The following is a 72,089-nucleotide window of genomic DNA, read 5'->3' on the forward strand; positions in this document are numbered from 1 at the left end:
CAACAAAGAGGAGCAATCTAACACCATTCCCTGATGCATATACACTATTGTTTCCTGCTGGAAACAGATACTGTGATGCCTCAATTTGATTGATTGTGTGACGTGTGTGGGTGTGTGATGAGTCCTACATCGGGTATTTACTGGGTTGAACTGGGTTTTATTAACAACTACAAGGAGCCTCAATTATGACTAGTCCTTTTGAGGTATAGTGCAGATATGGCTAGCGATTTTCCCTGAGTCGTTACATATGGTATCAGAGCCGGCCCGATAATCCCATGTGGGCTCAGAGACATTACCCCACAAAGTGGGCCCTAACGAGGACGTTAGGGATTTAAGTGGGGGAGATTGTGATGTCCTAGTTTGATTGATTGTGTGATGTATGTGGGTGTGTAATGAGTCCCACATCGAGTATTTACTGGGTTGAACTGGGCTTTATTAACAACTACAAGGAGCCTCAATTGTGACTAGTCCTTTTGAGGCATAGCGCAGATGTGGCTAGCGCTTTTCCTTGAGTCGTTACATATGATATCAGAGCCAGCCCAGTAATCCCGTGTGGGCTCAGAGACATTACCCCATAAAGTGGGTCCTAACGAGGACGTTAAGGATTTAAGTGGGGGAGATTGTGATGCCCCAATTTGATTGATTGTTTGATGTGTGTGGGTTTGTGATGAGTCCCACATCGGGTATTTACTGGGTTGGACTGGTCTTTATTAACAACTACAAGGAGCCTCAATTGCGACTAGTCATTTTGAGGTATAACGCAGATGTGGCTAGCGCTTTTTCTTGGATCGTTACATATGGTATCAAAACCGGCCTGGTAATCCCATGCGGGCTCAGAGACACTACCCAAAAAGTGGGCCCTAACAAGGACGTTAGGGATTTAAGTGGGGGAGATTGTGATGCCTCAATTTGATTGATTGTGTGATGTATGTGAATGTGTGATGAGTCCCACATCGGGTATTTACTGGGTTGAACTAGGCTTTATTAACAACTGCAAGATGCCTTAATTTTGACAAGTCCTTTTGAGGTATAGCGCAGATGTCGCTAGCGCTTTTTCCTTGGGTTGTTACATATGGTATTAGAGCCGGCTCGGTAATCCCGTATGGGCTTAGAGACACTACTCCATAAAGTGGACCCTAACGAGGACGTTAGGGATTTAAGTGGGGGAGATTGTGATGCCCCAATTTGATTGATTGTGCGATGTGTGTGGGTGTGTAATGAGTCCCACATCGGGTATTTACTGGGTTGAACTGGGTTTCATTAACAATTACAATGAGACATAATTGTGACTAGTCCTTTAGAGGTATAGCGCAGATGTGGTTAGCGCTTTTCCTTGGGTCGTTATATATGGTATCAGAGCCGGCCCAGTAATCCTGTGTGGGCTCGGAGACAATACACCACAAAGTGGGCCCTAACGAGGACGTTAGGGATTTACGTGGGGGAGATTGTGATGCCCCAATTTGATTGATTGTGTGATGTATGTAGGTGTGTGATGAGTCCCACATCGGGTATTTACTGAGTAGATCTGGGCTTTATTAACAACTGCAAGGAGCCTCAATTGCGATCAGTCCTTTTGAGGTATAACGCAGATGTGGCAAGCGCTTTTCCTTAAGTCGTTACATATGGTATCAGAGTCGGCAAAGTAATCCTGTGTGGGCTCAAAGACACTACCCCACAAAGTGGGCCCTAACAAGGACGTTAGGGATTTAAGTGGGGGAGATTGTGATGCCTCAATTTGATTGATTGTGTGATGTATGTCAATGTGTGATGAGTCCCACATCGGGTATTTACTGGGTTGAACTAGGCTTTATTAACAACTGCAAGATGCCTTAATTTTGACAAGTCCTTTTGAGGTATAGCGTAGATGTCGCTAGCGCTTTTTCCTTGGGTTGTTACATATGGTATTAGAGCCGGCTCGGTAATCCCGTATGGGCTTAGAGACACTACTCCATAAAGTGGATCCTAACGAGGACGTTAGGGATTTAAGTGGGGGAGATTGTGATGCCCCAATTTTATTGATTGTGCGATGTGTGTGGGTGTGTAATGAGTCCCACATCGGGTATTTACTGGGTTGAACTGGGTTTCATTAACCATTACAATGAGACATAATTGTGACTAGTCCTTTTGAGGTATAGCACAGATGTGGTTAGCGCTTTTCCTTGGGTCGTTATATATGGTATCAGAGCCGGCCCAGTAATCCTGTGTGGGCTCGGAGACAATACACCACAAAGTGGGCCCTAACGAGGACGTTAGGGATTTAAGTGGGGGAGATTGTGATGCCCCAATTTGATTGATTGTGTGATGTATGTAGGTGTGTGATGAGTCCCACATCGGGTATTTACTGAGTAGATCTGGGCTTTATTAACAACTGCAAGGAGCCTCAATTGCGACCAGTCCTTTTGAGGTATAACGCAGATGTGGCTAGCGCTTTTCCTTAAGTCGTTACATATGGTATCAGAGTCGGCAAAGTAATCCTGTGTGGGCTCAAAGACACTACCCCACAAAGTGGGCCCTAACAAGGACGTTAGGGATTTAAGTGAGGGAGATTGTGATGCCCCAATTTGACTGATTGTGTGATTTGTGTGGGTGTGTAATGAGTCCTACATCGGGTATTTACTGGGTTGAACTGGGCTGTATTAACAATTACAAGGAGCCTTAATTGTGACTAGTCCTTTTGAGGTATAGCGCAGATATGGCTAGCGCGTTTCCTTGGGTCGTTACATATGGTATTAGAGCCAGCCCAATAATCTTGTGTGGGCTCGAAGACAATACACCACAAAGTGGGCCCTAACGAGGACGTTAGGGATTTAAGTGGGGGAGTTTGTGATGCCCCAATTTGATTGATTGTGTGATTTGTGTGGGTGGGTAATGAGTCCTACATCGGGTATTTACTGGGCTGAACTGGGTTTCATTAACAATTACAATGAGCCTTAATTGTGACTAGTCCTTTTTAGGTATAGCGCAGATGTGGCTAGCGCAAATGTGGCTAGCTCTTTTCCTTGGGTCGTTACATATGGTATCAGAGCCGGCCCAGTAATCCTATGTGGGCTTGGAGACAATACACCACAAAGTGGGCCCTAATGAGGACGTTAGGGATTTAAGTAGGGGAGATTGTGATACCCCAATTTGATTGATTGTGTGACTTGTGTGGGTGGGTAATGAGTCCTACATCGGGTATTTACAGGGTTGAACTGGGCTTTATTAACAATTACAAGGAGCCTTAATTATGACAAGTCCTGTTGAGGTATAGTGCAAATGTGGCTAGCGCTTTTCCTTGGGTCCTTACATATGGTATCAGAGCTAGCCCAATAATCCTGTGTGGGCTCGGAGACAATACACCACAAAGTGGGCCCTAACGAGGACGTTAGGGATTTAAGTGGGGTAGATTGTGATGCCTCAATTTGATTGATTGTGTGATGTGTGTGGGTGTGTAATGAGTCCCACATCGGGTATTTACTGGGTTGAACTGGGTTTCATTAACAATTACAATGAGCCTTAATTGTGACTAGTCCTTTTGAGGTATAGCGCAGATGTGGCTAGCGCTTTTCCTTGGGTCGTTACATATGGTATCAGAGTCGGCCCAGTAATCCTGTGTGGGCTCGGAGACAATACACCACAAAGTGGGCCCTAACGAGGACGTTAGGGATTTAAGTGGGGGAGATTGTGATGCCCCAATTTGATTGATTGTGTGATGTATGTAGGTGTGTGATGAGTTCCACATCGGGTATTTACTGAGTAGATCTGGGCTTTATTAACAACTGCAAGGAGCCTCAATTGCGACCAGTCCTTTTGAGGTATAACGCAGATGTGGCTAGCACTTTTCCTTAGGTCGTTACATATGGTATCAGAGTCAGCACAGTAATCCTGTGTGGGCTTAAAGACACTACCCCACAAAGTGGGCCCTAACAAGGACGTTAGGGATTTAAGTGGGGGAGATTGTGATGCTCCAATTTGACTGATTGTGTGATTTGTGTGGGTGTGTAATGAGTCTTACATTGGGTATTTACTGGGTTGAACTGGGCTGTATTAACAATTACAAGGAGCCTTAATTGTGACTAGTCCTTTTGAGGTATAGCGCAGATATGGCTAGCGCTTTTCCTTGGGTCGTTACATATGGTATCAGAGCCGGTCCAGTAATCTTGTGTGGGCTCGAAGACAATACACCACAAAGTGGGCCCTAACGAGGACGTTAGGGATTTAAGTAGAGGAGATTGTGATGCCCCAATTTGATTGACTGTGTGATGTGTGTGGGTGTGTAACGAGTCCCACATCGGGTATTTACTGTGTTGAACTGGGTTTTATTAACAATTACACGGAGCCTTAATTGTGACTAGTCCTGTTGAGGTATAGTGCAAATGTGGCTAGCGCATTTCCTTGGCTCGTTACATATGGTATCAGAGCCGGCCCAGAAATCTTGTGTGGGCTCGGAGACAATACACCACAAAGTGGGCCCTAACGAGGACGTTAGGGATTTATGTGGGGGAGATTGTGATGCCCCAATTTGATTGATTATGTCATGTTTGTGGGTGTGTAATGAGTCCCACATCGGGTATTTACTAGGTTGAACTGGGTTTTATTAACAATTACAAGGAGCCTTAATTATGACTTGTCCTATTGAGGTATAGCGCTGATGTGGCTAGCGCTTTTCCTTGGATTGTTACATATGGTATCAGAGCCGGCCTAGTAATCCTGTGTGGGCTCGGAGACAATACACCACAAAGTGGGCCCTAACGAGGACGTTAGGGATTTAAGTGGGGGAGATTGTGATGCCCCAATTTGATTTATTGTGTGATTTGTGTGGGTGGGTAATGAGTCCTCCATCGGGTATTTACTGGGTTGAACTGGGCTTTATTAACAATAACAAGGAGCCTTAATTATGACAAGTCCTTTTGAGGTATAGCGCAAATGTGGCTAGCGCTTTTCCTTGGGTCGTTACATATGGTATCAGAGCTGGCCCAATAATCCTGTGTGGGCTCGGAGACAATACACCACAAAGTAGGCCCTAACGAGGACGTTAGGGATTTAAGTGGGGGAGATTGTGATGCCTCAATTTGATTGATTGTGTGATGTGTGTGGGTGTGTAATGAGTCCCACATCGGGTATTTACTTGGTTGAACTGGGTTTCATTAACAATTACAATGAGCCTTAATTGTGACTAGTCCTTTTGAGGTATAGCGCAGATGTGGCTAACGCTTTTCCTTGGGTCGTTACATATGGTATCAGAGCCGGCCCAGTAATCCTGTGTGGGCTCGGAGACAATACACCACAAAGTGGGCCCTAACGAGGATGTTAGGGATTTAAGTGGGGGAGATTGTGATGCCCCAATTTGATTGATTGTGTGATGTATGTAGGTGTGTGATGAGTCTCACATCGGGTATTTACGGGGTTGATCTGGGCTTTATTAACAACTGCAAGGAGCTCAATTGCGACTAGTCCTTTTGAGGTATAGCGCAAATGTGGCTAGCGCAAATGTGGCTAGCGCTTTTCCTTGGGTCGTTACATATGGTATCAGTGCCGGCCCGATAATCCCGTGTGGGCTCAAATACACTACCCCACAAAGTTGGCCCTAACGACGACGTTAGGGATTTAAGTGGGGGAGATTGTGATGCCCCAATTTGATTGATTGTGTGATTTGTGTGGGTGTGTATTGAGTCCTACATCGGGTATTTACTGGGTTGAACTGGGCTTTATTAACAATTACAAGGAGTCGTAATTGTGACTAATCCTTTTGAGGTATAGCGCAGATGTGGCTAGCGCTTTTCCTTGGGTCGTTACATATGGTATCAGAGCCGGCCCAGTAATCCTGTGTGGGCTCGGAGACAATACACCACAAAGTGGGCCCTAACGAGGATGTTAGGGATTTAAGTAGGGGAGATTGTGATGCCCCAATTTGATTGATTGTGTGATGTATGTAGGTGTGTGATGAGTCTCACATCGGGTATTTACGGGGTTGATCTGGGCTTTATTAACAACTGCAAGGAGCTCAATTGCGACTAGTCCTTTTGAGGTATAGCGCAAATGTGGCTAGCGCTTTTCCTTGGGTCGTTACATATGGTATCAGTGCCGGCCCGATAATCCCGTGTGGGCTCAAATACACTACCCCACAAAGTTGGTCCTAACGAGGACGTTAGGGATTTAAGTGGGGGAGATTGTGATGCCCCAATTTGATTGATTGTGTGATTTGTGTGGGTGTGTATTGAGTCCTACATCGGGTATTTACTGGGTTGAACTGGGCTTTATTAACAATTACAAGGAGTCGTAATTGTGACTAATCCTTTTGAGGTATAGCGCAGATGTGGCTAGCGCTTTTCCTTGGGTCGTTACATATGGTATCAGAGCCGGCCCGATAATCCCATGTGGGCTCAGAGACAGTACCCCACAAAGTGGGCCCTAACAAGAACGTTAGGGATTTAAGTAGGGGAGATTGTGATGCCCCAATTTGATTGATTGTGTGATGTGTGTGGGTGTGTAATGAGTTCCACATCGTGTATTTACTGGGTTGAACTGGGTTTTATTAACAATTACAAGGAGCCTTAATCGTGACTAGTCCTTTTGAAGTACAGCGCAGATGTGGCTAGCGCTTTTCCTTGGGTTGATATATATGTAACGACTCAAGGAAAAGCGCTAGTCACATCTGCGCTATACCTCAAAAGGACTAGTCACAATTGAGGCTCCTTGTAATTGTTAATAAAGCCCAATTCAACCCAGTAAATACCCGATGTGGAACTCTTCACACACCCACACACATCACACAATCAATCAAATTGGGGCATCACAATCTCCCCCACTTAAATTCCTAACGTCCTCGTTAGGGTCCACTTTATGTGGTAGTGTCTCTAAGCCCACACGGGATTACCGGGCCGGCTCTGATACCATAAATATTGTCACGCCCCAAACCCAACTATAAAGACAGCCACGTGACAACCGCCGCACGCTTATAAAGTAAGCACCCTACAAGTGTGCAAAGCCTTCTTAGCAACTAAAATTTATCCTAAAAAATTAAACCAAATAAATCCAAAATACCTCAACAATTTCTTTATGAACAAATCTCCAATAATTTAAAAGGAACAAAATCCAAACCTCATGTACATAATGCCAATTGGCCGATAAATATAAAACTATTAGAAGACCATCCAATCCCAAAATCACTAAGCTTCCTTTCCTACTCACAACACAACATCAAAACTTGTTATTCTTCACAATCTGAAATTTTTGGGGGGGGGGGGGAGTGAGTTGATAACTCAATAAGTAACGGAAGTCCTAATAAGTTCTATCAAGCAATAAATCTGTAAAGTAATAAGATGAAATATAAGTCTTCAAAAGTTATAATATACTATGGGTTTTCATAAATAACTAAAAAAGTTTCATAGTCTTAAGATAAAAAGTTGCAAATAGATCAAATACTTTAATCTAACAAATATATCACAGATGGTTTAGAAAGTAGTCAATTTTCCATATATCAAAGTCCTTATGGTTTAGGATAAGGATTTTAGGGGAAGTGATAGGGAAAAGTTCTTGTTGGAATGGCTTTTAGAGGTAAGTAACCTTATCCTAATTGGTTTTATTTTACATATTTTAACTCCTGAAATTTGTTTACAGTTATTACAATTTTATTTCTAATGTATTACTGATTTCAAGTAAAGAATTATCACAAATATATTTTATTGCTGAATATATGATGTATTTTATTTAATTGTTTTTAGTTATACTGATTCAAAGTAACGAATAAAGAATTTTCACAAATACATATGGGCACTGAATATAAGATTTATTTTATTTAATTGATATTTGTTAGCTATATTGATTTAAAATAAGAATATAGAGATATCACAAATATATTTGATTATTGAATATATGATTATATATATACGTATTTGAATAAGATATATTTTTGTTAGAAACTATGATTTTATACATATGATTATGGACAATTTGACTATGAATTGAGTTTGATACCCAAACCAATGGGGGTTATTCATTGGTACTTTGATACCCAAACCAATGGGGATTATTCATTGGTACTCTGATACCCAACCAATAGGGGTTATTCATTAGTATTCTGATACCCAAACCAATAGGGGTTATTCATTGGTACTCTGATGCCCAGCCAATGGGGGTTATTCATTGGTATTCTGATACCCAAACCAATAGGGGTTATTCATTGGTATTCTGATATCCAAACCAATGGGGATTATTTATTGGTACTCTGATACCTAGCCAATAGGGGTTATTCATTATTACTCTGATACCCAGTTACAAGGATATAACGTGACCATAGTCATAAGATTGTTAAAAATATGAATTACGTTTGAATATTTGAACTATTTTGAATCCTTAAAACTACATATGTGATTTTGAAAATGTATGAGTATTTGAGCTATTTTGAGTCAATTAAAACTGCTTATGTATCTTTTTTGGAACGTACTATAAGTTATAGCTTTGATATATGGAAAACTGACTACTTTCTAAACCATTTATGATATATTTGTTAGATTAAAGTATTTGATCTATTTGCAACTTTTTATCTTATGACTATGAAACTTTTTTAGTTATTTATGAAAACCCATAGTATATTATAACTTTTGAAGACTTATATTTCATCTTATTACTTTACAGATCTATTGCTTGATAGAACTTATTAGGACTTCCGTTACTTATTGAGTTATCAACTCACTCCTTTCCCCCCCCCCCCCAATTTCAGATTGTGAAGAATAGCGAGTTTTGATGTTGTGTTGTGAGCAGGAAAGGAAACTTAGTGATTTTGGGATTGGATGGTCTTCTAATAGTTTTATATTTATCGGCCAATTGGCATTATGTACATGAGGTTTGGATTTTGTTCCTTTTAAATTATTGGAGATCTGTTCACAAAGAAATTGTTGAGGTATTTTGGATTTATTTGGTTTAATTTTTGAGGATAAATTTTAGTTGCTAAGAAGGCCTTGCACACTTGTAGGGTGCTTACTTTATAAGCGTGCGGTGGTTGTCACGTGACTGTCTTTATAGTTGGGTTCGGGGCGTGACAATTATAATGGTATCAGAGCCGGCCCGGTAATCCCGTGTGGGCTTAGAGACACTATCCCATAAAGTGGGCCCTAACGAGGACGTTAGGGATTTAAGTGGGGGAGATTGTGATGCCTCAATTTGATTGATTGTTTGATGTGTGTGAGTGTGTGATGAGTCCCATATCGGGTATTTACTGGGTTGAACTGGGCTTTATTAACAACTACATGGAGCCTCAATTGTGACTAGTCCTTTTCAGGTATAGCGCAGATGTGGCTAACTCTTTTCCTTGGATCGTTACATATGGTATCAGAGTCGGCCTGGTAATTCCGTGTGGGCTCAGAGACACTACCCCACAAAGTGAGCCCTAACGAGGACGTTAGGGATTTAAGTGGGAGAGATTGTGATGCCTCAATTTGATTGATTGTGTGATGTGTGTGAATGTGTGATGAGTCCCACATCGGGTATTTACTGGGTTGAACTGGGCTTTATTAACAACTGCAAGATGCCTCAATTGTGACTAATCCTTTTGAGGTATAGCACAGATGTGGCTAGCGCTTTATGTAACCACTTAAGGAAAAGCGCTAGCCACATCTGCGCTATACCTCAAAAGGACTAGTCACAATTGAAGCTCCTTGTAGTTGTTAATAAAGCCCAGTTCAACCCAGTAAATACCCGATGTGGGACTCATCACACACCCACACACATCACACAATCAATCAAATTGGGGCATCACAATATCCCCCACTTAAATCCCTAACATCCTCGTTAGGGCTCACTTTATGGGGTAGTGTCTCTAAGCCCACACGGGATTACCAGGCCGGCTCTGATATCATATGTAACAACCCAAGGAAAAAGCGCTAGCCACATCTGCGCTATACCTCAAAAGAACTAGTCACAATTGAGGCATCTTGCAGTTGTTAATAAAGCCAGTTCAACCTAGTAAATACCCGATGTGGGACTCATCACACATTCACACACATCACACAATCAATCAAATTGAGGCATCACAGATACTGATGAGAAATCTAATTATATGTAGACCAACTCAGCTGACACAGGTCCATCTATGGTACACACAAACACATCTTTTGGATGAGTAGATAATTAATTTTAAATATAAACACCTAAATATGTTGAGGAATGAAATTCATTATCAAGATTAGGTTGAACTCATGCTTAGCAAAAAAAAAAAAAAAAGATTAGGTTGAACTCATTCCTTCATTATGCTTGAAAATGCATTGAAGTAATGAGAATTATTATTAAGTCATCTAACAAATCAATGCTAAATCACGCCTTTGACCTCTGATTTTATCAAATAAGCAGGATTCAGATCACATCCCCACATCAAATAAGCAGCCCACCAGCCCCATAGTAGGGGAGGTTGTGGGGTTATGGGTATCTAATTCACCCATTAAAAGGCTATTCCAAACTACAAGTAGCAATAAGTCAGTAACAAATTAGTTAAAACTAAATATTATATAATATTTAGTTTTAACTAATTTGTTACTGACTTATTGCTACTTGTAGTTTGGAATTTTATATAATATTTAGTTTTAACTAATCAGTTACTGACTTATTGCTACTTGTAGTTTGGAATAGCCTTTTAATGGGTGAATTAGATGCTTGTAACCCCACACCCTCCCTGCTATGGGTTTTAAAAAAACAAAAAAGGTCGGAGGCCCAATGTTTACAAGCCCAAGTTGTGTTTCATATTATATATGTAATATAAAATATAGGGGTGTGCAAAAAACTAGGAAACCAAAAAACCAGCCGAACTGTTGCCAAAATTTTAGATCGGTTTCGGTGTGGTTCAGTTTCAGTTTTCATTTCATAAAAACCAAAAATTTCAATTTTGATTTTGGTGGTAGGTTTGTATGCACCAAATTGGCCAAAACCAAAAATATTATAATATATTTTATATTACATATATAATATGAAGCACAGCTTAGGCTTGCAAACATTGGGCCTCTAGCCTTTTATTTGATTTTATAAACATTGGGCCTTTGGCCTTTTTTGTTTTTTTTTCATGTTTGGGCCTCCGGTCTTTTTATTTAAAAAAAAAAAACATTGGGCCTCTTGCTATTTAAAACCCAATAACCCATTAGATTAACTAATTAAACTAAAAACAAAAGACATTTTAGAAACACTACCCTGCATACCCCACAACGCACACTCTTCAGTTTTCATTCTCACTCTCAAACAACCTCCACACTCCACACTCCATTCCAGTCTTTTTCTGCCTTTGCCGCTGGCCTCCCCTTTTCTTTCACTCTCAATCTCTTTTGATCATCCACGGTTCGGCTTTGCTCTTTACTTCTTTTGATCATCAGCATGATTCTTCTCTCCCTTTTCCCATTTCTTTCTTGATTTTCTTTGTTCTTCAACAGGTCTGCCTCTCTCGCTATTTCTTTGTTTTTTATATGTGATTAATGTTAGAGATTTGAAAATCTTGATATGTTATTAAAGTTAGAGTTTTGAAAATCTCAAAAACTAAAAACTGACCAAAGCTAACTGAAGCTAAAATAAAATCAAAATTGAAAATTTCCAATTATTTCAATCGGTTTTGGTTAAGAACTTCACAAACCAAAAATTTCGGTTTCGGTTGGCTAAACACTAAGAAAACCAATCGAATCAAACTGAACCAATTACATTCCTATTATATATACCATATGCACTAGATTGATAGGTTATATCTTTACTTTGACTCTTTTTGATAAGTTATAAAAGTTCTACTAAAGAAAAGCACAAACCTCCTAATTTAGAGCAACCACATCAGTATGTATAAAATTGCTTTTCTATTTTAGCATAAAAACCTACTTTTTCTATTTTACACGGTCACTTTTACAAAACACCTACATTAGATTATCTGTTATACACCCCTTTTTATTTAAATATTCATTTTTTATTATTATTTTTACCTTTATTTTTTCTCACATGTTATCTCTCATTCTCATCTCTCACACGTTCTCTCTTCTCTTTAGAGTTTAGACCACCACAAAACTTCCTGGCTGAACCTCCATAGCCAAAACTCAAATAGCCACCACAAAGGCAAACCTCCATGGCTGAGACTCCATTTCCTTCATCTATTGCTGTTGTTGTCTGCTGTTATTGTTGCTGCTTATTCGATACTGTCATTGCCTTATTTTTTCTTTTTTTCTTTTTTGCTACTGCTATAGCCGTTGCTGTTGGTTTTTAGACCACTTAAAACAATTGATTTAACCTAGGTAATTAGCCAAGTTGTTACTTAGTCCAATTAAACAAGTCTAGGTTATCACAATAACAAAGATCAAATCATGCAAAGCAGCGGAAAATAAATAACACAAGATATGATCACCCAGGAAACTAAACCGGTAAAAACTTGGGGAGGATCTGACCTAGCTATCCTCAAGGTAAAAAGCAAATCCACTAGAAAGAATCGAAGTTCATACAATAAGACTTACAAGCCCCTACGCTCAACTTCTTATTGCTACTCACCAGTAGAAGTTACTGACACGACCACGTGCAAGCTTCGAATCCACAGACTCCTTCTTTCTTTGGCCTTTGCAAAACACAAACACCCCCGTTTGTGACTTTGAGATCCCACTCAAAGGTTTAGCAACACAAACTCTCCTGTTTATGACTCCAAGACCACCCTTGAAGGTTTAGATCAGCAACACCTTTGACGACAAGAGAAGGCAGCAACTTCTACAATACTGGATCTTGAGATTTTTCAAGGAATAATACCAGTAGAAGACATAAGAGAGCTTTTTAGGAACAAAACCCTAAATACAAAAGAGGCACACTCTTTTCTCTCTAAAAAGACATAAAAATGTGCTTAGGGTTTCCTTTATATACTAGGAGAAGTAGATTAGAAACCCAAATCCTAAATGGGCTTGAATTGCTATTTGGGCTTAACTAAAATTCTGCAGACACGACTTTCGATCGATCGAGCTTGTCTTTCGATCGATTGAACTAGACAGATTATGAAATCTTCTTCCTGCAGCTTGTATGTTCTTGAATCTTGACTTGAATCACATTGGGCATTGTCTAATAAAACCTATAGACTCTAAGATCTACATCTAGACAAGTTTGTGTTCATGATTTGCCAATTGTTCTAAACATTTAGAACCTAACAGCTACTTCTTCTTCTTCTTCTTCGTCTTGACCACTTCTTCTTCTTTGATGATTCACATATATTTGTATATGGATTTGATGATATGGTTTTGTAAATGGGTTTGATGAGTTTGAGATTTAGATTTAAGAAAACAATATGGGTTTGATGAGTTAAGATCTAGATCTAGGATTTGTTTGATGATTTGTTTAGAATTGATGATTTGTACAGAGGAGATAGAGATGGAAGAGAGTTCGGTGGAGAATTGAGAGAGAGTTGACAAAGAAGAGAGAATATATGACTTGAGAAGTGAGAGAAAAAATTATTAAAAAAATAAAATACAAAGCTACAGTTCATATGCACGGTTACTGTAGCAAATGTGTAAATATGCACACTTTTAGAAGCACTGATGTGGAGCATTTTTAGCAAAATCTGTAAAATTTGTGTCTTTTTGTATTATGCAAAGGTTTACATCCACTGATGCGGATGCTCTAAGAAGGCCATATCTTTACTAGATTCTCGCTCCTTCTAGGTAATATCATCTTAATTGCTTCCTGCTTTCCCCCCAAGGCTAAGCACACTCAACCTCTCCTTCAGCTTCCACTTCTATGTCAAGCATCATAACTACAATCTCTTGACTTTGTAAATTTTTCTTTTAACAAAGATGCAATTCTTCAATAGTAAGCAATAGTAAGCACTAATCATTGTGGTTTGTAAACTAAATATATGCTAAATGTAGAATAAGGTTACTTTTTTGGCAGCAGATTTACGAGGACAGCCTTTATAATTTTTTGCGCTATATCAGAGCATACATATTTCTAAATCATATTGAAAAAAATAAAAATGTAAGTACCTGCCTAAAGGTACATATACGCATATATACAGTGTTGTTATACTTCCCCATTTTAAGGCTTTGGTTCAGATAAACTTGGATGTTCTATATATAACTGTACACAGAGAGGTTCGCTACTCATTGACTTAATAGGGGTCAGGAGGGGAGGTTGCCCCCACTGCCTTGTGTCCGTTGGGATCCACTGCTCTACATCCTTGTTTGCACTAGCTTCTGGAAGGGATCGAAAGTAAGCAGTTATCTCCCACCTGTAGTCTGTCAAAAGAGAAGAGTGTGGGTGCAGGTGGGGGGTAGATTAGAGACCTACCCTTAATTCTAAACATAAAAGGAAAAAAAATGCAGGATATAGATCATGAATGCAGCAAACACTTGAAAATTCCTTCAAGCATAGGAACCAACACCAAGGCATTTGATAAATAATGGAAAGCCATAACAAAATAATATAAAATAAAAAAATAATAATAAAAGAGGCATATTTTGTAACACATGTATACAGAATGAAGTATTAAACTGAGAATCAATATACTGAACTGCTATATTCAGCACTTACTGCGGGGAAGAACCTTAGTAAGAGATTCTGAGACCGAAAGCTTGATTAAGAATGATCTAAGAGGGAACTCCAGGTCAGCTTCTTCAACCTTTGAGCCATATGACAGATTCACTGCAAGCTTGAAAACAAAACGCTCCACTGGGATTCCGTCAGTGTTGAAAAAAATAACTGCTGCTCTCTCCACCATTCCCTATTTGTGAAGGACAAGGCTGTTTCAGTTGATAATCATAATATGAAACCAAAATCTTAATATTCTTTGTTAAAATTTATGTTTAGGCAACTCAATTCAAATAACTAATTGCAAAACAAGTTTTATACATCCCTATATGATGATTGGTAATTTTCAAATACAAAAGGAAGGAGCCTCTCTGTTACAGTTACTTGAATTTTTAATTCAAGTAAAAATTATAGGAGATTATGATGCCAGAAGTTGATTGAAGAAATTATGAGAGAAGCAAATCTTATCTTTAACTAACGGATATGATAAGACAATACCAGAGATTCTATACAAGAAGAAGGGTGACTCCGACAGTGGACATTACCCCATTTACCACTCGAATTTTCTTTTCTTGTTTTGATCCCCCCACTACTTATTTCCATTCAAACTTTCAACATTTGGGTCTATGTTTTGTAACACTTTAATGGTTAATAATCACCCAAATGGCAATAGAGAATCATTCTGAAATTAAAACATAATATATGATCAATCTTTCAAAGTTAACTAAAACCAATATGGTCAGCTAGACGTAACCTATAGTTTCCTCCTTGCTTAAATATAACATGTGAATTCTTTCAATACAAGCCAAGCAGTGAAATTCTCCATTATGTAAGCCCACTTTAACGCCTGAGTATGGCCTCTACTAATATAGGACATATTTTTTTATTTAACTTACAACAAATTGAGAAGGAAACTAACAAATTTACCATGCCAACCACTCAAATCTTTCAGAAGTTATTGGTTACAAACTTAACAAAGCATCATGAATTTGAGGTTGACTATCCAATCAAAAAGAAAAAGTCTTTGCAATTTGTTTTCCATAGCATTTGTAATATTATTTTTACATTACAAAAATAAAAACATCACCATGACTAATAGCATACACTAAAAAGGTCCTTTATCTACATAGAACATTAGAAATTGCATTGACCGAAAAAGGGGGGGGGGGGAACTCATTTTATAGATTTAGCATCATCAATTTAAATATTATCTATATATATATATATAAAACCGAAGCCTTTGCTGGCACCACAATTTTCCACGTCAACATAACACAATATTTAAAAAATAAAAAATAAAATTAAAAACACTATACTTATCTTCTTTTTTTATTTTTCTTTTTTTGGATAAAATCTGATATTTTAAGATAAGTTTAATCTAAAGATTTTTTTTTTTTTTTAAAATCTGCTATAAAAGGATAAGTATCTGCCGTATATTAGAATTTATTAATTTACAACCCTAATCCCCCCTCAGCCTTCACGTCACCTCCTTCTTCTTCTTTTTATTTTTTTTTTTTTTTTTTTTTTAATTTTTTTAATGATTTATTATTAAATTCTAATGATTTATTATATTATAATTTATTAATTTAGAACCCCACCCCAATCAACTCCCCTTCAACCTTCACGTTACCTTCTTCTTCTTTTTTCTTTTCTTTTTTTAATTCTTTAATTCTAATTTATTATTATATTAGAATTTATTAATTTACAACCCTAATCCCCCTTCAGCCTTCACGTCACCTCCTTCTTCTTCCATTATTTTTTAAAATTTTTTAATGATTTATTATTAAATTCTAATGATTTATTATATTAGAATTTATTAATTTAGAACCCCACCCCAATCAACTCCCCTTCAACCTTCACGTTACCTTTTTTTTTTTTTTTTAATTCTTTAATTCTAATTTATTATTATATTAGAATTTATTAATTTACAACCCTAATACAAGTATACAACTCCCTTCAGTCTTCACGTCTAAAACAACCTCTCTGTTTCCCGTCAGCCTTCACGTCTAAAACAACCTCTCTGTTTTCTAATATACGCTGGCACCCCAAAACTCAGATCCTCTCACTGTCGCCGCCACCATGGATCACCGCCACTACATCGATTTCTTTTTGCCTCTCCATCGCCGCTCAATCCAGCCCATCATATTCTAGGTCGGCAAATTATTTTGAGGTAATTAAAACATGTTTTTTACTTTGCATAATTTCTATATATTGCTCTCTCTCTATCCGCTTCAATTGTTCATGGAATTTTGTTAGTTTGTGGCTGTGGGTTGCTTTGGATTTAAGTTTTTTTTTTTTTTGGTTTGTTTTTGTTTTTCATGGAATTTTGTTGGTTTGTGGCTGTGGGTTGCTTTGGATTTAAGTTTTTTTGTTTTTGTTTTTTTTTCTTTGCAGATTTCCACGTTTTCTTCTTCTTCCTTTGTTGTCAAATCTATGGCAAAGAAGAATCATGAAATTTTTGTTATTAGATTTTTTTTTCCTTTTTTTTTTATATGCGATTTTTATTGGATTTTTGGTTTTTTGGGATTCTTCTATTTGGTTTTAATTCTGGGTTTGTTTTAGTTGATATACAGTGTTTTTCTCATCTTCATTTTACATTGGTTTGGATTTTCTTTTTCCCTTTTTTTTTTGGTTATGCAATTTTTATTGGATTTTTGGTTTCCTAGGATTCTTCTATTTGATTTCAATTTTGGGTTTGTTTTGGTTTGATATATAGTGTTATTGTCATCTTCATTTACATTGGTTTTGCCTTTTTATAAATTATTATAATCTTTGGGTCTTCATATATGATAGCCTGTGGAATGTTATGTTGGGGTTGCCGTTATTTTGGATTCCATGGGAATTCTTTTTAAAGGTTGGGGTTGGTTAGTATAAGTGCTTGAGATTGCTGAATATGTGTTTGATAGAATGCTTAGGTGTTTGTTCTCAGATTCATTTGTAATATGCCTTTTGTTCTCTGTTTAAAAGAATTCAACTACAAGAAATTACAAAAAGGTTATGGTTTGATATATAGAGTTATTGTCGTCTTCAATCTAATAAGACCGTGCCAATTGCATGGTTAACTCCAAAAAAATTTTAATCAGATTTTTTTCTACAGAAAGTTGTGCTATTACCCCAGTCCATTAAAAATCACTACTCATGTTTTAGTTTTAAAGTTGTAATATCTATTGGACAATATAGTATTTTGTGTTTCAATATATTAATATTGTTCTTTTTTTAAAACAACAAAAAAAATTGTTATATTTGAATGATATCTTGAATAATCACTAAATATATATAGTATATTATTAATGTCAACTCTTATTCATAAGCATTTCATTTAATTATATATGTTATTCCAACTAAAATAAAATGAAATGAAGATTTGAAATAATATTTTAAACTACCATAAATAAATATTCAATATAAACTAAAATTAATAAATTTTTCTTTTTTAAAATCTAATTTTTAATAGTTTCCCGTGCATCGCACGGGTTAGCGACTAGTTTATAACTAAATCCAAAACCAACCTTTTGGATAATAGGAAGAAGACCAAAGACAACAGAATGTATGTAATCTCTGAGCCGAGGGTGGCGAGCCCTCTGAACCATCAAATTCATATACCTCCTCCTCCTCTCAAATGCACCTTTCACCCACAAATTCACCATCACCCATTCATCAAGTAGGTATATATAGATAACACAATATCAGAAATGCACTTCGTCTTTTCTTTCTTTTCCTCCTGTTTTGATGCCTATAAATTTTATAGGCAATCAAACACACACACGCACAGAAGGGTTTAAAGAGGAACTAACCAGAAGGGTAAGCCCCTTTGAGGAAAACAATAGAAGTGATCGCCCCTACCAAGAATTCAACCAAAATCCGAGCTGTTTCACTTGCCATTAATTTGCACTCACACTCAGTTTCTTTTTTCTTTTTTCTTTTTTTCAATTTAAAAGGAAAAAAGGTATAAGAGAAAAGGAAGTAATAAAGTTAAAACCTTGAGGAGATTGGTTATCTTTGCGATCCATAACACTAATAAATACTATTACGTATGCTTCTCTGTAAGCTGCAATTTCTGTGCCGCTCCAATTTGGTTATCTGACTCTCTATTTTTAGGTTTGGAAATGCTTGCCAGTTGCAGCCCTTCTGATGATTGTCTTGTGCTTATGTTTCAAATTTTCACCAACTCTCAATTTGAGAACCATACATCATAGTTGTGCTTATTATTCTAGGTAAAATAGATAAAATACAAAGATGACCTACAAAGTATTACAAAATTAGGGATACAAATATATTCTTGTAGCCCAGTAATGACTGAGCCACATCAATCTAGAGAGACCTATACGTAGACCTATACGTGCACACATACATTCAATATGCTCTTACCTCAAAAAGAAAAATCTACCTATATGCAATTGCCCATTGCAGATAGATAACACCCCTTTTATGTTAAACATAGTTTGTGGCTCAAAATTATTGGAACCATAACACTATACCTTCCAAATTATATAGCCAAGAAAAAGAGTTAACGCATGTCTAATTTCTAACCTGACCTTAACGGGTTTGTATTATGAGCAGAGGTGAAGCTGCATTGGTGAATTTTAAGGATGTTGATAAAAGTATATACTATAATGTATAATCAAAATGACAAAACTTAGATACAGTTACTTAGGTTCCCCAATTGAAATAAACCACATAACTACATTGACCAATGTAACAATACAACCATAAGGTACAGCAACATGGCTTTTTTTGCCTGTTAGCCTAATTTCTCACATAACAAAAATATTTCAAAATTGGCCACATTACTAATATGTTTGGGAAATTTTTTTTTGATAAGAAAGAATGTTATATATACGAATGGCTACTCTATGCATGAAAAACATAGAGCAAACCCAGAATATGTTTTACCCAAATCGGAAATCTCACGTCAATGACCAAAAAAAAAAATGGTGAATATTAAAATGAGTCTCAAATCAATGGCAGATTCAATCCTTGCTAATGTCTTCCTTCTTCTTCTTCTTCTTCTTCTTCTTCTTCTTCTTCCTCTCTCTCTCTCTCTCTCCCTTTAATGTTGAATTTTTCTTGTGTCAGTAAATTCTGCTTCATCGTTTAACATCTTTCTTTTATGATTTTTTTTTTCTGTTCTAATTGGCTTTCCAAGATGGGTGTGTCAATGCTCTATACTCTATCCCATCCATATATACTGATGCACAGTATGCGCCTACAGATGAATCCTAGCCAACCAAGATTGATGACTTTTTCTTGTAAGTTTAACGTTTGGATGTTATATAACCCGTTCTCTTGTTGCTTCGCACTTCAACCTTTTCTTAAAGTTTGAAGCATGCACCGTGCCAGTTATGCAAATAGTGCAAATGCATTCTAGACAAGATTCTTTACCAGTAGACCAACCTTGAAGCACTATGTCAAAATAATGAGGGGCTATTATTTGGTATCATTTATGTGACTGTTTTAGTTTGTATGATGGATTTAATTGGAATGGTCGAATGACAGTTTTAGAGTTTGAGATTTATTTATCTCTAATGAATAATTGGCCGCAGGGCAACTAGAGTTTTTCAAAGGAAGGAATAGTTCTGAGCCCAATACAGAATCACTGGCAAAGGCTTTAGCAATTGCTCAACATCATGATGGAGTTACTAGTACAAAAAACCTACATGTGGCTAATGATTACGCAAAACGTTTGTTGATAGGGTACACAAAGGTGTGAGTTTGGCTTATCAATTCAACCATATGATTTTTCTCAAAGTTTCTCTCTCTCTCTCTCTCTCTTCCTAATGTCATCCATTTCTTCAAAATTTATGTGTAGGCTAAGGAATTATTTGCATCTTCACTTTCTTGCTTGGTTCAATCTACTACCTCAAATACTGGATGTGGGAAGTTTCAACCAGTAAAGTATTATGAGCTTCAGCTACTGAGCTATTTTAATTCATTGCTTAAAGGGCTCATTTTATATATTGTGGCATTCGTATAGATCTGATGATGGATCTTGTTTTTGACTTTTGAGCACATTTTTAGTTCTCTTGTTAATATGGTACTTTTTGGTTGCAATCAATTACCCTTGCATTTTTTTAAGGCGAAACTACACTATTGGTCCCGAAGTTACCCTATGTGCACAATTGGTCTCTCAAGTTTGAAGCAAGCACAATTAGTCCCTTAAGTTTTAAAACAAAGTTGTGTTGGTTTTTTTACTTGCTGTTGTTAATGGTGTTATTTACGTGACTAACGGAATAATGACTTGGTTTTTTTTTTTTTTTTTTTTTAATGACGTGAAATGTTTTTACTTAAAAAATTAGAAACTAAATTTACACGTGAGAAAAAAAAATCACCTGTACCAAATCAAAAAATTTATTTTCTACCTGTTGTAAAAACCCACAACGAGAGAGGGTTATCAGGCAATCGGTTATTTATTTATTTTTTTTTAATTTTCTGTTAACCAAATTTCCAAAACTTTTTAGACAGTTGATTACCTAAACATTCTTAATTTCTTACATATCATCGTTAGTGTTTTCTTACAACGAAATGTGGAAAATTGGCAACTACAATTATAAAAAGCATAAGCTTGCAAAGACAAAACAAAATTTTAAAAGAAAAAGTGAAACACCAAACCTCAGCTTTGGATTCAACAGCAAGTCCAAAGAAAGTAGCCGAAACAAAATGCTTGCCCACAGACTCCGCCAATTTGATCTGACTGAGCCAATACGATGAAGTCTCAAGCCTATCGAACCACCATTTGCTACAATTCTCTGCACTGTGGTGTGGTGTGCCTAGACTCTTAGCCCTCGTCAAAGACCGCGGCGCCACGGGAGTCTTCGGCATAACCACATTGATTGCATCCAAATTCGTCGCATCTTTTTGTTCAACTTCTTCTGGAAAGGAAACACTTAATTTCTTCAACTTGGGTAGTACTGTTTTTTCAGGAGTACTCTGCTATGTAAAAATAAATCACCAGTTGCCTGATAACCCTCTCTCGTTATGGGTTTTTACAGCAGGTAGAAAATAAATTTTTTAATTTGGTACCGGTGATTTTTTTTTCTCACATGTAAATTTAGTTTCTAATTTTTTAATTAAAAATAATGCACATCATTAAAAAAAAAGGCCAAGTCATTGTTCTGTTAGTTACGTAAGTAACACCGTTAATAACAATTAGTAAAAGGACCAACACAATTCAGTTTTAAAACTTAAGGGACTAATTGTGCTCGCTTCAAATTTGAAGGACCAATTGCGAACATAGGGTAAACTTCAAGGACCAATAGCATAGTTTTGCCTTTTCTTTTTAATGACTAAGAGGCGGTAATGTTTAGAGGGGTAGTTTATCTTTGTATTATTATGGGTTAGCATAGGAATTCACAATCTACATACAACAAAATTAAATTACAAAAACTCCAAAAGAATCAGCTCTTTGTGTCCATGAAATGTAATCAATCACTAACAAATGAACTATTCTGCAGCTATATGATCGCAAGTTGGGAGTTTCCAACTCAATTCATTTACTTTAAATTGTAAATGTCAAAATGATTATATCGTGAAGTTAATTTTGTATTGCACTACAACCTTAGTTGCTTCTCTCTTAGACAATTCAAGGGGAAGCACATACAAAATTATCAGCTAACTCCTTGAGTTGATAAACCAACCAAGCTAAACTAACAAAATTTGACTCTAGTCCACTGCACAATAGCACCACAAGGCTTATAAGAGGGGGAAAAGGGGCTGGAACTCAGTTTGCATACATGCAACTCCAAAACTTAATTTCATTGGAGGGAACATTTATTATCATTAATTCCACTGGCCAAGGGACATATAACCACAAAAAATGCCAGATCTTAGAGCAACAATTTGAGCATTAACTTTAAATCAGAAATTTTTTTGAAACAACTATCCAGGAAAATAGGTTCCAACTTCCAAGCAACAACATGAGTGCATAATGAAATCGCAACAACAGATAGAACAGTTAAAGGTACAAACAACTGTGCATACATAAATGAAATAGAAAAATTATATTTAGAAACTACAAAATTTACCTGAAATGAATACACATTGCTTAAAGAATGACATGTGAATATGAAACTTGTCCTTGATGTTGAGAAACTAAAAATCCTTTACACAAGCTTCTGGAGCAATTCTAGAATGTCATTATCTACCTATAAGACTGCAGTAAGTGACAAAATTGAGAGCCACTCCCTTGTTGGATGATTCAAATTGAAGTTTATAAAACAATAGAATATATAAATGATTGGAATAGAATCAAATTGAAGTTTATTTCTTTCATGGTATAACTTTTATGGCTATTTTAGGAGGAGAAAAGCTATGTCCATAACACTTTTACAACAAATCTTGAGTAGCAAGTTGTTATTGATTGTTACTAGTGAGCAAATAAGTAATTTAAGTGGTAAATTTAAATTAAAACCAATAATAACTTACCACTTATGATTTGTTGTGAAAATGTTGTTGACATAGCACTTCTAATTTTAAGAGAGTTGTTCACATTGTTCATGTGTGATATGGTTCCTAAGACCTATTCTGTATCTATCACAACTCCACAGAGAGTAAAGTTCTCCTCCCATCCAATAACTCCTTGTGAGGATCAACCATATCTTCACTTCAAATAAAACCTATTTAATTACAGATTTTAAAAAATAATAATAATTAAAAAAAAAGTCAAAAAAATTTGAAAGGAAAAAAATATCAATAATATGAAAAGAAACATCACTTCATAAAAGTAAATAACAACTTCCAACAAATATACATACACCTTATAGATTGATTGGCAAAGTCTTAATAAGTAATTCTTGAAGTGCTTTATTTGCTGGATTTGCAAATATCAAGTCAAACAACATGGATGCAGTGGTTGCATTTGCTGAAAAACCCTTGTCAACCATTATCTTAATAAGTTCCATAGCTTTTTGATGTCTCATTATGTTGCAGTAACCCTTGGATTATAGTGTTATATGTGCGATCGTTAGGTGAACAACCACTCCCATCCATTTTCTCAAACATCTCACTTGCTTCTTCTAGTAGTCCCTCTTTGCAAAGCCCTTTGAGCATTATGGTGTAAGTTCGAACATTGGGTTGCAATCCTTTTGTAGGTAGACTATAAAAGAGTTCTCCTGCCACTTTAAGATTCCTAACATTACACAATCCGTCAATCAAAATGTTGTAAATCACAATATTGTTGCCCAATGTTTTTTCTTCCAACTCAAGAAACACTTTTATTGCCTCAACAACTTGTCCATTCTTACATAGGCCGTCCAACAAGATAGCATAAGTTTGGGGATTTGGAGGTTGGCCACAAGACTGCATCTTATGGAATAGATCTAGAGCAGCCTTGTGTCTCTCCACTCAAAAAAACCCACCTATAAGAGTGCTGAAAGTCACAACATTGGGAGTTACTCCCTTGTTGGACATTTCATGAAAGAGATTCATTGCCTCATTAATTCTTTTCTCTTTACAAAATCCATTAATCAATGTGTTATAGCTAACAACATTAGGTGAACAACCCCTCTCACCATCATGTTCAATGCTTCGATGGCATCCTTCAATTTATTTTGCAAACAGTATCCATCAATCAAAGTATTATAAGAGACTACGTCAGGCTCAATACCTCTTTGAATCATCATATCAAAAACTTTTTTTTGCCTCTATCAACACTCTTTGCAATATGTGTCCACCAATATGCTGAAGGTCCTCACACTTAGCATGATCTTCCTCTGTGTCATCTCATTCAACAAAGTAATAGTCTCTCTCCACCAGTGGAAATTGCATAAGCCTTGAATTAAGGAATTGTAAGTGATAACGTCCGGTTGAAAGCCTTTACTCCTCATTTCAGATAAAAGGTTCAAAGCCTCAGTTACCAATCTATCCTTACATAAACTATCAATGATTGTGTTATTCATTGTCAGATCAAGCTCAAAATTCCCTTCTTCCATCTTCCTAAGCAAACCAATAGCCATACTAGTCTGTCCAATCTTACACAGAGCTTTTAGTATTGTTCCACAAGTAATTGCATTAGGCTTATACCCAGTCTTCTCCATTTCTTCTACCACCCTCACAGCTCCAGCAATGTTACCTTGAAGATAGAGCCCCTTGACAAGGGTGTTTAGAGTAATAGAGTTTGGGTGATGACCAAGTTTCAAAATTGTTGCCAAGACAGAAAACCCAAAATCTACTCGATTCAAATGGCAGAAGCAGTTAACCAAAATATTAAGAGTATAAACATCAGGAGAGATACCAAATGATTCGATTCGTTTAATTAGAGAAATGACTACTAGGTAATGCTTCAATCTTGCAATGGCACCCAACATGTGATTAAAATTGACAATGGAAGGCAAACGGCGCATGTGAAGCATTTTATCAAACAGGTCTAAGGCATGATCAACGTTCCTAAAGCTTCTAGATTTGCACTGATCTTTAACAGATTTCAAGAATTGGTTTTGATTGTGATTGTGGTTTGGGTTTTTTTTTAGCACTAGCAATACTAGTAGTAGCAGCAGTAGCTGCAGTAAGAGTAGAATAACAATAAGAACGAAAAGAAGAGTGGGAAATACAAAGCAACGTACCCATTTTCCTGAAGATCCAGCAAACAATTTGGCAGCGGAAATCAGAACGAAATGATAGAGTTTGAGAATGGATGGTGAGAGAGCACAAAAGAATTGGGGATGGGGTGGTACATATATCTCCTTATCATTACCTATGATGGCTTATTTGTGGAATTTAAATAGGAAACAATGGATAATTTCTGGATTGATTTGAGGTAATTCGGCCTCCTTAAAAGATAAGTTTGAATGATAAATTTTCTGATGACTTTTATTCCAATAGCTGCTGAATTTATACAAGTAGATGGTAACGTTCCAAAGCATAAAATCAGGACCATTAACACAATCGTGATCCTCTTAAACTCCAACTCCTAAAAAATAGAACTAAATAACAACAGACTCCAACTCCTAAAAGCTAGAACAAAATAATAACTCAACGTTAAAAAACTACAACTGACATAACATTCAGATACCAACTATCTTGGCACAAATCAAGGAAACACCACTGCTACCAATCTTCAAAGATCCCACTTGCCCTGCAACAACTTGTGCACGTAACATGGGGGCGGCTGAAATGTGGTATTTATATCATGCTTTTTAAAAATGGAAGTAGCAAAATAATCAAGATTAGGCTCGAACTTGAGATAAATTGACCAAAACACACTTACCGCACCACTAAGCTACCGATCAGTCATGTCTTAAAAGTAACATAATCTATATATATTTAATCTAATACTATATATAAATACATATGCCTTTCCCTGCAATTAAAGATGTTGCGACGTGTTGGAAAAAATGTCATCTAACACACCACTTAACCCATCGCTTTACTCAGTGTTTGTAACAAAAACTAACCGGTTGTTTAAAACACCATTTCACTTCCTATTTTACAAAAAATAGCGATTGATAGAGAGATCATAAGGCAGAGAGAGAAACATTTGAGGACTGCCATTACTGCCATTCTAGCCTTCCACATTCGTCAAGTCTCTCGCTAACTTGCTATGAGTAAGTTTTGATTTTTGACTACTTTTTGAGAAAGAAATTGGCGTTAACTATTATTTAGGCTAATTAGGACTGTACTTGCTATACGTATTTGGCTGACATTAAGGTATTTTGATTATTTTAGTTTGATTGTTTTTGCTTAAACTTTATTACTGACAACCTTTTGCTGTTTACATATAAAGACACCAAAACATTTGGAATCAACATTAAGAGAAACTCAATAACTGTAAGTCACACACAGAGACGAAGAGACGGACAACGAGAAAGAGAAAATAAAGTATTCCCACCCATCGGCAGGTAAAGCTTTTAAAGAAAAATAACAAATTTGGCTTTATAAAGTCTAGAATTTGGGTTAGAGTCCGTTTGAAATAAAAGTCTTTTCGTTAGAATCAAATAGTTGCTTAAACTTAACTTTTAAGTTAATGTAGTGTTGAAGAACTCTCATGGCTAAAATATTTTGTTCTTTAAAAATTCTCACCACAATTTAAAAAAAAAAAAAAAAAAAAACGATGTGGGTTGCATGTTTTGTTCATTAAGAATGATACTGCAGCCCAATGGTTTTTTCTATCTTTGCTAAGGACGGACAAGGATATTTCAATTAGTTCATGCATGTGATTTGTATAGTGTATATTAGGTTAGTACCTTGGTGTCTGTTGAAAGGAATAGCTCATGAGATTAATGATCATAATTTTCCTACTTTTTTTTTTTTTTTAAATTTCTTTTATCTTTATGTTTATTGCCTAAATGGTTTCCTTCTTTAGTTGCTACTAATCCCACATGAAAAAAACCATATTTGAATGAAACATTTATAAATGATGATTTTTTACCATGCCAATCCTGTTTTGAATGTATCTATTGTGTGATTTATATCATTATCCTATAAAATACTAGTCGCTAACTCGTGCGATGCACGGGAAAACTATTGAAAAATAAATTTAATCCATCTTTTTGTTCTATTAAATTTAATCTTTCTTTTATTCTTTTAAAATAAGAGTTTAAGTCTAATGATAAAAAGCAATTATCGTGTGACGGATGCAATAGATTAACATTTTATTGAAACTAAAAAAAAAATTGGTATAACATCATTTTGAATGGTAAATCTATAGTTTTATAACATCTTAAACATTTTTTTTTTCTTAATAATATCTTAAACTTCTTTTTTTCTTAATAGCATAATTTGTTAGGATCACAAAAGAGTATGTGTAAAATCTAACTGTTAAAAGTTGTTCTTAGAGGGTCAAAAATGCATTAATTTTGTTAAATAAAAGCATAACTTTTATCACATTTTTATAATAACTTTACAAATTTATAGCATTTATTTGTTAGTTAAGGTTGTATTAGAGGATTGGAGTTTTTCTTAATTGGATGTGTTTACAGTTAATATTTACACCCTTTTGTTTCAATGGCCAATTAACTTTTTATGAAATTGACCAAAATGACATTTTACACCAGTCAAAGTTTGCATCAAATTTTTCAACAAATAATAATAATAATAATAATAGTAATAATAATAATAAAATAAAGAATAATTTAAACAATTATTCTACATGAACTTTTCATTGAAGAGCCAATTTAGATTCAACTTCCACCTAAAGTGCGCAACAAACCATTTCCCAATTTTCAATTTCATTATTAGTTGTCTCAACTTCATATTGCTGCTATACCAAACGACTGTTTAGATGCGTACTTAGTAGTATAGCATCCCATAAAAACCTCTTGCCCAATTGACATTAAGCCATAAAAGCAAACAGCCCCAAAAAACATGCAACTACTTCACACTTCTGGTTTTAGTGTTCTTGGAACCAAATGCTTACTAAACATCAGATTTTGTATATCAAATTGTTGCACACTCTAAATGCTTTTATTCATCTGTTAACAATTTCCACAATTACTACAACAGGACATTGAAAAAAAAATTATATAATAATAGTAACTAATAATGCTAGGTCTATCTTTATCTTAAAGCTAAGATAGTGATATTTGAGGGAACATTTCAACTTAATGGGGTGCAAGCAAAATGCAAATCAAACTAAACTATTAGGATAAACCATTGCTATAAAAAAAAAAAAAAATGCAGGTCCTCCCATTTCTTCTTGCAAGCCAATAGTAGCTGCAAGAGTTATCACAATTGCTCAATTCCATGAGAGTATTCCACCTGATCGTCTTGACCCAAGCATCCTCCTTCTATATCCCATCCTTTGCATGTTAAATTTTTTAAGAATGAAAATTGTCAATCAGTGGTTTCAAGCAAAAGTTACATTTGTACAAAATATAAGTAGCCTAACTCATTTGCTTGAGGAAAGAAAGACCAACACCTCAATAAAAAATTTTTTGACTACAAATAGGCAATTACTTCAATTTAGCTGAAAAAAGAAAAAGATATTGCAAAGTCTACAATGCTTCCCAAACCTAAAAGAAAATGTTCATCAAAGCATCATTCATAGTAATATATATATACAAACATATATATATATATATATATAAGTGCCCAAAAGAACTACAAACAACCAAATCAATTAAAAAGTAACAATATACACACAAAAAAAAGTGCCTCATGTGAGGATTATGCTACTCTTTAAATCTCACTTATCAAAAAGTAGAGGTTTTTTATTATTTTTTATTATATAGAAAGGAAAAAAATAGGCACCCTCCTAGAGCACCTAGGTCATGTTCAAACTCTTTATCCATAACTACCTGCTACAATTGCTCAGTTGCATTGAAAACCAAAGAAAACCCAACAAATGCAACTTTTTTGCATTTATTATATGTATATGATGAGATGACACCAGCTAATATCCATTTTAATGACCTTCATGAAATATTAACACTGTGAATTTGTGATGCTGCAAATAGCAAGATTAAAGATGGTTAGTCACTATGGTTCTTTTGTCAATCATAGTAAAAGGGTGCTAAGTAAACTACTTAGCCCCTCAGGGGTGAAAAACCCTTGAATTAAGCATCTCTTATGAATGAAAGTATATGTAGCCAATTACAACAATTTAACCCAACAGAGCAAGTTGTTAAACAATTGTTTTTGTTGAAAATAAATAATTTTCCTTTGAAACAAGTAGAAGCTCATTTAGCAAATATATGTTATCAAACATAATATACAACATACATTCGGTTGAATTAAGTAGTCAATTCAAAACCTTCTCCACTAATAGATGCTTTCATGTAAGAATGTAGTATTATTCATGAAATAGTAATATCAATTCAATTCTGACAAATAAAAGAGCATCGCCAACATTAAACATGTCGATATTACAAATTAACTTCTAGTAATTTCAGAATTCTAGTAACTAAAAATCATTATCATGCAGCCATTATATATGGGTTTAAAAGCATCCTATCAATCATTCAGACCCATTGCATTATCTAATAGCAAAAAAACTTTATAAAATTGAAGTAATAATAGATCTTGATGATCCTAAAAAACCATCTAAAATGTTAGATCTTGATTAGCTTGCAATACATACCTGATACCTACAGGAGGTCTCTATCTACACTCTTCAACAACCACTCTTGTCTGATTATTTTTCTAAGCTTCCATAAATTTCCATATCAAGATTAGAAGCTGTCTGCACCAAATTCATTGCTATCTAGCTTCACTCACCCACCTTTGGTTCCGATTGTACCATAACAGCCAGGCTATATTTAGCATGAACTCCACCTCCATGACATGCCCATTTTTCTAATAACACTATACCTATGGAAACATCATGGTTGATCTCTAGACTTCTGGTGCTTCTGAGCACTCCCATATTTCATATGTCACTAATTCTGCACTATCCCCACATATTTCACTTGAGAATGATGAAATTATTCTCCTACAATAAAGATTGAGCTTATTCATAGGTAAAATATTGTGGATCACCTTTCAAGCAAAAATTGAAAGTTATGGCTGCACATTTAGTGTCCAATACAAAGAGAAGTACCTTTTAGCACGTCACCGCACATCATGTTTGATATAATGTTTAGCTAAATAATTGTCTTTCAAAGTCAACATTCTTTTTGCGATGAAAATATTTGCAAGCACTTTGACATGTTTGATATAATGTATAGATTATGTGGGTAAAATATGCAAAGTATTTTTTTTTGGAATTGGAAGAAGAAGAAAAATGTTGAAAGCAATGGGATAATGTTCTATATTATTTTCTTGGGCAATGAGCATTTGTTACCCACATAATCTTATCTGTGTATTTCTTGTTTAGAGGAATTTTAACAATGGCAAAGATTGAAGCTACATCCAACAGGTCTTGTAACTTTTCCAAGTCCCACTCTCCTCTCATTTCATCAATTAGCAAACTAATCTAGATTTTCTAGGATAACTTTGTCATAAAGATCTTATAATCATATGAATCATAAAAAATTCAACACCAATCCAAAATCTAACATATGAATCATAAAAAATTCAAACCCATACCAATCCCAATATCTAACATATAAATCATAAAAGAATTCCAAATACACAATCTCAAAGAATTAGAAATTAAAATTCCTTATGAATTTCGAATTTAAATCCCCAAACTATACACTAAAATCAAGCTTTTAAGTAGTAGCCACACGAACCCAGATAAAAATTCACAAAATTAAATCCAAAAGAACTGAAGAATTATAAAGAGAGTAATAAAAATTTAGAATTGTAAAGCGAGTAAAAAAAATTTAGAAGAGAGGAATGAAAAATACAAATTTTTAGCCATGAGTTTCATGGTAACAAATAATCCCTAAAAAAAATATTATTTATAATATAATATAGGGTTATGGATTCCTAATCAAATTTGGTTAGGGTTATGGATTCCTGATCAAAATATAATATAAGGTTATGAATTCCTAATATGTTAATGGTATAGAAAATTATTTAAAAGCAGTGGCGGTGTCTGATTTGATTTTCTCTTCAAGCTCTGTTGCGTTCCCATCGTCACCTTCGCTTCCAGAAAAACTCTCCGACTATGAAACCATAGTTGTATGTATTGCCGAAGGACCAAACCATTTGGTTGGTGATGCCTTCTTTCTATCTCGGACATGACAGTGTGGGGATGGCTTGGTTTTGGGGAAGAAGAAGGTAGAGAAATAGAGAAGAGAGAGGAACGGCAGAGCGTGGGTTTGATTTTTTTGCACTTATGTTTTTTTTTTTTTCCTCATATTTTGGTTTTTATCGCGCTTTAGAAAAGGTTTTTTTTTTTAAGAAATTTTTTTTTTTTTTTTTAATACTGTGCTAACGTCAAAAATTGTAGGAGTTTCAGAGGCTTCGGTTTTATATATATATATAGATGAGTGGGGTGGGGGGTTAAATTGTGCGGATTCTTCTCTGCTGATTACTTACTATAAGTTTATACCACATGCATGGTTGAGTCTAGAAAAATCCTTATCCTTTGTTCTGTGTTTTAGGACTATGCATGATTTGTTGTTCTATTTGAATTATTAATTTTTTTTTTTTGGGAATTTTTTATTAGCTATGTACACAATGCAAGTTAATTTAGTTTCTTTGTTTGACTTGATTTCATATATTATAATTCAGATCCTCTAACCCACCTTATTAACCAATATTATTGACAAAGTTATATTATAATGAAAGTTTTTTGTTATGTTCTATAATTTCATAGCTCTAACAGAAGAGTTCCTTTTCTCCCCCTACTTGGATCAAGCCGCATTGGTTTTTGGTGGACTTAGGAAGAATTTTGCAGGGGCAGGTGGTCATTTGAATTAAGCATAAAATACAAAGTTAAATTTATTATCTATGTGTTTTTTGGGGGTTTCATTTAATTTTTGATAAATTGTGCTAAAAAGCTTGAAACAACAATGTTAATGGTTGGAGAAATTGGAGGGAACGATTATAACTATGCATTGTTTCAAGGCTAAACAATTGAGTAGGTTAGACACATGGTTGTAGAAATTTTGCAAGCAATAAAGGATGTTGTTACAGTAAGTTTATTTATTTATTTTTTTTAGTAAACAAAAAAAATCATTTTTTTTTTCTTGAAAAATGACTTTCTATTATTATTGATTCATAATTCTCTATTGTTCCATAGAGTCATCAATTATGGTGCTACCTGGGTGGTTGTCCCTAAAATCTTCCTAATAGGCTGTTTACCAATCTATCTTGCAGTATTCCAAACCAATTCTACTACTTATGACAAATTTTTATTGCCTAAAGGGATTGATTAATTTCTCAATAAATCAAATTGACCAACTCAAGCAAGCCCTCTAAAATTTGAGAAAAAGAAAATTCTTATGTTGTTATAGCATATGGTGATTATTGTAGTGCTTTCCAATGTGTTTACCGTTATTCTCCACTTCTTGGTGAGTCTTATGAGTTTGTAATTTTTATAGACTTAAAGAAGGATGTTAACAGCATTTAAAATTCTTCTCCATCTAAACTGAATAATTATGATTACTACATGATCATTTATTTTGAATACTCCCATTTTTTATTTTTGTGGAGGTGATTTTGTAGATTTGCATGCCACTACAGCCTATCCAAGAACCCACAATATACACTATAGATTAGGTTTGGATTAAATATCCCTTTTCCACAAGTCAAAACATTGTTTATGTTGTTTTAGAAGATTTTTCTTTTTTTAATTTTAAAATTTATTTACTTTCAAACTTAGTTTTTTCCTTTATACTATCCTTAATTATATTGTAAATAAATAAATAAATGTTGTAAATATTATTGTTCTTTAGATAGTATAACTACCTGGATGAGTTTTTTTTTTGGTAAAAAACCTGGATGAGTATTTATTGTATTGTTATGTCAAATTGATGATATGTTAAATATGTATATTGTTATGTCAAGTTGATAGTATTTTTTTTTTTTTGAAAACGAGGCATTCATTCAATCACTAACATGTAAAGAATCTTGGTACAAAGCCTCCACCGCAGGTGGTGGTGAGTCCTCTAACCAATAGACTACATCACTAATATTTTTTGCATACTTTGCTAAAGAATGCGCAACCATATTCCCCCCTCTCCTAATACAACTTATTGAGACCAGCTGCATCCCATTTAGGTAAGCACAAATATCCTCATAAACATGCCCAAGCAAGGAATTATGGTAAGACAAACCCGAGATGGCTTTCATTACTGTGATGTTATCACCCTCAATAACAAGCTCTGAAAATCCAGCTTCCAAGGCAAAAACAACTGCTTGTCGACACGCCAAAGCTTCTGCCTCTTCACTATTTCTGACATAGGGCCCTTTAGCTGACATTCCAGCCATTACTTGCCCCTGTGCATTTCGGATTATTGCTCCAATTCCAGAACTCTGCTGCTCCGTGAACACAGCTGCGTCAAAATTCAACTTATACATAGTCTGAGGTGGAGGCTTCCAATGGTGTCCGTTTGAAATTGTATTCGAAATAACCAGCTGCTCCTGCGCCTTTCTAAACTCGTCCAGGTAGTCTGCTGCACGTCTGTTCAGCCAGCAAGGATTCTTTATCTGTCCTCCATGCACCATCGTATTCCTCTGATTCCACACAGTCCAAGCTTGCACCACAAAAAGCTCCAGCCCAGCTGCATCAAGTCTATTCATCAAAACCTCAAAAAGCTGCATAAAATCATGAAAGTTAGTAGCACATTTCTGCATCATAGTGGAACTGCCAGCCCACACATCTTGGGCTGCTGGACATTCCCAAAGAGCATGAATCACGATCTCTGGAGCTCGCTGACAGCAAAGGCATAAATTCTCTCTGATAATATTTCTTTTTGCCAAATTTACTCGGGTTGGCAGTATCTCATGACAAGCCCTCCACACAAATACCTTCAATTTGTTAGGTACCCTTACTCTCCACAATTTCTTCCATAGTTGCTGCCCAGAACTTGTTGAACTTTCAGCCCATTCCCTAAGCACTTTTCTAGCCACATGATACCCGGATCTAACTGTGTAAACACCTTCTTTATTATGCAACCACACCACAACATCATTCACACGCCTATGGCTTAAGGGAATTTTACATATCGCCTCTGCATCCTCTCTATTAAATAGTGTCATGATGGTATCTCTCCTCCACCCATGTAATTCCAAATCTATAAGATCCGAAACCCTCCAATCCTCCACACCCTCATGAACCGGATGCAGCACCCTATTTGATGGATAATTAGGAATCCATTTATCCATCCAAAATTTTATAGATTCACTATTTCCCACACGCCAACAAGATCCACTTCTCAAAATTGGCATCTTGTTGGCGTGTGGGAAAGATGCCAATTTTGAGAAGTATTTTTTTTGACTTTTAGAAGATTTTTCTTTTTTTAATTTTAAAATTTATTTACTTTCAAACTTAGTTTTTTCCTTTATACTATCCTTAATTATATTATAAATAAATAAATAAATGTTGTAAATATTATTGTTCTTTAGATAGTATAACTACCTGGATGAGTTTTTTTTTTGGTAAAAAACCTGGATGAGTATTTATTGTATTGTTATGTCAAATTGATGATATGTTAAATATGTATATTGTTATGTCAAGTTGATAGTATTTTTTTTTTTTTTGAAAACGAGGCATTCATTCAATCACTAACATGTAAAGAATCTTGGTACAAAGCCTCCACCGCAGGTGGTGGTGAGTCCTCTAACCAATAGACTACATCACTAATATTTTTTGCATACTTTGCTAAAGAATGCGCAACCATATTCCCCCCTCTCCTAATACAACTTATTGAGACCAGCTGCATCCCATTTAGGTAAGCACAAATATCCTCATAAACATGCCCAAGCAAGGAATTATGGTAAGACAAACCCGAGATGGCTTTCATTACTGTGCTGTTATCACCCTCAATAACAAGCTCTGAAAATCCAGCTTCCAAGGCAAAAACAACTGCTTGTCGACACGCCAAAGTTGATAGTATTTTAAATATGAATAAATAAATAAATGTTGTAAGAATTATTGTTCTTTAGATAGTATAACTATAATTGAGATACACAATTTTAGTTGTTCTATAAAACAAAATGGATATACTACATTACTTGGTTGAATTTTTTTTTTCTTTTTTTTGAGAAAACCTAAATGAGTATTTTATTGTATTGTTATGTCAAGTGGATGGTATTTTAAATATGTACTGTATTGTTATGTCAAGTTGATAGTATTTTAAATATGTAAAATGTTTCCGCGCATTGTGCGGGTTAAATGCTAGTCTATATCTATATATATTTAAAAGCTGAAGGGTAGCATTTGTTGCTGCTAAGCTCCTATTGCACCACCTCATTGCCACGTCATTAGCCATGTGTTAATTAATGACTCCCTTACCTTAATCAATTATTAACTTCTTTATTTGCTTCTTCTTTAAAAAAAAAAAAAGGTTAGTTGCTGGTCCGTTAAGATAGCTCCTTCAATTGGGTTAATATTGATGAACAGATACCACAACATTAACATCAATGCATTAAATGATTTTTATTGTGGAGGAGGCTAGGAGAAAGGTTAGTTTGCCAAAGATTTAAAAAAAAAAAAAAAATACGGAACCATTAAAACAATAGACTCTTTATTTTCTATCTATGGAATCCAGATGTAATAATAGACAATACAAAACAAAACATAACCAAACCAAAAAAGAATTTAAACCCCTCACCCTCAAGTCTTCTTCCCTAAGTTTCTCTTCTCAAAAAACACTATTAAGAATTTAGAGATGGGCACAATTGATGATGATGATATTATTTGTATGCATGGTTTCTACAATTTCATTAGATTTTATTCAATTTGTTTTGTAATGTTGAGTTCAAATTTGCATATGCTAGAGACGGCATTGAGGTGGGACTATAATTAATCAGGGGTTTAGATAATCCAACGATAAGGGGCAAAACCAACGTATCGACAATGTTAGGGGTGCAGCCCAAATAAGCAACGTCCCGGTGAGGTTTTAATTATATCTTTTTTTGTTTTTATCCCAAGCTACTCACAAATCTGAAAATTCTTGAGGTGTTCCATTCTTTAGTTTTTCATAAATATTAACGAAATAAGCAATGAGCCGGTGAGGTTCTAATTATATGTCCCCCATTGTTTTGATGTAATGTCTAACTTAGATTTTATTGAATTTGATGAATCTAATAGGCAGGAAACAGTAAAAAAGAAGAGCTCTATCTAGAGATGCTGCCAAATCTAATAGGATTTTATTTTTCTAGAACACAGAAAGAGGATGTTGTGCTGTGTCATGCTGAATTGGAGAAGTTTGCCATCCACCTTCTATATCATTACCATTGCTGCCTTGCACATAATATTGCTAGATTGAGCCATTTTACTAACATGATGCCAATGACCATGTGGGAACTTCATAATGTTATGTTTTAAATCTCACTAAAATCTGATACTATAAAAACTTCTCTTTATTTCAAAATAAAGATATTTTGAATACCAAAATAAAAATCTAATTTTTAAAGTTTGCAAATTAAATATATATTTATTGTAATTACAAGTTGCATTGAAAAATATGTTGGAATATACACAGGTCCAAAATTTTGGGTAAGATTTTGGGTTATTCAAGCTCTAATTTATTTATTTTATTTATAGGTTAATCAAGCTTTGTATTGCTTCTTTGTCTAATATATCTATATATATATATATATATATATGGTTTGCATGGTTTTTTATAACATTTTTTTTTTATGAAATTGTGATGTTTTGGTTGTATTGCAATTGAATATGGATAGTGTTTTTCAATTTTAATAATATAATTTCTTTTTTAATATCATTATATTTTTTTTTTTGAGATAGATAAAATTCCACCTTAGTTTAATTTAAATATATACGTGTGTGAAGCTCCCTCTTGGAGACTTTAAACTTCAACCCTTACCCCCCCCCCCAAATATCCCACAAACACTTATATTTATGGAGTGATCATCGCGTCAAGGGTGTGCAGTGATATTATCATTACACTTAATATTTCAGTTTTTAGTATATATTTTTACTAACGAATTGAGCACAATTATCACTTTATGGTGATTTTTTTCTTTTTTTTTTTTATGCACTGAAATTATTAGGTATCATGGGTGTTTATATATAACTATTTATATTCAATTTAAAAACAAATACATATACTTTGAAGGTTTTTGGAGGTGTGACAGAATATTTTATCATGTTTTTATTATGAAGTATTTTGTTTATTTATTTATATGTTGCATTATTTTTGTTTATTTTGGTCTTTTTTTCATTTATTTTTTTTTTGCAATTTGTGTGTGTGTGTAGAATTGCACATTGCTAAATCATCCTGCATGATTTAGCAAATGTGTTGAATATGTTGTAAGTTTAGAAATAATATAGAGATAATATAATTTTTATAAACGTTTGTGATGTTTATAAAAGGTTTAAGATTTACAATAAATTGTCTATTTTACAAATGGTGGGCATGAATTTTGTCCTGATATTGTATCTCAAATTGCAAATAAATAAATAAATAAATAAAAAACATTGTAATTTAATATTCTATCACACCTTCAAAACCTTTCAAAGTAGATACAAATGGTGGGGAAATTTACTAATGTAAATGATGATTTTGTGTGATTTTATGTCATTTAAAAATTAGTTATAATAATTAATATACTTGCTTGGAAAAGCTGAACCATAGCATTTATTGCTGCTAAACTCTTGTTGTGCCCCTTCATCGCTATGTCATTGACAACATAATTGTTATTTTTCTTATTTGTTATTTATTCATTTTTTTTTAATTGTAATTAGATTATTAACTTTACACATTCATTTTGAGTGGTTTTAACATTATATATAATTTTCTCCATACATATTCATCTACTTTAATTTAGAAATTGTTTTTTATTCTTTAAAAAAAAATATATATATATATATATATATAAATATATAAAAATAGATTATCAACTACACACATTCATCTTAGGTGGTTTTAACATTACATATAATTTTGCCTTTACATATTCATCTACTTTAATTCAGATGTTTATATCTAAATAATGAACTTTTTGTAACTAAAAAACCAAAAACAAAAACAATGTCTATACATATTCATACCAAATATAATAATGGAAGTTTTGTAATAAATTTTTTAAAGCTCTTTATGCACTACATCTTTAGCATCTATTCTTATTTATTTTATATTTTTGGCAATTCTTACTTAGCTCAAATTTTCATCTTCTTCACCACTGACTTATTAGTTCAATCTTTTATTCCCTCCAATAATTATTTTAATTTTTTCATTTTCATTTGATTCCTTATAGATTTTTAATTTTTTTTTTTCCTTCATATCTTCTTAAATTCTATAGTATCATTTTGTTCAACCTTTCATCTACTTCCATCCTTCCTCTTCCATCATAATTTTCATATAAATTTCTACTTACTCATTTCCACCTCTCTCGGCCTCTATTCCTTCCAAGTTGTTCACAATATAAAAAGGTTAATATATTAGAATAATGTGGCCCAATATAATATGTATGATGCCTCTATTATTAACAAATAAATATTCAGTCTCTTATGAAATTATGCAATATTTTTATGATGTAAGATATTGATATTTTGAAATAAGTCTACTTGATTTAGTAGACTAAGATTATGAATGCATTCATTGTAGTCCTTGACTTGACCATATCCATCATGATGTAGCCTATTCTGATAAGTACATTGTTGGACCATGATGGAAGGGAGGTGCAAGTTAAAATTGCTCAGACTATGGAAGACATTAAGGGCTAGTCTTTCGATGGTTAGTGCATAATAATCTCGGAAGTCCTTCCATAATGAGATTCATGCACGTTGAGTGTTGGCTTTAATAAATCTATCGTGTCAATACCAGTAACTTGAACTCCTATTAAAGGTGTTGTCATTATAGTAGTTTTGGATATGAACGATAGATGAATCCATGTATTAGCATGGAGTTATAAAAGTAATAACACATTAATAAACTTCTTCATTAATGAATCTAATTAATAAAGTTGTTTATTAACAAATGTAACATTTCTGTTACATGAAGTGTTATTACGATAGGAAGGATTTTATGGCTGGTCATGTCCTTTCTGAATATTATAAATATTGTCAAGGCCACACTTGCAAGGGGGTGTGAAAGAGAAAATAAAGCTCTTGTTAATCCTGATCAGCTGGGGAGAGCATCCTGATTGCTTGTGAGGTCCTTGAATAACATAATCTAGTATGTGAATTTCTCACATCTTATTGTTGATTTTTATTACATATGCACATGATATAATTGTTAATTGATAGATGTATTATATTTGTTTCTCTTGAATTATTACTTTTTAAGTATAATTCCAACAGTCACAAGCATGTAGGCTCTGCTAATATTTATGATAACTTGTCTTTATGGTAAATTTTTTTTTCCCCTATACATGTCATATTGTTATATGTTAGGTATACAATAAATTTTTATTAATAAATGGTTGTAACAAATACAGCATAACGCCATTTAGTTAATTTTAAGTTTGTAGTGGGAGTTAGTTTTCTTCAAAGTTAATACATCTATAACTCTTTCATTATTCTAAACTCAAACATGATGACACCCCTTCGGTTAATCACATGGATGAGATAGGATTTTGAAAGATTATATATATAAATGTGTCAACGCCCTTACGGATAGACACAATGTATATATATGTGTGTGTGTGTGTGTGTCAACGCCCCTACGGATAGACACAGGCTCTAATTTAATATAAATAAATATTTAAGAGATAAATACTAATTGATTAAATTCTTCCTTACGCCCCTACGGATACGGGATGAATTTAATTGGTTGAAATATTTGTCATTAAATATAAATTCTTGTATGTTATCAAAAGAAATTGATAGCCAAAAGAATTGGATTTTAATACACAAATTATATGTGTTGCGTTTTACAGAGAGATGGCAAACTCCTCTGGTTCTCTGAACATGGCTGATATCATGAAAAATTGTACACTTTCTGGACCCAATTATGCAGAGTGGAAACGTAGAGTAGATTTATACATGGGGTTTTATGATTACAGTAATTGTATTAAATCTGAATGTCCACCTAAGCCCAACGAGGAGTCTGTTGAGTCTGATAAAATCTCCTATAATAAATGGATTGAGGCAGATAACAAAATGAAATTTTTTATGTTGGGATATATGATTGATTCATTGATGGTTAGCTATATGAATTCCCCTAGTGCTAAATCCATAATTGATAGCCTAGAAGTGAAGTTTGGAAAAAAGTCTAGTGCACATGTGGAAGGCTTATGGGAAAAATTTATTAGGACTAAATTATCAGAAGGAGAAGATGCTCGTCAACATGTGATTAATATGATTGCCTTAACTGATGAATTAGCCCTTCAGGGAAGACCAATAGATGATAAAACAAAAATTTCAACTATCCTGTCATCCTTGCCCAATTCATATGATACCTTAAGACAAATTTATTTTGTTTCGAGTTTGGATTGGACATTAGATGATCTCTTATCTAAGGTCACAGCTAAAGAGGATGCAAAGGTGAGAGCTAATAATTTTTCAATTAACATTGCTGAACAAAAGGAGTCTATTCCTAAAGGAAGCAAAAGGTTTGAGAAGAAAAGAAAATTTAAAAGTGGTAAAAATGATTGGAGAAGTAACAAGAAGGCTTTAGTTAAGCAAGATGTTGAGGTCAAAACAAAACAGATTATTTGCTATCATTGCAACAAACCAGGCCATAAAAAATCTGAATGTCATTCTCTTTTGAGGTCACGTGAGAAACAACCTCAAGGTATTTTTGGCAATCTTATTCTCAATGAAATTAATACCACTATTATTAAGTTTGGATCTTGGTGGGCTGATTCAGGAGCTACTGCTCATATTTCTAATACTATGCAGGGGTTCAAAGGGCTACAGAAAATAAATGATGGAGCAAGTTACATTTATATGGGAAATGATGCAAAAGCCAAGATTGAAGGCATAGGAGTTTTTGAGTTAAAACTAAATAATGGGTCAACTTTTGATTTAGTTGATTGTTTGTATGCTCCGAGTCTTAGGAGAAATTTGTTATCTGTTTCTATGCTAGAAAAACTTGGTTATGATTTTTATTTTGGAAATGGACGATTCTTGATGAAGAAAAATAATGTTGTAGTGCTATATGGTTTTCGAAATAATAATATGTATCAAGTGCATTTGTGTGGGAGTATTGTGTGTGATGTTAATGTTTCTGTGAAAGATAATGCAACTTATCTATGGCACTTGAGATTGGGACATGTTAGTAAACAAAAAATTGGAAGAATGATCAAAATGGGTCTGTTAAGTGATGTCATATTAGAAGATTATCCAACATGTGAAAGTTGCATTGAAGGGAAAATGACGAAAAAGTCTTACTCTATAGGAGGTCATACTTCTCAGGTTTTGGAGAGAGTTCACACTGATATTTGTGGACCTATGAATATAAATGCTAGAGGAGGATATCGTTATTTTATCACCTTTACTGATGACTTTTCTAGATATGGGTATGTCTATTTGATGAAACATAAATCGGAGGCTTTAGAAAAGTTTATCACTTATAGACTTGAGGTTGAAAAATGGACAAACAATGTAATAAAATCTGTCAATTCAGATAGAGGTGGAGAGTATGTATCAAATGATTTTGAGAGATATTGTGCTGAGAATGGAATTGTTCATTTTCGCACTCCTCCATATACCCCTGAGGCTAATGGGATTGCTGAGAGACGCAATAGAACACTCCTAGACATGGTTAGATCTATGATGGCAAGAGCAAATTTGCCAACTTCATTTTGGGGTGAAGCTATTCTAGCAGCTATGCATATCTTAAATAGAATTCCCACTAAAGCCTTAGAGAAAACACCTTATGAGTTGTTTGTTGGTAAGATAGCTAGTTTGTCTCATATTAGGATATGGGGATGTATTGCTCATGTTTTAATTCCTGATCCTAGTAGGGATAAATTGTTGTCTAAAACAAAAAGGTGTGTCATGGTGGGCTACCCACAGCGGTCTAGAGGATATAGATTGTTTGATCCAGAAAGTCAAGTAATTTTGGAGAGTAGAAATGTAAAATTTTTGGAGGATCTTTTTGAAATTGAGGGTAATGATGATTTTCAAAAGGAAGTCTTGGAAGAACAAAGAGATACAGAGTCAATAATAGTGAAAGCTATAGATCCAACACCTTTGAGAAGAAGCACTCGAATTTCTAAGGGGCATGATATGTCTGACTATTACCTTTATAATAGTGAAAACTATAAGAAGGTGAAAGTTAGTCAAGATTTGAGAGACCCAGCAACATACTCTCAAGCCTTAGAAGATACTGATTCAAATAATTGGATTAGTGCTATAAATGAGGAGCTTGATTCTATGCAAAAGAATGGTGTTTGGAGGCTAGTGGAAAGGCAACAGGGAATGAAAATAGTTGGATGCAAATGGATTTTTAAAAGAAAGAGAGATGTCTCAGGAAAAGTGGAAAAGTTTAAAGCTAGATTGGTGGCAAAGGGCTATACTCAAGAATATGGAGTTGATTTTGAAGAAACCTTTTCTCCAGTTGTAAGAGTCCAATCTATTCGTGCTATACTTTCTCTAGTTGCATTCTTTGATTTTGAACTTTATCAAATGGATGTAAAGACTGCGTTTTTAAATGGTGATCTTGAAGAAGATGTTTATATGGAGCAACCTGAGGGTTTTATTTCAAAAGGAGATGAGAACAAGGTATGCAAGTTAGAAAAATCTATCTATGGATTAAAGCAAGCATCAAGACAGTGGAATTTGAAGTTTCATGAATCAGTAACAGTTTTGGGGTTTATGCAAAATTCTTCTGAACCTTGTGTATATGTGAAGAAAAATTCGAATAAGGTTGCCATTCTTACATTATATGTGGATGATATTCTTCTGGCAGGAAATGATATCGAGATGCTTTCTGAAATCAAGCAGTGGCTATTCAAAACTTTTGAAATGAAGGACCTAGGTGAAGCGTCATACATTTTGGGGATTAAAATTGAACGAGACCGGGTGAATAACAAATTGAGTCTCTCCCAGGAAAAATATATCGAGACTTTACTAGAAAAGTTTCATATGGTTGACTGTTTGAGTGGGAGGATTCCCTATAATTTTCTTAGGCCACTTTCTCAGAAAGATTGTCCTAAAAATGAGCAAGACAAACTAGACCCAAAGTTACACCCGTATGCATCTGCTGTAGGAAGTCTTATGTATCTCATGATCTGTACTCGACCAGATATTGCTTTTGCAGTTAGTATGGTTAGTCGTTTTCAAAGTAATCCAGGAAAACTTCATTGGATGGCTATTCAATGGATTTTCAGATATTTGAAGCGGACTAAAGGTAGGAAATTGACATATCATGGCTCTGATGATTTAAAATTATCTGGATTTTCAGATTCTGATTATCAAGGGTGTCTAGATAGTCGAAAGTCTACCTCTGGTTTTGTATTTATGTTATGTGGTGGAGCTATTGCATGGAAAAGTAAGAAACAAGAATGTGTTGCTCAATCTACGATGGAAGCTGAATATATAGCTTTGAATGCTGCGGCAAAAGAAGCTGTATATTTAAAACAATTCTTAACAGAGTTGCTAATTGTAGAATGTGTTCAAAGACCCATTCCCATTTTGTGTGATAACAATTCTGCCATTGCTATCACCAAAGATCCGAAATGTCACTCTCGTGCAAAACATATAGAGGGGCGTTACCATTACATTCGAGATATGATTAAGAAAAAGAAAGTGGTTGTTTAGAGAGTTTCATCAAAGCAAAATTTGGCTGATCCTTTTACCAAAGGCTTGTCCTCTGGGCTATTTGAAACACATGTATTGGAAATGGGGTTATGTTAGGCCAAGTGGGAGACTGTTAGAATAATGTGGCCCAATATAATATGTATGATGCCTCTATTATTAACAAATAAATATTCAGTCTCTTATGAAATTATGCAATATTTTTATGATGTAAGATATTGATATATTGAAATAAGTCTACTTGATTTAGTAGACTAAGATTATGAATGCATTCATTGTAGTCCTTGACTTGACCATATCCATCATGATGTAGCCTATTCTGATAAGTACATTGTTGGACCATGATGGAAGGGAGGTGCAAGTTAAAATTGCTCAGACTATGGAAGACATTAAGGGCTAGTCTTTCGATGGTTAGTGCATAATAATCTCGGAAGTCCTTCCATAATGAGATTCATGCACGTTGAGTGTTGGCTTTAATAAATCTATCGTGTCAATACCAGTAACTTGAACTCCTATTAAAGGTGCTGTCATTATAGTAGTTTTGGATATGAACGATAGATGAATCCATGTATTAGCATGGAGTTATAAAAGTAATAACACATTAATAAACTTCTTCATTAATGAATCTAATTAATAAAGTTGTTTATTAACAAATGTAACATTTCTGTTACATGAAGTGTTATTACGATAGGAAGGATTTTATGGCTGGTCATGTCCTTTCTGAATATTATAAATATTGTCAAGGCCACACTTGCAAGGGGGTGTGAAAGAGAAAATAAAGCTCTTGTTAATCCTGACCAGCTGGGGAGAGCATCCTGATTGCTTGTGAGGTCCTTGAATAACATAATCTAGTATGTGAATTTCTCACATCTTATTGTTGATTTTTATTACATATGCACATGATATAATTGTTAATTGATAGATGTATTATATTTGTTTCTCTTGAATTATTACTTTTTAAGTATAATTCCAACATAATAGTCTCTCTCTTTCTCCAATTTTGCTTCTCTTTTGGTAAATTTTTTTATTGTTTCAATCACTTTTTTTATTCTACTAATGGTTCTTTTTGTTATTGTTGATTTAATTATCACATCATATTTGTTTATCTTTTTGGTAAATTTATATCGACTTTTTTTGCATATTCAGGTAGTTTTGTATTCCAATTTCCAATTACAAGTAATTTTTTTTCTTTATTGATATGATTTGGGTTAATAATTATTTTTTTTGCAAGTTAGAATTTGATTTTCTATAGTTATCAATTTAGATATAATTAAACTATGAGACTTTACTATTTTTTTTTTTTATCCTCTAAGTTGGATAAAGTACTTTTAATAGTTATATTAGAAGTACTCTATAATGTCATTTATTAAAAAAAAAAAAAAGTTAGTCAAACTAAAATAATTGAATGGGTGACATATTTTAGCTTTTGCAATTATATTTTTATTATTATTATTATTTTATAACAATGCATATAGAGAAATTTAATACTTAGATTTTGCTAATAATTGTTTATTTGATAATATGTTTTGGGTGGAGGAAATTGCAATTTCTACAATGAAAATAACCTTAATAGATTATCAAAAACAAATTGTTTTCCTAATTGGTCCATCTAATCGTTGTTAAGTTTTATTAGTTTTTTAGTTACAGTTTTTGGTGTTTTGCATTGTAGGGTAGAAAAAATAGGGTTTGAGAAAATATTTTTAAAACTAAAAGAATAATTACTAAATTATAAATTTTTTTTAATGATTCACAAAATGTTATAAATAAATTTTATTAAAAAATGATTATTTTCGTTAACTTGCCTTTTGAATTTTTGAGAAAAACTGTATTGTTTTCATTTTGGTACAACAAATTTTATATTTATGATTTATGACTATTCCTATAATAAATAAAAATATGATTTTTCAAATTTATATTTATGATTTATTATTGTTCCTATATTACATTTATGATTTTTCCTATAATAAATAAAAATATGATAATGAAATATATTATTCTCTATTAAATTAGTCCAAATTGTAAACTATAAATTTAATGAGACCACTCTAATCATGCGCAATGCATGGGTTCGCGACTAGTTTTGTTAATAGCAGAAGCTTGGTATGTAATGCGCCTGAAATTTCTATAGTCACTTCTTACTTGAAATTTATGCTTACATTTTCTATCTCCATGAATTTTTTTTTTTTCAAAATTTTTTTTTCTTAACTATGATCAAAAGTGAAATTAATGTTTTTCTTGTTGCTGCATTTTATAATAAGTTCATTTTGCTTACCCCTTCTGCCCTCCCTATTCCCAAAAGAAAATATATCCAAAAAAAGAAAAGAAAAGAAAGAAAGCAAGAAAATGAATGATTCTGTAGCTAATGCACTTAGTCATAACCTTTGAAAGTTGAGGAATCAGTTGAACAATTTTACAGTTATTACTCTGGATATAATGGAAGTGACAGATCCTCAGGTACACTTAAGTTCATCTTGTGTTAAATGCCTCTCTCAACCTCTCTTTTACTTATGTTCTGAAATTGCATGACTTAAAAGTTGAAGGAGTTGTTGAATTATCCATTTCCGAGTTATTTTTCAGATTTTTGGGGCATATGTCTTCTGTCCAAATGGCAAATTTCTCGTGAAGCATGAAGAACAGGTGTGATGCCTTCTGATATTTATTCTCCATGGAGAACTAATAATCATGGTAATCTCAATTTAAAGCTGTTAAAAGTTTTAGGTTGCTTTGACTGTTTTGCGTGGACCAGTAGTAGAGGAAGTACATCGACAAATCAATTTGTGGATATATCTGGTGCCTTGCTTGTCATGATTGCTGTCTATGCATTATGTTTTTCCTCATAAACCTTTTTTCTATGTTTTAGCATTGTGAACATTATTATTGCATGCAGAAGATAATGCAAACGTATATTTTTTAATTAACAATGAGTAGTCACTTCAAAATTTCAACTAAAGAATTTAGATTAAGGGTCTATTTGGATACTACTTATTTTGTTGAAAACTAAAAATTTATTGCTAAAAACACTATCGCAAAATAATTTTTAAAAGGCATAACACTATTGCTGCGTTTTTCACAAGTTGGCTGGTCCATGAATAGTGCCGTGGGACCAGCAAAAAAAAAAAAAAACACAAAACGCTCAAACATCTGTTGGCAAACCCAAGCTAAAAGTTAAATTTCTTGTACTTATGCACAGTTTCAGAGATTAGGAAAGAAATGCTAATTTGGGTGCAATTAGTTATGAGTGCTTTTGTAACTTCAGGGAATCTATTGTTGTAGTTATATGTGCTTAGAAGCTTAGATATTACATATACCTATTTTTCTGTTTCTCTTGATTTCGATTGAATGTGCTTCATATGATTCATACCCATTAAAGAAAAATCTTACTTTAGAAGCTTTTAGCAAATACACTATCACATAAGTGTGTCTTATAGGTTTTGTTTGAAGAAATGACATGTGACAGTAATATGAAAACATAGAGCAAAAAATTGTTATCATTGTCATGTACACCTCTATGTTCGAGCTTTGATTGCCCTTATGCACTAATGTGGTTGGGCTATAACTTAAAAAATTGATTGCAACTTTGACAATAAATGAAGCATTTTGAAGTAGGATCATTCATTATCTCTTTTTCTAATATCATTGTTAGAATAAATGCTAGCACACAATATCTTTAATATTTACTACTTGAAAAATATTCTGTTTTCTTGTTGCTAGTATTGTTATGTAAAAATGTGTTTGCAGAATACCAGACTTCACAAGGGGAAAGAGCATGCTTAAGCCAGATAGCTCATTTTGTGTTGTTTATTGGTATTGTTGGATATCAATGTTCAACTCTGCATCTTAAATTATTTTAAATTTTTTGATAATTTAATATTTACAATAGTATCGGAGGGGGAATTCTAACCATAATTCTTCTCGTAAGGAAGAGAGAAAAATATCATTGAATTACAAAACTCTTGACTAATCTTATTTTAAATTCCATTCAACTAATTATGACAAGACACCATAGATACTTATCTCAATAATATTTGGTTATTTATAGAATTCAAGTCCACACCTATTTAAAGTTTTGAAGTTCATTTGGATTAGTTTTTTACTAAAAAGTTTATTTATTTATTTGCTTAGAGTTGATAAAATACAAATATATACATACATACTTATATATATATATATATATGTATGTATATATAATGTATCATCATACTTTAAAAAAATGTTTTTTTTTTGTTTTTTTGTTTTTGTTTTAATTTGATAGTGGGAGGAAGATTTGAACCTTGACATTTTAATTGGAAATATCAAAATGTTCCAATTGAGTTAATGAAATAAGTGAATAAGCTAAAATATAAAAATAATACAAATGGATTCTAGAGTCTAGGCTATAGTTTTGACTGAGACCTCCTAGTATTTCAAAGTTCAAAACAAAACATATAGATTTCAAACTGTAACTATCAACCCAAAGGGTTGGCTAAGTGGTTATTAAAGTCTTATGATATATATGAGATCATGAGTTCAAAACTACTAAGTGTGAGATGAGGGGATTGCATATAAGGGTGGTTTGATGCATTTAGAGGCCTAAAGCAAAAAATGAATTGGGGTCTTTTTATATATTTAACTACAATTTTTTATTTATTTAAAAATTTAAATCTTACTTAAACTCTATTATCTTGTTTTAAATGAAAAATTACCAATTAAAATATACCATGTAGATTTTTTTTTTTTTTTTGATGAAAAAGTCTATAGACACAAAAAATTTGTCAAATCTTTTCACACATGTTGATGTGTGGAAAATTGACAGTGGTAACTGATAAGTAAAAATGGAATGTTAGTAGTGGACCCAAATGTTAAGAAATTTTTTGTGTAATGCTCTTTTTATTGTTTCTTTTAAAAATGTTATATTTACAATATTTTTACAACAAATCCTAAACGTTATGTTGTTACGTGTTTTGATTGGAACCCACAACTAAAATTACTTTTTTTTTTTTGGTATTCCAATAATAGCCAGTAACAACTAATAACTTGCCACTTAGAATTTGTTGTAAAAATGTCCAAAACTTAATTTCATTGGAGGGAACATTTATTATCATTAATTCCATTGGCTAAGAGACGTATAACCACCAAAAAAAAAAAAAAAAAGCCAGATTTTAGAGCAACAATATTTAGCATTAACATTAAATAAGAAAAAGTTTTGAAACAACTATCTAGGAAAATAGGTTCCAATTCCCAAGCAACAACATGAGTGCACAATGAAATCACAACAAAAGATAGAATAGTTAAAGGTACAAACAATCATGCATACATAAATGAAATAGAAAATCATCTTTATAAACTATAAAATTTACTTGAAATGATACATATCTTTTAAAGATTGACATGTGATGGATAAAATATGAAACTTGTCCTTGATGTTGAGAAACTAAAAAACCTTCACACAAGCTTTTGGGGAAATTCTTGAATGTTCAGTAAGTCAAATAACATGCTTACAACTATCACATTTGCTGAAAAACCCTTGTCAACCATTATTTCAAGATATTCCATTGCCTTTGATGTCTCATTATGTTGCACTAACCCTTGGATTATTGTGTTATATGTGTGATTGTTAGGTGAGCAACTGCTCCCATCCATTTTCTCAAATACACATGCTTCTTCTATCAGTCCCTCTTTGCAAAGCCCTTTGAGCGTTATGGTGTAAGTTCGAACATTGGGTTGCAATCCTTTCACAGGTAGACTATAAAAGAGTTCTCTTACAACTGTAAGATTCCCAACATTACACAAACTGTCAATCGAAATGCTGTAAATCACAATATTGTTGCTCAACGTTTTGTCTTTCATGTCATGAAACACTTTTATTGCCTCAACAACTTGTCCATTCTTACACAGGCCATCCAACAAGACAGCAAAAGTTTGGGGATTTGGAGGTTGGCCATAAGCCTGCATTTTATGGAATAACTCTAGAGCAGCCTTGTGTCTCTCCACTCAACAAAACCCGCCTATAAGAGTGTTGTAAGTCACAACATCAGGAGTTACTACCATGTTGGACATTTCATTAAAGAGATTCATTGCCTCATCAATTTATTTATTTATTTTTTTTTAAATCCATTAATCAGTGCGTTATAGCTAACAACAGTAGGTGAACAACCCCTCTCAACATGTTCAATGCTTTGATGGCATCCTTCAATTTATTTTGCAAACAGTATCCACCAATTAAAGAATTATAAGAAACTACGTCAGGCTCAATACCTTGTTGAATCATCATATCAAAAACTTTTTTTGCATCTATCAACATCCCCTCTTTGCAAAGTGTGTCCACCAATATGTTGAAGGTCCTCATACTTGGCACGATCTTCCTCTGTGCCATCTCGTTCAAAAAAGTAATAGCCTTTCTCCACTTGCCAAAATTGCATAGGCCTCGAATTAAGGAATTGTAAGTGACAAGGTCCGCCTAAATGCCTTTACTCATCATTTCAGTCAAAAGGTTCAAGGCCTCAATTACCAACCTATCCTTACGTAAACTGTCAATGATTGTGTTATACACCACTACTTTAAGCTCAAAATCTCCTTCTTCCAATTTCTTGAGCAACCCAATAGCCATATCAATCTTACCAATCTTACACGGAGCATTTAGTATCATTCCACAAGTAAATGCATCAAGTTGATACCCTTTCTTCTCCATATCTTCTACCAACTTCATAGCTCCTGCAATGTTACCTTGAAGATAGAGACCCTTGACAAGGGTGTTTAGAGCAATAGAGTCTGGGTAATAACCAAGTTTCAAAATTGTTGTTAAGACAAAAAACCCAAAATCTACTCAGTTCAAATGGCAGAAGCAATTAATCAAAGTATTGAGAGTAGGACGACTGGGAGCAATTCCAAACAAACCCATTTGTTTAAATAGAGTAATAACAACTAGGTAATGCTTGATTCTTGCAATGGCACCCGACATGTGATTAAATTCCACAATGGAAGGCAAAGGGCACATGTGAAGCATTTTATCAAACGTGTCTAAGGCATCATCAACATTCCTAAAGCTTCCACATTTACACTTGTATATCATGGATTTCAACAACTGGTTCCGATTCAGATTAGAGTTTTTCCTATCACTACTTTGAGTACGAGAAGAATAGGAAGAAAAAGCATGAAATTGAAATGGAACAATAATGAAAGTATTGGAAGCACGAAGCGTACCCATTTTCTATGCTGCTAGGCGGGTGAAGATGCTTTATTTTACCTGCAAAAAACCATGTCTTTACAAAGACTAATTGAATTAGAACCCAGCACAGCTAATGAGAAGCTCTCTAGAGATGGCATTTCAGTAAAGTAGAGCGTTTCAGTAAAGTAGAGAATTTATTGAGTTGACCACCTAATCCAAGCAAGTAAATAAAGGTAAAATACTATAGTATAAAAAAATTGGTTAGATATTAGAAATATGGTTCTCTAGGAAGGCCACATCACTTTTGCCTAATGGTCCACTATTCTATTAAAAGACTTCTATTTATTTAAAAATTTGCTGACTCAATTTATGATAAAAACAAAGGCAAAAGAAAAAAAAAAAAAAAAAAAAAAAAAACTAATAGAGTTGTGTAAATGGTAAAAAATTAAGAGGGAAAACATTTTTGTTTAAGTGCTAAAAAAAAAAATTCCTTCCATAATTGCAGATGTTAAGGTGAAAAAGTTTGATAGACCACAAACTGAATGACCCCTTGTGATAGAAATTAATTAATTAATTAGCCAAGTTATTAATTAATCAATTTATCATGCAAATGCGTGGTAGCACAAATAAATCACCAATAAACTAAATATGCAGCAGAAAATAAATAACACGGTGATTTGTTTACGAATGGGGAAAACCTAACGGCAAAAACCCCACCGAGTGATTTTCAGGTCACCACTCCCGAAACTCTACTATTATCACAACAAGCGGTTACAAGTAAAGGAATCCAAGTACCTTACTAACCTAAAGTTGAACCCTTACCCCAACACCCAATTGGACTTGTCCTGTAGTGACAGTTCCCCTTTCAGATGCACGACTCCCAGTACTTGACTAATCAATTGTGCGGATCCCAGTACGTGACTTCAATCACCAACTAAGAAGGTTGTTGGTTGCAAAGTTTTTTAGTTCATCCACACGATGAAGATCAAGAAGATACTTGCTCACAAAACCCTATGGTGCACATACACAGCAACTTCTTCAAGAGAAAGAGATGAATTAGGGCAAGAACTTCGTCTCCGGTTACAATTTGCTTGAACAGAGTTTGCTCAAAGCTTGTGCAACTTGTGAACACTTTGATGGCCTTTAAACTGATCCTTTTGTATGTCTAGGATTAGGAGAAAAGAAATCCCAAAGACACATTCACGTATCCCAAGAAAATCATATTGGAATTCTGACAATCTTAAATCTCAACATATAGCAGGTGTCAAGCAAGTGTCGAGCACACCGAATGAAGAACAGCTTCATTAAGCTCAATAGATGCAGCTATCGAGCCAACTGTCGAGCTTTAATGATTTTGCACTCTGAACTTGTTTTCTTGAACAGACTTGAAAGCTTCAATTCTTGATCTTGAAACAAGATTTCTTGAAGTATTTAAAACATCCTAAATCTACCCAAATACAAGTAAAATGCGTTTTGTCAAAGGATAAGCCAATTCCATAAAATCATGACATATGTTCTTAACATGTGAAACACATATGTCCTAACAAAGTTGTTTGTGTTTCATTCTATCATAATAGCGCATAGTTTTTTATTCTTAGTACTTACTTAATCATACACCGTGCCTTATTTAACAACCTCATATTTAGTCAAACGCTAAAAATCAAAATGATGTTATGTTCGTAGATGGCGCTGAAGCTAGATATTACATCTAATATTTTTTAGTAAATGTTGAGAAGATTTGGTAGTTATTTCAAGGCTATACAATTTTATTATAACTAGTTGCTAACCCGTGCTGTAAGGTTGAATTTAATCAACCATCATGTTGGCTTTATTCTGTGCCAAATTTGCTTGTAATTTAGCAATTAGTAACCCTGTGTTTAGGTGGGAATCATGTAAGGGTAGTGTGCGAGAGAGTGTGAAAAAATGCTTAAGACTGTGCAGTGAAGTAAGAACTCATGGCTGGATCTCACGGGTGGCTAGTTGCAAGCCGCCAGAAGATGCACACGAGTGAAGCATGCAGAGAAACTAAACCATCATGCCAGCTGTAGCACTATAGGACAAGAAGTCCAAACTAGTCATTCAGTTAGCTCGCAGCTTGCACTCGCGACTTAGTCAAGTTGCCAGGTCAAGTCGCCAGTCCACTCTGTAATGGAAAAATTGACTCTTCGCATTCCTTTCTCACTCTAGTATAAATACCCCTTATACCCACGAAATACTGAGAGCTTCCAAAGAGAATTTTGAGAGAGAAACCCTAGAGAAAAACAAGATTGACTCATCCACAATCTTTACATAGTGACTCTTCAGATTTCTTAACTCTCACCCTCTCCATTGTTACATCCTTGAGAGGTACATTAGCCAAAATATTTTCTCACCATACCCATATCTGTGAGAAGGCTATTTGATATTGGTTAATGCTATAGGTTATAGCGGAATCCAATAAACTAAAGAAGACAAAGGTTCAGCGTAACTTCGTTGGAGTAAGAAACTTGGAGGGCTTAGGTACACTGGATAAATTAGGCTTGAAGGGTCTTTTGCTGTTTATGTATCCCAACTTTATTCTTTAGTAGATTATTTACCATTTGGAGGGCGGCAGAGAGGTTTTACGCCGAGGGCTTCGGTTTTCTCTTCGATAACACATTGTTGTGTTGTCCTTGTGTTTGTATCTCTGTTCCCTTACTCTTTGCCGTTTAATTTCTGCTATAGATGTGATTTTATTTGGTTTAGATTATGTTATCAATTCTGTTTTAGCTTATTTACATTTTCCACACGTACATTGTTTATTGATAAGCTTGAATTGGTAATTTGTAAATTAGGAGTCTAAACGCTCATAGGTGCTTTATTCTCATTTTGAACGTTCAATTGGTATTAGAGCAGGTACACTTGTTTTGGTTTAACTACCTCAGCATGATCCTTGACCCCTTGTGTTTATTTTCCATGGATAGTGCTTCGTATGCCTCTATGCATGTTTTGGATGTTAATGAATGTAACATGTCACATGTTTGTGAAAATGCCTCTATGAGTGATAATCCTCATGATTGTGATGCTATGTTACATGAATCTTTGGATGTTGTTGATATTTCTAACATCAAACTCTTGAAGAAGAAGGCCAAGAAGTTTAATAAGGATTTGAGCAAGTTATTTTCTGAAAAAGATGGTTTGATTGCTAAGCTCAATGAATCCAACAAATTGGTTAATAAATATAAGAAACTTACTGAAAATTCTCTTGAAAAGCTAAAAGATTTTGAATGTTTGAATATGGACTTGGATGCTAAACTTGTTTTGTCTAACAAACTTGTTGATGAGCTAAAATGTGAAAACGAATCTCCTAAGATACATGCCAAGTGCTTGATTGCTGAACCTATTGCGAAAAAGGATTAAAAAATATTTGTTGCAATCATGTTGTGGTACCCGATTTTGTGCTTATTGTGTGTTCACCTCAAAGGACAAATCCATGTACATTCCTCCACATAAGAGAAATCAAAAGGTGGAGAGAAAGGCTATTAAGTCAAAGCCTCCATTTAGGTCTCAAACTAAAGTTTTGGGTGGATCTAAGTTTGTTCCAACTTGCCACCATTGTGGTGTGATTGGTCATATAAGACCATGCATGTGCAGGGAACATGCATCACTTTACGGGATGCTAAGTCGTGAAATACCCGTGAAAACCTCTTCAGTCTTCAATAGCTTGAGTCTTCACACTCTCTCTCTCTCTCTCTCACAACCCTTACAATAAAATCCCACAATAAATACGGGGTACAAAAGATTGAATAAAATTACAATCAAATTTAGCATGGAATAAAAGCCAATCAAAATACAAATTTGTAAATCACAACCTTACAATCTCCCCCTTTGGCTATTCCATGATAAAACCCCTAAATCAGACTCTAGACTTAAACGTGAGTTTGGGAACAGCGGTAAAACTCACTCACACCTAATCTAGAAACTGTGAAGCACTTGCACATTTATACCTGTAATCTGAAAATTCGCACACAAACAAAACTTTCATTAAGCTTATGACAAGTTGAATACACGGTATGTACACAAGCAAGCATAGTGCGATCAAGTTTGTAAACATTAGATATCATGTAAACAAAAACTTGATCAAACAAGTTCAGTCATTAAAGAATGACTACAATGAACATTTAGCAAGTGTTCATCCGGACATGAAAATAAAGAGCAATCACTTATGATCACTTAAGTGTCCAACACACAACCAATGCAAAATACATGAAGTATATGCATCTAGGAACAAGATCCTACTAAGGTACAAGTGTGAAGTACTCAAGAGATATTTGTAATATCTTAAAAGTAAAAAAAAAAAAAAAAAAAAAAAAAAAAAAAAAAAAAAAAAAAAATGCTACAAAGCAATAAGGTAAACACAACATACTGAATATAAACCGAATAAATAAAAGCAAAGAGTATTAAAGTTTTAAACAAAAGTACTAAAAGCATAAACATAAACCAGTAGTTATAAAAGCTAAAAATAAACACAAGTAAACCGCCTGTGAACCAATAACCAATGTTTCTAAGCCTAAACCTATGCTCCCCCTAACATTGTGCAAGCTCTTCCTCAGCTCCCCCTTAAAATTTTCTCCCCCTTTTTTACCAGAATGGCCAAAGGGCTAGAATCTCTTGGACTCAGAGTCTGAACTATGATCAAGGGACAATTCCCTGATTTGAGAAGATAAGGTTGTGATCTGTCCCTGAACATAAGCAAACTGGTCCGCTGTGTGCTGCACATGGGAATCTAGCATAGTGTATAACTGGTCCACTTTAGCTAGGATGCAATCTAGTCTGTCTGATCCTTGTGCTGGTGCAGAAGATGATGGCTGAGCTGAAGACTAATCTGATGGCTCTAGAGCAGTAGTAAATCACTCTATCTCTTCCTCTGTATCACCTCCCTCATCCTCAACATGTGCCTGAGGTATGGTATGCATACCTGTTTTGGAGCCTTTGATGTGGGCTGTGCTCGTAGTTAGTGTATGTGCACCAATGGGATAGTCCCTTTGAACTATCGTGAGGCCACTCAGAATTTTAAGGTGCTCCTTTGCAATGAGGCTCATAATGAGAGAGGGAAAGGGCATTATAGTCCTTGAATTCTACTTCATAATGCACTTTTTCAACAAGTAGAAGATGTGTCAACAAATATCAATTTCCTTGCGGGTGAAGTGATCGTACAAAAACGTTGTCCTTGGAGCTTACAATGTAGTGAGGTTGGTGACCGAGTACAAGTTGTGAATCATCACATAGGCCAAAGTCCTTATCTCTAGTGAAAATGGTATTGTGTTCATGGAGTTTTTCTTTGGTGACCCACCAAGTATCCTCGCCATCATCGCAATGGATCCCAATCTATCGTCGTATTGAACTAAGATTGGTTGTGAGGGAGGACGAACCTCCAAAAAGTCTTGTATGAGCTCCCTTGTAATCACAAATTATTTGTGCCTTACCCAGCACTCGATACGATCCTTTTCTACTGTAGGATTTGAGAAGAACTCCTTGATTATCTCTGAATAAACAACCTCAACTAGGTTCAACAGCTTGGTCCAAGTTCTTTCTTTAAACACCTCAGGTATGAAAGTGCTCTCAAGTGATTCTATTTGCATGACCTTTTCCATGATAATCGTTTTATCCTTATAACAGTCATTATACTTCATATCAGCTTCAGCAGACTTGAAATGATCAAAATCAGTGCGTGCACGTTTGGAAGTTGGTTTCTTGGTGGCTGCATGCTTAGTAGGAGCCATCTATGCAAAGGAACACAAAATAGAAAATAAACCAACTCAAAACAGAGTAAATAAACTCAAACAACATGCTAAAGGTGTTAAACCATGAATCAAGTAACTGTGCTTGTGTGTGTCTATGTAGAGCATGTGCTTATGCATGTGATGCATAGGGATGTGGCATGAGATGCATGAGGTGCCCCTAGTGTGTGCATGGCATGACGTTGAGGCACAAAATGGACATAGTGTGTAAAAACCAACAACATTGACCAAAACATGATAAGCATGATCAGTCAAGACAAAATCCAAGAATTGGAACCCACTTGAGTCCAATTCAACACAAAAATGTCACTAGGATATTTTGTCAAACACCTAGCATGCAACAAAGTACACAGATGATGTAAAATACATGAACATAATGAAATTTGCCTCAATACATGCTTAAACTGCCACAGGGGGCCAACACAGATACACAAACATCAAATGGGACTCAACCCAATCAAAGATTTTGAAAAACTTTCACAAAAACTAAGAACTCCTATCCATTTTCAAAAAATCCCCAATTTTTGAACTCTAACTTAAAATCTGCATAATCTAAGAAAAACATGAAGAAAATGTTTAGGAAAACATGCATACCTTGAAGTGATTTTCCAGAGATTTTACCTTGAAAATGATGGGATTTGAGTGAAAAATGATTTTGGGTTGAAGGGGGGTTCGAAAGAGACTTAGCTAGGGAAATGAGAATGTTTTGAAAAACTGTCACATATGCCTTATAAAACTGAAAACACGTGTTTTTCACGGGTTAGAAAGTAGCAACATAGTTGCAAGAAAGTCGCGAAATGAGCCACTAAAGCTCAAAAGCTTTCGCGAGAAGCTTTTGGCCACGAACCAGTCACGAGACAGTCATGATAGCTCTTGTGTGAAATTAAAAATTTCTAGTTTTTGCTTGAAAACCATTTCGTGAGAAGTGTTTGGTCACGAAATACTCATGAGGCAGTAGCGAGACTTTCTGTATGAAAATATGATTTTGTAATTTCCCTTAAGCACATTTCGCAAGAAGCTCTAAGTCGCGAGCTTCTCGCGAAAAGACCTCTAAACCAGTGTTTAAAGAAAAACACAAAAATGCATTTTGAACAAAAACTAAAAGAATGAAAGTATAAAATCACTTTCCAAAACATATAAAACACTTAAAAATATTTTTGATTTTGATTAGCAAGTACTTGAGTATACACATCACATTTGAACATGTACAATCACACAAATGAGATAAGCATTAATTGAATCAAAGTCTTGTGTGTTGTGGGTGAGTATCAAATGTGGAATAGTCCTTAGACTAGAGTGAAGCTTCAATGATCAATTCAATCAAGTCATACGCAACTGGTACGAAATCAAGTGGACTATCTTAATTATAGAAATGAACATATATGACCTCCTACAAGAGAATGGTTGAAAACTTAGAAGCTTTTCATTTGGCTTTTGCATAAATCATAACAATTGATCCTTTTTGGATAATACATCTCTTTTTGAGATCGGTGCTTGAAATTTTTGATATTTCAACATGTAAAGTTAGCCTTTGGCTTTTTGAGCACCATACATTTTAATACAAAAATCGCTTTTCCTTTTTCCTAGTCAAATACTAGTATGTGCAACAAGTTTTTGCAGCTCATTATCTCTTTTCATTTAGAGATTTACATTTGGTAAGCTCTATAGCAAAAACATAAAAATAAAGTGGGAAGAGATATAGGCATAAGTCTATGCAAGTATCAAGACCATCAAGACTATTAACCAATCATTCATGACAAGCTTGAAGATCTATTTACAACAATCATACATAGATTTCAAGATTTCTCCCACACAGATATATGTGAATACATAACAAGCTAAGCTCGTAAATGCATTACGCCACTAGTACGAAGGTACTAGGCCAAACTCATATGTGATATACACAACATAAGCAATCAAACTTTTTGAAGATTTTTCAATTTTTATGTTTTTTGAATTTTTTGAACACACTCAAAAATAGAACAAGAAAAGTAAGATCAATAACAACAAGTAACAGCAAAACTTGTAAAAGAAGCATGCTATAAACAGAAAGCAATGCATGATATGATGCATGAACCTATGATCCTAAGCATTGGAAGTATTGATGCATGGACATAGGAGATAATCATGCATGAGTACCCCTCTTCACCCACACGTCACGTGCGTTTGGGGTGATATCCCTATAGGATTAGGTACACGACTTGTGACCTTCAAACAAGCTATTGAAGTTTGCCAAACATGTGGTGAATGCCTCAATCATCTTCATTACGTCCATCACACCGGAATCTCCATTTTGACTTCTTGGTTGCCCAACAGCCCAATTCCTCTTGTCTTCTCTTGGTCCTATTGGGCTTTGATCCCTAGCATTATTCTATGCTCTCAGCTTATGACAATTAGGTCTGGTGTGTCCTTGAAGTCCACAATGATGGCATACATGGTTCATTCTTGGACCTCTTTGTGATTTTGGAGGTGATTTCCCTTTGGCTTCAGACTTGACCGTTGATTGGTTGTGAGGCTTATTCAACACTCGTTGGCCAGCCATATTCGTCTTCTTCTCCACATTTGCTTTCTCAACAATAGGGACAGCTCCTTTTGGTTCTTTGGCCTTCACAAACTTTACTTCCTTGGTTACCTTTACACCTAAACTACTTTCTGTAGTATATCCTAACCCGGTTTTGTTGGAGAAAGATTTTTTAGAAGAGATGACATCATCAAGCTTCTTGGTAGAGACTCAGTCTACTTTGGCATTTGCTTGAACCACCTCAAGCTCAAGAAATTTCACCTTTGTGTAAGCCTCGGTTAACTCACAATTCAACATCTCAATCTCACACTTGGCCTCCTTATATCTTATTAGGAGACTTCTATAGTCCTCATTTGCTATCTTCATCTTCTTCACAGCTGCCTTAGCCACCATTGCATACTCTCCCGACTTCTTAAGGAGAGAGTTGTAATTCTCTTGAAGACCGGCTGTATTTTCATCTACTTTAGCATCCGATTCTTCTACAATTCTCATGGATTCCTCATCACTATACTCCCCAAGTTCTTGCATAAGCAAATTCAAGTCCTCTAAAGATTCAACATGAGCAATAGTCATAAATGCTGAGAAGTTCCCTTCTTCATCACAACTATCCTCCGAATTTGAATTGGAAGAGTCTGAATCACTGAGAGTTATGGCATATGCCTTGCCCTTCATTCTCAAATAATTAGGACATTCTCTCTTGACATGTCCATGTCCATTGCACTTGAAGCAAGTGATTCCTTGAGTAGATTGAGACTCCTTCCCATCTTTCTTCCTAAATTCCTTCCTATCACCCTTGGGAGATGAAAACTTTCCTTTGTTGAAAGGCTTCCCATTGTTGTTCATCTTCAGAAATTTTTGGAAGTTCTTTGCAAGGAATGCTACTTCCTTTTCCACATCATCCTCTTCGAAGGAGTTGTCCATTCTCTCGATGATGGTTTTAAGAGTAAGAGATTTGCTCGATTTATGAGAAGGCATTCCCAACTCATATGTTTGGAGAGATCCAATTAGCTCTTGGATTTTGATCTCATCCAGGTCTTTACTCTCTTCTATAGCTGTGACTTTTGCTTGGAAACTCTCCAGTAAAGACCTCAAAATCTTTCTCACCACCTTAGAATCTTCAATCTTCTCTCTGAGATTGAGTTTGGCAATTACAATTTCATTGAGCTTTCCATAGAAATAATCGAAAGCCTTATCATCTCCCATCTTAAGTTCCTCAAATTTGGTGGTAAGCATTTAAAGCTTCGTGTCCTTGACTTTCTTGGTACCCTTAAATGTCGTTTCAAGGATCGTCCAAGCTTCCTTAGCTGTCTCCACGTGTGATATCCTGTGAAACTCATCAAGGGACACACCATAGAATATAGCATCGATGGCCTTACTTGGCATTAGCTAATGCAAAAGCTACCTTGTCCCATTCGGACTTCACAGTTGTGGGTTTAACATACCCATTCTCAATGAAATCCCATACGGACTCATCTATAGCACACAAGAAAGCCCTCATTCAGACCTTCCAAAAAGCGTAGTTGCCTCTATCAAAGAATGGTGGGGCATTAAGAGATTATGACTGGTCCATCACAAAAGGTCAAGGAACACACTCAGGTTTTTAAACCACAGCGAGTGTACCCACTCTGATACCAATTGAAAGCTCGAAAAAGTGTTAAAAATACAAGAGCTGTTTAGACCCCTAAATTAAAGTTACGACTTGACAGATTTTACACTAACTTAATTCTAAGTGCGGAATAGTGTAATGTGAGCGAATAAACAAACAAGCTACTCTAATCCATAATCAAGACAACACAGCAGTAAACTAAAATGTAAAAGAGTAAGGAAGGGAGATGCAAACACAAGATAATACGCTGATGTGTTATCGAAGCAAAAACCGAAGAACTCGATGAAAAACCTTTCCGCCACCCTCAAAACAGTAATCAATCCACTAGACAATCAATTTGGATACATGGGTTAGCAAGAGACCCTCCAAGCCTAATTTACCCAATGTACCTAAACCCTCCAAGCTCCTACTTCAATAAGGCTTCTCGGAACCGTGTCTTGTCTAGCTCTTCGAATCCCGCAAAAAACTCCATGTTGCATCTGCCATCCTTGACTTCTTCCAATGCTTCCCAGCAGCACCAAACTATCATTTAGGACTCTGAAAGGGTGTGGTATTAATTTTCTCAAGGTATGTGCTTCTCGGAACCTAACATGGCCAAGGTTCTGTCTAGTATTCTTATAGTCAAAGGAATGTCAGCTTACCTAAGATAAGTGGTATGAGAGACCAGACAAAATCATGATTCTATTTAATAATTAATCAAATGCTAAGAGGTGTTAATTTACCTAAGGTATGTGGTCAAAGAAGCCACGCAAGACCAAGGTTCTGTTTAACACTTAGAAAAATGATACTAGGTATTAATTTACCCAAAGTATGTGGTCCGAGGAGCCAGGCATGACTAAGGTTCTGTTTAATACTTAAACAAATATTGAAAAGTATTAATTTACCCAAGGTATGTGGTCCGAGGAACTAGACATGACTAAGGTTTTGTTTAACACTTAGAAAAATGATATGAAGTATTCATTTATCCAAAGTATGTGGTTCATGAAGCCATGCATGACTAAGGTTCTGTTTAATACTTAATCCAATATTGGGAAGTATTAATTTACTCAAGGTATGTGGTCCGAGGAACCAGGCATGACCAAGGTTCTATTTAACACTTAGAAAAATAATATGAAGTTTTAATTTACCCAAAGTATGTGGTCCGAGGAGCCATGCATGACTAAGGTTCTGTTTAATACTTAATCAAATATTGGGAAGTATTAATTTACCCAAGGTATATGGTCCGAGGAATTAGGCATGACCAAGGTTTTGTTTAACATTTAGAAAAATGATATGAAGTATTAATTTACCCAAAGTATGTGGTTCGAGGAACCAAGCATAACTAAGGTTCTGTTTAACACTTAGAAAAATAACATGAAGTATTAATTTACCCAAAGTATGTGGTCTGAGGATCCAAACATAACTAAAGTTCTGTTTAAAACTTAAGTAAATAATTTGAAAATATCAATTTACCCAAAGTATGTGGTTTGAGGAACCAGGCATGACCAATGTTCTATTTAACACTTAGAAAAATGATATGAAATATTAATTTACCCAAAGTATGTGATCCGAGAAGTTAGGCATGATTAAGGTTCTATTTAACATTTAAGTAAATAAGAAGTGTAACGCATAATGTAACAATCGAAAATATGGTAGAAAAGACTTTCATTAATAATAATACATTCACAGGTTATTTACATTCTAGAGGCATGGTACAACATTTTCATCTAGATCTTCAAGATAATATACACCTATTCTAGCCACCGAGGTGATGGATATGGCCCTTCCAATTTGGCCCTAACTTTCCCCATGTTGGGTTCTTTGCAGTACCCAAATCCTTTCTTAATACCAAGTCTCCAGGCGCTGGCCTTAACCTCACGTTGGCGTCATACCCTTGCTTGAGCTTATGTTGATAATATGTCAATTGAACCATGACATTTTCTTTTCGCTCTTCAATTAAATCTAAACTCTTCTCTAACAGCCCATCATTGTTACTCGGAGTGAAAGAACTCGTCTTTAGTGTTGGGAATTTGGTCTCTAGAGGAATCACAGCTTCAGCTCCATAAGTCATTGAAAAGGGTGTCTCCCCTATTGACCTACAAGGTGTAGTCCGATATGTCCACTGAAAAAGAACACTTGTATAACTTTTGGTCCTCAGACAGCTAAAACCGAGGAGCATTTCTCTGCACTTTGTCAACCTTGGACTTCCCCTCAAGCAAGATATCCTCTTTAAGGAATAGCACAATAAAGTCCATCCAGCTAGGTCCCACCCTTATTTGATGAATACGAATAATCTCTCCCTTCATCTTAGTAGGTTCACACAGGTCTTCAACAAGGATAACCCGAGATAAGCTCTACATCGAGGAGGTTGTGAGAATGGCTAGAGAGTTAGCATGTGTATTTCCGCTTCTAGGGATTTGCAGTAAGTTGAAAGACTTAAACCCTAATTGCAAGTGCCTGACCTGACTTAAATATTCTTACATTCTCATATCCCTGGCCTCTAACTCTCCCCATACTTGGCCTACAACTAGCCTTGAATCTGAAAATACCTCCACTGTTCTTCCTCCCATTTTCTAAACCATAGCCATTCCAACCAATAGAGCCTCATATTCTGCTTCATTGTTTATGGCTGAGAAATCAATCTTAAAGGTTTCTCAATAGTGATATTCTTAGGAGATATTAAAACTAGCCCCACTCCAGATCCTCTTTGATTTGCTGCACCGTCAACGTATACCTTCCAGGATAAAGGTTCTTTCAATGAGACCATGCCAACTGATTTTCCAATCATGTCCTACTTCTCTACCTCCTTTTCCAATGGGGATTCAGCAAACTTAGCCACCAAATCTGCGAGGACCTGGCCCTTGATAGAGGTGTGAGGTATATACTTGATATCAAAATCCCCTAGGATCGTACCCCACTTGGCAATCCTTCCAGTGTAATCAGCATTCCAGAGTAGTGATCAAAGAGGAAGTTGGATTAAAACAACACTTGTGTGGGATTGGAATTAGTGAGGGAGTTTATGTGTAGCATGTACTACTACCAAAATGGCCTTCTCTAGTGGTAAATAACGAACTTCTACTTCATTCAATGACTTGCTCCGCCACTATTAACCCATATCAGCACCAAACTTATGGCATGGGAAGCCACAACAATGTAAGCAAACAAAACCTCATCCACTTCAGGCCTAAACATAACAGGTGGCTGAGAAAGGTATTCCTTAAGCTACTGGAAGGCCAAGACACACTCCTTAGTCCACTCAAATCCCTTCCATTTATTCAACAACTAGAAGAAAGGTCTGCACTTATCCACTGACCGAGAGATAAATTGGTTCAAGGTGGGAGTCATTCTTGTTAATCTCTGGACTTCTTTGGGATTCTAAGGTGGCTGCAAACTATTAATTGCCTTAATCTGATCAAGGTTGACATCAATTCCACGATGAGTGACCATATAGCCAAGAAATTTATCTGACCCCATGCCAAAACAGCACTTGGAAGCATTGAAGCGTAGTTTGTATCTCCTTAGTATTTCAAAATATTCCCGAGGTCTCCCACGTGCTCGAACACTACCTTACTCTTCACCACCATATCATCTATATAAACCTCAATATTTTTGCCTAATTGTGGTTCAAACATCCTGGTTATCATCCTCTGATAGGTAAACCCTACATTCTTCAATCCAAATGGCATGACCTTGTAGTGGTAATTTCTAGTAGAAGTGATAAAAGCTCTCTTCTCCTGATCACCCAGAGCTAGTGGTATTTGATGGTATCCCTGGAAAGCATCCAAAAAGCTCATCCGAGGATAGCCTATAGTTGCATCCATTAGCTGGTCTATCCAAGGCATAGGGAAAGGGTCTTTTGGGCAGACCTTGTTCAAATCTATGAAGTCAACACATACTCACCACTTTCCACTCTTCTTTTTCACCACTATAGTATTGGCTAGCCACTTAGGGTAAAACACCTCTTTAATAGCCTCGGCTTGCTTAAGTATGATCACTTAGTCCTTGATAGCATCGGAATGGTCCTTAGATGAGCATTAAGGTGGTTGCCTTTTGGGGAAGATAGATGGATTGTCATTCAAATGATGGCAGATGAAGTTTGGGTTCACCCCAGGAGCTTCGTAAACACTCTATGTTAACACATTAATATTTCTCTTGAGAAACACTATCAACTCTTCCTTCTTTCGAGGAGACAGCTGAGCTCTGACCTGAAAGGACTTTACGAAATCATCATGAATAACAATTTTTTCTAACTTCTCACACTTTTCTCCTTTTGACAGCACGTCTATAGATAACACTAGAGTCCTTGATTTCTATAAACCCCTCTCAACAGAGGCCGAGGACTTAACTTCGGGCTGATGCATTATTGCAGCCACCAAGCATTGCCTAGTCACGGACTGGCTTCCAACCAGCTCCTTAATTTGGTCCCTAGACGGATATGTCATTTTCAAATGCAAAGTGGAAGAAACGGCTCCTAGGTCATAAAGCCAGGGTCTGACCATAATAGTTGTGTAAGAAGAATAAGCATCCACCATAATGAAGTCCGCCTCTACCACTTTTAAACCTACTTGCACAGGTAGTCTAATCTGACCCCTTGGAACAACAACTTTCCCATCAAAGCCTAACAAAGGTAAATCATAAGCTGTCAAATCCTCAAGATTCAAGTTTAGCCCTTTGTACAAATCAATGTACAAAATCTTTGCCCCGCTATCTTGATCCACCAACACCCTCTTCACATCATACCCCCCTATCCTAAGGGTGACCACCAAGACATCATCATATGGTTGTATGGTTCCAACCTTATCCTCATCCAAGAAACTCAATGCTAGTTGGATCTCTATCCTAGCCCTCTTTGGCTTAGAGTTAAGGTCCTCGACAGGTGGCCGAGCTACAAACATCACCCTAGAGGGGTGAGAACTAGTTCTCCCTAGAGTAGTGAAGATGACATGAATTGTGCCCAAAGGTGGCCTTGAAGAAGTATCTCTTTGAGATCTGGATCATGCCTGACCACTTTGCCCACTAGGATGAAGTAGAAATTGCTTTAACTTTCCACCTCTGACTAGCTGTTCCTGATGATTCCACAAAATTTTGCAATCTTTTGTAGTGTGTCCTCGCTCCTAGTGGTATTGACAATGAAGGCTTTGATTGTGCTTCATAGGGTCTCCTCTCATTTTATTTGGCCATTAAAAGAATGACTCATTCTTAATCTTTTCCATGACTTGATGCACTGGTTCCCTAAACACTGTGCCAACCACCTGGGTAGCACTTGACCCTGACTGCCCAGCAAAGTCTCTACGGGGTTGATTATTGTTGTATATGTCCGACCTGAAATCCTATCTTGAGGGATAACCTTATTCTTCGATTTCCCTTGCTACTAGTCTTTTTGGACCTGCTTATACTCGTCAATATGGTCCATGAGCCGACACACACTCCTTATCGACTTCTTGGTTAATGATTTTCTCAAATCATGCTAAGCAGGTAGGCTGACCTTGAAAGTCCTTATGGCCACGTCATCAAAGTCCCCATCGATCTCATTAAACATCTCCTAGTATCTGTCTGAGTATGTTTTCAGGGTTTCTTCTTCTTGCATGGTCATAGACAATAGGGAGTCAAAGAGCCGAGGAACCTTACTACAAGTCACAAACTGGGCCCAAAATGCCCTAGTGAGCTCCTTAAAGGAGCTAATAGAACCTTCTCTCAGACCATCAAACCATCTCATTGCCACAGGCCCCAGACTGGATGGGAATACCTTGCACATCAAAGCCTCGTTCCTAGAGTGAACGGCCATCCTCTAGTTGAAGTGGCTCACATGTTTTACAGGGTTTGTTCAACCATTATTCATGGTGAATGTTGGCTAAGTAACCCACTAAGGGAGTTTTCCTCCAATTCTGTGTGTGAAAGGTGATTTGGACATAACCCTAGAATTATCACAATAAACAACCATGGTATCTTGTTATATCCCATAATCATTCAAAAACATTTTCATCCAAAGAAGCTATGAGCAACAACTTCCAACAGCAATATATTCTGCCTCTGCAGTAGACAAAGACACAAAATTTTTCTTTCTACTCATCCAAGCAACAAGATTGGCTCCTACATAAAAACATCCACCAGTGGTGCTTTTTCTATCATTAACATTACCAGTCGAATCAGAATTAGAAAAACCAACAAGAGACAGATTAGACTCTTTGCTATAAAATAATCCATAATCACAAGTTCCACCAACATATTTTATGATTCTTTTAATAGCATTTAATGTGAAACCTTAGGATTAGATTGAATTCTAGAACAAACACCAACACTAAAGGCAATATCAGGTCGACTAGGAGTCAAATACAAAAGACATCCAATCATGCTTCTATATAATGTAACATCAACAGATTCACCTGATGGATCATTTGTTAATTTGGCATTTGCAGCCATTGGTGTTCTAGCATAGGCAGCCTTGTCCAGTCCAAATCTCTTGACTAGATTTCTTGCATACTTTGCTTGGTTGATGTAGATACTTGAGTCTGTTTGCTTCATCTACAATCCCAAGAAATAAGTTAGTTCACCAACCATACTCATTACAAACATTGCCTTCATTTCATCTACAAAAGAGTGAGAAAAAAAATCATTAGTAGCACTAAAAACAATATCATCAAAATAAATTTGAGCTACAACAAAACCATTCTTATCCTTTCTTATGAAGAGAGTAATATTTGCAAATCCCCTTTTGAATCGACGTTCAGTGAGATATGTAGTCAATCTATCATACCAAGCCCTAGGAGCTTGTTTCAAACCATAAAGAGCTCTCTTCTGCTTGTAGACATCATCCAGTCTGTGAGAATTAATTAAACCCTTCGGTTGTTCAACATATACCTTTTCTTGCAACATCTACCTTTTCTTGCAACATCCTATTCAGGAAAGTACTCTTGACATCCATTTGATACAACTTGAAATTCAAATGGCTTGCTATGGCTAGAAGTATCCTAATGGATTTTAGTCTTGCTACCGATGCAAAGGTCTCATCAAAATCAATCCCTTCCACTTGTTTGTACCCTTGAGCAACAAGTCTTGATTTGTTTCTAATAAATGTACCATGTTCATCTGACTTGTTTTTAAAAATCTACTTAGTTCCAATCACATTTACTCCCTTAGGTCTAAGAACTAATTCCCACACATCATTCCAAACAAATTGGTGAAGTTCTTCATGCATGGAATTAACCAATCAGCATCTTGAAGTGCTTCACCCACATTTTTCAGTTCAAATTGGGATAGATAGCATGAGTGAGTAATCACATTCAAGGCTTTTGATTTCAAGCTCATGTTATCATTAAGACTACCCAATAAATTTGTGGCAGGGTGATTTAACTTAACTCTAGAAGATGGATCTTTGACCAAAGATGTGGAGATACCTTTCTATTCTGATAGAGGACTAAGCTCACTTTGTTTTTGTTGAGTTTCATGAACTGGTGTGGATGGTTCTGAACTTGATAGTACTATCATTCAACAATGTTAGGACATATGTGTTTCACATGTTAAGAACATATGTCATGATTTTATGTAATTGGCCTATCTTTTGACAAAACATACTTTACTTGTATTTTGGTAGATTTAGGTAGATTTAGGATGTCTTTAAATACTTCAAGAAACCTTGTTTCAAGATAAAGTATTTAAGCCTTCAAGTCTATTCAAGAAAACAGGTTCATAGTGCAAAATCATTAAAGCTCGACAGCTAGCTCGACAGCTACATCTATCAAGCTTAAGAAAGCTATTTTACATTCGGTGTGCTCGACACCTACTTGACAGCTGCTCGACACCTTCTATCTATCGAGGTTTAAGATTTTCAAAATTCCAATCTGATTTTCTTGGGATCCATGAATTTGTCTTTGGGCTTTCTTTTCTCCTAACTCTAGACATATAAAAGGATTAGTTTAAGGGCCGTCAAAGAGTTCACAAGTTGCACAAGCTTTGAGCAAACTCTGTTCAAGCAAATTGTGACTGGAGACGAAGTTCTTGCCCTAGTTCATCTCTTTCTCTTGAAGAAGTTACTGTGTATGTGCATCGTAGGGTTTTGTGACCAAGCATCTTCTTGATCTTCATCATGTGGATGAACTGAAGAACTTTGCAACCAACAACCTTCTTAGTTGGTGATTGAAATCGCATATTGGGATCCACACAATTGGCTAGTTACGTACTTGGGAGTCGTGCATCGAAAGGGGAACTCTCACTACAAAACAAGTCCAATTAGGTATTGGGGTAAGGGTTCAACTGTAGGTTCGTAAGGTACTTGGATTCCTTTACTTGTAACCACTTGTGATAATAGTGGAGTTTTGGGAGTGGTGACTTGAAAATCACCCGGTGGGGTTTTTGCTGTTAGGTTTTCCCCATTCATAAACAAATCACCGTGCTATTTATTTTCCGCTGCATATTTAGTTTATTGGTGATTTGTTTGTGCTGCCACGCGTTTGCATGATAAGTTGATTAATTAATAACTTGGCTAATTAATTAATTAATTTCTATCAGAAGGGGTCATTCAATTTGTGGCTACTCCTTCACCACCTTCTCTCGTGGCTTCTGATTCTAAGAATGAGGATGATGATGATGCTGATGACGATAATGCTTTGGATGATGCTGATGGAGATGCTAGCTCTACTGATGAGATGTCTACTTGACACTCTTAGCCTTTGTCACTCGTGACAAAAAAGGGAAGTAATTTTGGTATGAGAGTAGTCTATCTTAGGGGGAGAGTTAGTATAGGACCATTTTGTTAAGGGGAGTGTTGATACGTTTTAAGGGATGTAGTGAGGATAGTACGTATCTTTTCTTTTCTTTCTTTTTAGATACATTACTTTTGTACATGAGGTCTTGTGACCATTTATAAACATACATTGTACTTATCTCTTTCTTTATATTGATGTATGTTTTTCTTTCACCTACCCCTTCATGTGTTGTTTCTTTTCTCCCTTTATACACATGTTTCTTATACTTGTATGCAATCTATTATTTTTATTTCACACAAAGATGCCTTGATGAGTTTTGTTTAAAGTGTTTCAGAAATACAGGTTATCAAAGTCTACTTGCCATAAACTCTCTTCTTACAAAATTTTTCAAGAGTTTGTGTTAGGATAGATTTTATTGTATTTAACAAGTGAATATGAGTTGAGTGATTTATGACTTCTCTCATATGTTCATTTGTTTGTTGTGGTTTTGTCACGAATTGCCAAAGGGGGAGATTGTTAGGACATATGTGTTTCACATGTTAAGAACATATGTCATGATTTTATGTAATTGGTTTATCCTTTGACAAAATGCACTTTACTTGTATTTGGGTAGATTTAGGATGTCTTTAAATACTTCAAGAAATCTTGTTTCAAGATCAAGTATTGAAGCCTTCAAGTCTGTTCAAGAAAACAAATTCATAGTGCAAAATCATTAAAGCTCAACAGCTGGCTCGACAGCTGCATCTATCGAGCTTAAGAAAGCTATTCTACATTCGATGTGCTCGACACCTACTCGACAGCTGCTCGACACCTTCTATTTGTCAAGGTTTAAGATTTTTGGAATTCCAATTTGATTTTCTTGGGATCTGTGAATTTGTCTTTGGGCTTTCTTTTCTCCTAACCCTGGACATATAAAAGAATCAGTTTAAGTGCCGTCAAAGAGTTCACAAGTTGCACAAGCTTTGAGAAAACTCTATTCAAACAAATTGTGACCGGAGACGAAGTTCTTGCCTTAGTTCATCTCTTTCTTTCGAAGAAGTTGTGGTGTATGTGCACCGTAGGGTTTTGTGACCAAGCATCTTCTTGATCTTCTTCGTATAGATGAACTGAAGAACTTTGCAATCAACAACCTTCTTAGCTAGTGATTGAAGTCGCGTATTGGGATCTGTGAAATTGGTTATTCACGTACTTGGGAGTTGTCCATCGAAAGGGGAACTATCACTATAGAACAAGTCCAATTGGGTATTAGGGTAAGGGTTCAACTGTAAGTTGGTAAGGTACTTGGATTCCTTTACTTGTAACCGCTTGTTGTGATAATAGTGGAGTTTCAGGAGTGGTGACCTGAAAATCACCTTGTGGGGTTTTTGCCATTAGGGTTTCCCCATTCGTGAACAAATCACCGTGTTATTTATTTTCCGCTGCATATTTAGTTTATTGGTAATTTGTTTGTGCTACCACGCGTTTGCATGATAAATTGATTAATTAATAACTTGGCTAATTAATTAACTAATTTCTATCACAAGGGGTCATTCAGTTTGTGGCCTATCAAACAACGATAGCTCTTCCTCACTATGCTTCCCCACATAATCAGTAGGAAGTGAATCATCAACTTCCATATTCCTCTCTTGAACTGGAGAACTATTTTCTGAGAGACTTTCAGAACTTAATTCATCATTGATCACAACATTTGAAGATTCTATGACTATTTTGGTTCTCAGATTGTACACTCTATATACTCTACTAGTGGAAGAGTATCCTAGAAAGTATCCCTTGTCACTCTTTGCATCAAACTTTTCTAGGTTCTCTCTATCTCGTAGAATGTAACAATCACTGCCAAATATCCTAAAATACTTGACCACAGGCTTCTTTCCTCTCCAGAGTTCATAGGGAGTTTGCTTGGAATCAGGTCTGAAATACACTTAGTTGAGTGTATAACAAGCAGTGTTAACTGCCTCTCCCTAGAAGCATTTGGGCATCTTTTTATTGTGTATAATTACACGTGCCATCTCCTGAACAACCCTATTCTTTCATTACACTATTCCATTTTGTTATGGTGTCTTGGGTGAAGAGAACTCTTGATGTGTGCTTAGATCATTGCAAAAGGTAACCAGTTTCGTATTCTCAAATTCTCTTCCATAATCACTTTTGATTCTGGCTATTACAGTACCTTTCTCAACTTGCAATTTCTTGCACAAATGGATCATCTTCTTAAGAGCCTCGGCTTTATCTATCAAAAGCACAACCCATGTATATCTAGTAAAATCATCTACAACAACTAGAATATACTTCTTTCCATCCAAACTCTGAACTCTAGCAGAACCCATGAGATCAATGTGCAACAACTAAAGAGGTTTGGAAGTTTAAACCTCAGTTACAGACGGATGCTTGGACTTCACTTGTTTACCCATCTAACATGGTCCACATATGCACTTTTCTGTCTTCTCAAACTTGGGCAAACCAATAACTGCATCACACTTGGAAATCTTCTCTAGTTGCTTGTGACTTGCGTGTCCCAACCGTTGATGCCATAAGTTAACTTGATTGATCTTTGCACTAAAACACTTGTTAGTTATGCTTGGTGTTATACCCTAACAGTTGTCAACTATCCTTACACCAACACACATACAGTCACCTCCTCCATCAAGTATCTCACACTCATACTTAGTGAAGAGAACATTTAGACCATTATCATAAATCTGATTGATGCTGAGTAAATTAGCCTTCAACCCA

At 35.1% G+C, this 72,089-nt stretch overlaps 4 protein-coding genes across 4 annotated transcripts; all 4 read right to left on the bottom strand.

The window, feature by feature from the left end:
- Positions 1-13,679: 13,679 nt before the first annotated feature.
- On the bottom strand, positions 13,680-18,500 carry LOC115983171 (DNA polymerase zeta processivity subunit-like). Its single transcript, XM_031105806.1, has 6 exons — positions 18,470-18,500; positions 18,285-18,365; positions 18,000-18,115; positions 14,494-14,683; positions 13,947-14,198; positions 13,680-13,717 (listed from the first exon to the last, which is right to left on the bottom strand). The coding sequence occupies exons 1-5, from the start codon at positions 18,498-18,500 to the stop codon at positions 13,999-14,001; spliced, it is 618 nt and encodes a 205-aa protein (XP_030961666.1). The 3' UTR covers positions 13,680-13,717; positions 13,947-13,998.
- A 5,631-nt stretch (positions 18,501-24,131) lies between these two features.
- On the bottom strand, positions 24,132-24,791 carry LOC115985823 (putative pentatricopeptide repeat-containing protein At1g12700, mitochondrial). The gene has a single exon (XM_031108724.1). It carries the CDS (start codon positions 24,789-24,791, stop codon positions 24,132-24,134), a length of 660 nt encoding a protein of 219 aa, XP_030964584.1.
- A 24,278-nt stretch (positions 24,792-49,069) lies between these two features.
- LOC115985824 (putative pentatricopeptide repeat-containing protein At1g12700, mitochondrial) lies at positions 49,070-49,579 on the bottom strand. Its single transcript, XM_031108725.1, has one exon. It carries the CDS (start codon positions 49,577-49,579, stop codon positions 49,070-49,072), a length of 510 nt encoding a protein of 169 aa, XP_030964585.1.
- A 15,388-nt stretch (positions 49,580-64,967) lies between these two features.
- LOC115985825 lies at positions 64,968-65,552 on the bottom strand. Its single transcript, XM_031108726.1, has one exon. The coding sequence runs from the start codon at positions 65,550-65,552 to the stop codon at positions 64,968-64,970; it is 585 nt and encodes a 194-aa protein (XP_030964586.1).
- Positions 65,553-72,089: the final 6,537 nt, after the last annotated feature.

The sequence above is a fragment of the Quercus lobata genome, chromosome 4 (assembly GCF_001633185.2).
Source record: "Quercus lobata isolate SW786 chromosome 4, ValleyOak3.0 Primary Assembly, whole genome shotgun sequence".
In the NCBI taxonomy this organism is placed as follows: domain Eukaryota; kingdom Viridiplantae; phylum Streptophyta; class Magnoliopsida; order Fagales; family Fagaceae; genus Quercus; species Quercus lobata.

Coding starts and splice junctions, on each gene's coding strand:
- LOC115983171 (XM_031105806.1), bottom strand. CDS start 18,500: ATGGATCGCAAAGATAACCAATCTCCTCAAG. Junction 18,116..18,284: donor CAAAGGGGCTTACCCTTCTG/GTTAGTTCCTCT, acceptor TGTGGGTGAAAG/GTGCATTTGAGAGGAGGAGG. Junction 14,199..14,493: donor TACTAAGGTTCTTCCCCGCA/GTAAGTGCTGAA, acceptor CTCTTTTGACAG/ACTACAGGTGGGAGATAACT.
- LOC115985823 (XM_031108724.1), bottom strand. CDS start 24,791: ATGTTGGGTGCCATTGCAAGATTGAAGCATTACCTAGTAGTCATTTCT.
- LOC115985824 (XM_031108725.1), bottom strand. CDS start 49,579: ATGCAGGCTTATGGCCAACCTCCAAATCCCCAAACTTTTGCTGTCTTG.
- LOC115985825 (XM_031108726.1), bottom strand. CDS start 65,552: ATGTTTGTAGCTCGGCCACCTGTCGAGGACCTTAACTCTAAGCCAAAG.